Source organism: Salvelinus fontinalis, unplaced genomic scaffold, assembly GCF_029448725.1.
Source record: "Salvelinus fontinalis isolate EN_2023a unplaced genomic scaffold, ASM2944872v1 scaffold_0132, whole genome shotgun sequence".
Taxonomy (NCBI): domain Eukaryota; kingdom Metazoa; phylum Chordata; class Actinopteri; order Salmoniformes; family Salmonidae; genus Salvelinus; species Salvelinus fontinalis.
In genome coordinates this window covers 40735-101682 of record NW_026600341.1, presented here as the reverse complement: position 1 = coordinate 101682, position 60948 = coordinate 40735, and the positions used below count along the sequence as shown (strand labels likewise).

Here is a 60948-nt window from a genome sequence, read left to right as displayed (position 1 = left end):
GAGGGGGAGATGGATGAATTGAGGGGGAGATGGAAGGATGGAGGGAGAGATGGAAGGATTGAGGGGGAGATGGAGGGGGAGATGGAAGGATGGAGGGGGAGATGGATGAATTGAGGGGGAGATGGAAGGATGGAGGGAGAGATGGAAGGATGGAGGGGGAGATGGATGAATTGAGGGGGAGATGGAAGGATGGAGGGAGAGATGGAAGGCTTGAGGGGGAGATGGAAGGATGGAGGGGGAGATGGAAGGATAGAGGGAGAGATGGAAGGATTGAGGGGGAGATGGAGGGGAAGATGGAAGGATGGATGGGGAGATGGAAGGATGGAGGGAGAGATGGAAGGATGGAGGGAGAGATGGAAGGATGGAGGGGAGAGATGGATGGATGGATGGAGGGGGAGATGGAAGGAGGGAGGGGGAGATGGAAGGATGGAGGGGGAGATGGAAGGAGGGAGGGGGAGAGATGGATGGAGGGGGAGATGGAAGGATGGAGGGGGAGATGGAAGGATGGAGGGGGAGATGGAAGGATGGAGGGGAGATGGAAGGATGAAGGGAGAGATGGAAGGATGGAGGGGGAGATGGAAGGAGGGAGGGGGAGATGGAAGGATGGAGGGGGAGATGGAAGGATGGAGGGGGAGATGGAAGGATGAAGGGGGAGATGGAAGGGTGGAGGGATAGATGGAAGGATGGAGGGGGAGATGGAAGGATGGAGGGGGAGATGGAAGGATGGAGGGGAGATGGAAGGATGAAGGGAGAGATGGAAGGGTGGAGGGGGAGATGGATGGATGGAGGGGGAGATGGAAGGATGGAGGGAGAGATGGAAGGATGGAGGGAGAGATGGAAGGATGGAGGGGGAGATGGAAGGATGGAGGGGGAGATGGAAGGATGGAGGGAGAGATGGAAGGATGGAGTGGGAGATGGAAGGATGGAGGGAGAGATGGAAGGATGGAGGGGAGATGGAAGGATGGAGGGATAGATGGAAGGATGGAGGGGGAGATGGAAGAATGGAGGGAGAGATGGAAGGATGGAGGGAGAGATGGAAGGATGGAGGGGAGATGGAGGGGGAGACGGGAAGATGGAAGGATGAAAGAGGGAGATGGAGGGATGGAGGGGGAGATGGAGAGATGAAGGGGGAGATGGAGAGATGAAGGGGGAGATGGAGGGATATAAAGAGAGGGGGGATTACAGGTTTTGAAGGAAGAAAGATGGAGAGAGTTGAGGAAGCATGTTGAGAGATGAAGATACATATGTCCCCTGAGGAGTGAGGGGGAGAGGGATGGAAGGAGACAGAAGGATGGAGGGGGAGAGGGATGGAAGGAGACAGAAGGATGGAGGGGGAGAGGGATGGAAGGAGACAGAAGGATGGAGGAGGAGAGGGATGGAAGGAGACAGAAGGATGGAGGGGAGAGGGATGGAAGGAGACAGAAGGATGGAGGGGGAGAGGGATGGAAGGAGACAGAAGGATGGAGGGGGAGAGGGATGGAAGGAGACAGAAGGATGGAGGGGGAGAGGGATGGAAGGAGACAGAAGGATGGAGGGGGAGAGGGATGGAAGGAGACAGAAGGATGGAGGGGGAGAGGGATGGAAGGAGACAGAAGGATGGAGGGGGAGAGGGATGGAAGGAGACAGAAGGATGGAGGGGGAGAGGGATGGAAGGAGACAGAAGGATGGAGGGGGAGAGGGATGGAAGGAGACAGAAGGATGGAGGGGGAGAGGGATGGAAGGAGACAGAAGGATGGAGGGGGAGAGGGATGGAAGGAGACAGAAGGATGGAGGGGGAGAGGGATGGAAGGAGACAGAAGGATGGAGGGGGAGAGGGATGGAAGGAGACAGAAGGATGGAGGAGGAGAGGGATGGAAGGAGACAGAAGGATGGAGGGGAGAGGGATGGAAGGAGACAGAAGGATGGAGGGGGAGAGGGATGGAAGGAGACAGAAGGATGGAGGGGGAGAGGGATGGAAGGAGACAGAAGGATGGAGGGGGAGAGGGATGGAAGGAGACAGAAGGATGGAGGGGGAGAGGGATGGAAGGAGACAGAAGGATGGAGGGGGAGAGGGATGGAAGGAGACAGAAGGATGGAGGGGGAGAGGGATGGAAGGAGACAGAAGGATGGAGGGGGAGAGGGATGGAAGGAGACAGAAGGATGGAGGGGGAGAGGGATGGAAGGAGACAGAAGGATGGAGAGACAGATGACGAGGGAAAGAGAGAGATAGAGGGAAAGATGGTAAGATGTTGCTGGAGGTTTGAATGGGACTGAGAGAGAAGATGGAGGGAGGAAGAGGAAGATGGAGAGAGATGACAGAGGGAGGACGATGGAGGGATGAAAGGAGATGACAGAGGGAGGAAGATGGAGGGATGAAGGGAGATGACAGAGAGAGGAAGATGGAGGGATGAAGGGAGATGACAGAGAGAGGAAGATGGAGGGATGAAGGGAGATGACAGAGGGATGAAGGGAGATGACAGAGAGAGGAAGATACAGGGATGAAGGGAGATGACAGAGGGAGTAAGAGAGATGACAGAGAGGAAGATACAGGGATGAAGGTAGATGACAGAGGGAGTAAGAGAGATGACAGAGAGGAAGATACAGGGATGAAGGGAGATGACAGAGGGAGTAAGAGAGATGACAGAGAGAGGAAGATACAGGGATGAAGGGATGAAGGGAGAGACGTTAGGCTTTGTGGGGGCGCTAGAGCGTAGTTCCTGTCAACAAAGTTTAGTCTGAAGACCTTTCTTCGTGTGTGTGTGTGTGTGTCAGTGCCTAGCTTAGAACAGACCACGATGATAATGTTGTTTGACGTTAATTAAATGTTTTTGTATTTTTTTATTTAATTTAACGAATCCATGGCCAAAGGACAGGCTTGGAGTACAAACACACACGTACGCACGCACGCACACACATCTTCCAGATTGCCTGTTCCACCTGGTTCACCACTGATTGAAGGAGGAGGAGTTTCACCACTGAGGAGCTCCCAGGCAGTTTGTCAGCACAGAAGGGTTTCCGCAACAATCACGTCTGTGGTCACGTCGATGGCTTTGCGTTTGAGATTGGAGAGCTTAACCACACGTGCCTGAACCTTGGTATCACTGTCGTCCTGGTAGTAGTGGTAATAACCACCACCTCTGTTTAGGTTGCTCAGGGTTGTTAGCCTGTCTCAGCCTGTTGCTACACAGACAACATAAGGCTCTGAACAGCATCCAGACCATGCTGGAGGCTCGGCTCATAAGCTGCGCACTTTGTAAGTATAAAGCACGTTGGTATCGTGAACCAGACATGAAACGCTTGATAGTACAGACACCTTGGGCTATCCGATAGGACCGAGAAGGGAGATGACGAGAGCCACCGCGAGCGTGTCCAGGGAACGTATGTTCCGTTGCGAGAAGGAGCTTGCGGAAGCTGCTTTGAAAGACAGAGGGAGCTCCTACGGATTAGACATCTTCCGAAAACGTGAGTCATCGTGAAAGGGTTCAGTGTGACAATGTCGACTACGAGCGTTACGGGTTGATCCCTATCCATCGGGACGTCAACTCCTAGGCTTACGTAAGTAAGGGTTTGTAAGTAAGCATTTCAAGGTAATGCCTACACCTGTTGTGTTTGATGCAGTTGACAAATAAAATTTGATTTCATTTCATTTTAACTATGCGTTTAATACACTTTATGTTGGTGTTTCTTTTATTTTGGCAGATACAGTACATGTACTGTATGTCTTTTTGATAGTTATTTTTGTAGAAACTATTGATCCTCTTTGGCTAAATTATGATCTGTTGTATTTTAAACATTGAGAGCGGGCTCCTGTGGTTGGATTAAAAAAATAATAATAATTGTAAAAAGTATTTATTTTGTATTTGTTTTGCCCCTTGGGTCCCCTACGGGCTTGGTCCCAGCTCCTGAATCACACATTTTACTAGTCACATTTATTTATTATGCAGTTTATATATTTTTATTAATCAATTAATTAAACAAGTGTCCCCCCTACCTCCTCTCCTCCCCATCTGACAAATAACAAAGTGTCCGCAGCAGCAGGCCTCTACACTCATTGAGAGTGGGCTCCTGAATCCCCCTGTGGTTGGCGGTTGCAGTAAAACATAAATATATACTACATACTGTATATTTTTTTATTTCTCCGGGGCCCAGGGGCAATAGCCCAGGTAAGCCAGCCCTTCCTATGTCAGAAAATAGCCAAGGCCTATTCACCTTATTCCTATGCGTTTCTGGATCAATCAATACAATTTCTGAATCCTTAAAATGTACATTTTGGTGTCATGAAGTTTCCTATGACCTATAGGCCGAGGGAAATGCATTCATTTTGCAATGTATTAGCCTATTTCTTAGGTCTATAGAATACTTACTACACAAGTGAAATATCAACATCAGTCATGTCGATTGTATAGGATTCCAGCGCCTTGACAGATGCACACACACCACTGTGGTGACACGTCCCCTATATGACTATCTCTGTCCCCACGTTGTGATTCCCCTCCCCCACTCCACTTTACCGCGCAGAGCCAGAGAGGGAAAATCACTGTCATCTGGAGAAGCTCGTCCGGTAACACGGGGCGGCCCATCTGCAGGTCCCCGCTGTTCCTAAAAGAAAGGTGAGCAATATCATATTTTCAAGAATTGAAATGATATGGAAAGTTATTTTCATGCCGTAGTACAATTCCACCACCATAAATCGTTGTATTGGTTTATGAACTATGTTAGCCTAGTTAGCTTGTTTGTTGCTAGTGCTAATGTTCGCTCACTATCTAGCTAATGCACTAGTGAGACAATGTTGTTGACATTTGGGCGGGTAGCTTGATTAGTTAACATAACTGTTGATAAAGAGACTGATATTTTATGGCTATTTCAGTCAATTCTATCAGTGTGGTTATAAGTAACATGCATAGACAGCTAAATGGGACACGTGATCCCCATAGATGAACTTGAGTAGGTAGCAGTTTGATAACATTAGATGGTGTTAGTTTAGCGAGCTAAAGTTGGCTGGCTGGAAACCAGGTGTTGTGCACCCCACCTTGCATCTCATAGCAGAGTGGAAGAGGGAAAGTCACAGATGGAATTTTTTACTGCTTCTAACGTGCTTGTTTTGTAGTCATCTAACAAACATACATTATGTCTCTTATAAATTGTAGGTTAAGCCATGAATGTTGATTGTCTGACAGCCTTGGTATAGTTAAGCAGTAAAGCACAAAGGTTGAGGACTGTTCTTACGTAAGAGGCAACGCGGAGTGCCTGCCTGGTTACAGCCCTTAACCTTGGTATATTGGCCATATACCACAAACCCCCGAGGTGCCTTATTTCTTAAATATACCACAGTTTCAGCCAATCAACATCCAGGACCCAAACTACCCAGTTTATAATGTCTGCTTTATTCCACAGATTAAGGATTTGAGTTGGCCTGACGGAGAGATCTTCCAGGCGGCTCCGGCCCATGGAGGATGCAGAGCATCACATCAGATCAAACATTGATAAACCAGTACTTTACCAGCGTTTTATCAATATCTTTAAAGGTAAGGTGAAGATTGAATATATTTCTGACAGTCCTAAATATGACAGCTATGAATTAGATGAATCAGATGTACATTTTAGAGGTTAGTGGGAAACAGTGAATTGGGATATATGGGCACAGTCACCCAGGAAAAAAGGTTTAAAGGAATAGCCATGTCTTTGTATTATGGTCATAGGATTCTTAAAGGTCCACTACAGTCACACGATGCTCCATCTGAAATCTCCTTCCACCTGAAAAGGCCCACCTTGAAAACCAATCATTGGTTTAGAAGACAAAGTAAGAGTGACAACTGAATCTAGCCTCTTGAAAGACAGAGCAGCGCATCCCCCTCCCTAAACCCCCTGCTGCACACCTGAACCTCATTTTGATTGGCAGTGATATGTGTGAGATCACTTTTAGACAGTGTGAGGTCATTTTATGAGAACAGTTGTTTTTGGAGAAGCTTGGCAAGTTGAATGGGGTGATCATGTGACCGGAGTGGACCTCCAGACAGTGATTATTCTCTGTAATAATTGACAAGCACAATGCAATATCTCCCAATGTTTGTATTTTGTGTCTGCTAAGGACGGGGAGTTTTTGCCACTGAATTCATATCCAAAGGAGACTTTGTTGTGGAGTACCGAGGTGAACTGCTTACACAACAGGAGGGCGAGGTCCGAGCTGATCAGTACAATGATTCTGCAAAGGTGTTTCTTTTCGATTTCCAATGGAAAGGAAGAACATGGTGGTAAGTAGGATTGATGAGAACAAAATAAACATATTAATGCCTTTTGAGATCTAAAAAAAGCAACAACATTAAAATGAAGACAGACATTTAAATGGTTGGTGGCACAATATGCACTGTAGGCCTATCTCAGGCCCAGATCCTAATTTGACCGTGTCCCTGACCTAAACAGTAAGGAACAATATTAGTCTTCAAACCAACTGGTTCGCTATCAGAGCATCTGCACTCCTTTTTTAAACAACAGTTAGGGACTTTTCTGCCCCTTTTCTGAAATAGAAACCCTGTGCTGCAATATCTTCATTAAACTGTGACATGTTATGTTTCTATGCAGCATTGATGCATCTGAAGAAGACTCCTCCCTTGGGAGACTCGTTAATGATGATCACTAAAGACTCAATCTCAAAATGAAGGCCATACAAGCAAACGATGAGCCACACTTGTGCCTCTTCGCGACTCGAGATATTGCAGCTGGCGAAGAGTTGACTTATAGTTACGGTGATTCAGACTGGCCATGGAGAACACAGGTGAGGAACTTTTTTTTTTAAAGATGCTAAATGAAATTACCACCCATCTTGGAAGAGCCGGGATGATGAGCAATTCACTACCCTGTCATGCAATATGTTGTGATGCAGACAGTGTCTCTTTACTACTAAGATGTAATTGATGTCTAATTGTTGTCTTGGTTCACTTGATTCAGGTCATCAAAACTGAATTGTCGTCCAGCCCAAAACCTATGGTAAGAACTTTACTAAAGTCATAGATCAATATGAGTTTATTTTTTTCTATTATCACATTTACTATTTCACTTTCACAAATACACATTTATAGTCTAACATCAATTGCACTGGAATGCAGTGCACTTGTTACATACATCAAGAGTTAACTAAATATACAATACATTGAAATATATGAAATAAAAACCTTATCAATAAGAACTCAGTAGTTAGGCTCTTGTGGGCTCATTTAGTAGCCCAACTCATGAGGGATTTGCTCTTCTCCTGAAAAGTTCAGTCCTGCATCTGACCAGAATAGGATGTTCAAAACTAAACGCTACACCAGGCATTTCCTGTGTGCTTTCTTATACAGTAGGTCCCCAGATGTATACAATGCATTAGATCACATTTTCGGCCAAAACCTGAGTTGATTTGAGGGGATTTTTCCGTGTTTTAAAAATGTTGATTATGTGTCAGCATCCAGGGGTGTGTCAGTTTCTACAAACACAGTCTCTTACTGCAGAGATGTCTGACTGTTCTGCCTGTTGGTCACAGGCTGGGAGCAGAACAGGGGCTGTGGCAGAGCAGAGCACTTAGGGGTGAAGTCCCTTGCTCAAAGGCAAAACAGCAGTAGGTAGTACACAGGGATACACCGGTAACCCACCGGGCTTCAATATCCCCGTATACTACCTATTACCGTTGTGCCCATCAGCAAGGCACTTTACAACACACACATCACAGGCTGATAGCAGGACAGGGGCTGTGGCAGAGCATCAGAGCCCATCAGAAAGGCACTTTACAACACACACATCACAGGCTGATAGCAGGACAGGGGCTGTGGCAGAGCATCAGAGCCCGTCAGAAAGGCACTTTACAACACACACATCACAGGCTGATAGCAGGACAGGGGCTCCATACAGTGATTGTTCTCTGTAATAATTAACTAGCACAATGCAATAACTCCTAATGTTTGTATTTTTGTGTCTGCTAAGGACGACACGTTTTTGCCAATGAATTCCTGTATACAGTCGGCCCCCAGATGTAAACAATGCATTAGATCAGGGGTCGGCGACTAGGTTTGGCCGTCGGGCCAATTTCTTTCTGAGCTAATAGTCGGCAGACCAGAACATAATTAGTATAATAACAGCACAATTCATAGACCTATACAACGCTACAAATTATACACAGTTTAACACCTGCTGGTTAGTATATTAATTCGATGTCAATAACATCACAATTTCCATCTGATTGCACTGATAAAATCACCAGTCTATTAAATTTGTATTTTTTAATTCTCTGTGCATTCTTATCATATTTCCTGTTTCAACAAAACTGTTGCTGTTAGCAAATGATTCGATCTTAGACGTGCTTATGAATCAAAGCATGGTACTTTCAAAAGTGACCTTTCCACTCAGAGGCCTGACTGACACAGAGAAATGTATGTGTCAACTGCTGGCTACTTGTCCGTTGTTTAACCCAACAACAGAAGGTCACAACTGCTGGCTACTTGTCCGTTGTTTAACCCAACAACAGAAGGACACAACTGCTGGCTACTCGTCCGTTGTTTAACCCAACAACAGAAGGTCACAACTGCTGGCTACTCGTCCGTTGTTTAACCCAACAACAGAAGATCACAACTGCTGGCTACTCGTCCGTTGCTTAACCCGACAACAGAAGGTCACAACTGCTGGCTACTCGTCCGTTGTTTAACCCAACAACAGAAGGTCACAACTGCTGGCTACTCGTCCGTTGCTTAACCCAACAACAGAAGGTCACAACTGCTGGCTACTCGTCCGTTGTTTAACCCAACAACAGAAGGTCACAACTGCTGGCTACTCGTCCGTTGTTTAACCCAACAACAGAAGGTCACAACTGCTGGCTACTCGTCCGTTGTTTAACCCAACAACAGAAGGTCACAACTGCTGGCTACTCGTCCGTTGTTTAACCCAACAACAGAAGGTCACAACTGCTGGCTACTCGTCCGTTGTTTAACCCAACAACAGAAGGTCACAACTGCTGGCTACTCGTCCGTTGTTTAACCCAACAACAGAAAATCACAACTGCTGGCTCCTCGTCCGTTGTTTAACCCAACAACAGAAGGTCACAACTGCTGGCTACTCGTCCGTTGTTTAACCCAACAACAGAAGGTCACAACTGCTGGCTACTCGTCCGTTGTTTAACCCAACAACAGAAGGTCACAACTGCTGGCTACTCGTCCGTTGTTTAACCCAACAACAGAAGGTCACAACTGCTGGCTACTCGTCCGTTGTTTAACCCAACAACAGAAGGTCACAACTGCTGGCTACTCGTCCGTTGTTTAACCCAACAACAGAAGGTCACAACTGCTGGCTACTCGTCCGTTGTTTAACCCAACAACAGAAGGTCACAACTGCTGGCTACTCGTCCGTTGTTTAACCCAACAACAGAAGGTCACAACTGCTGGCTACTCGTCCGTTGTTTAACCCAACAACAGAAAATCACAACTGCTGGCTCCTCGTCCGTTGTTTAACCCAACAACAGAAGGTCACAACTGCTGGCTACTCGTCCGTTGTTTAACCCAACAACAGAAGGTCACAACTGCTGGCTACTCGTCCGTTGTTTAACCCAACAACAGAAGGTCACAACTGCTGGCTACTCGTCCGTTGTTTAACCCAACAACAGAAGGTCACAACTGCTGGCTACTCGTCCGTTGTTTAACCCAACAACAGAAGGTCACAACTGCTGGCTACTCGTCCGTTGTTTAACCCAACAACAGAAAATCACAACTGCTGGCTCCTCGTCCGTTGTTTAACCCAACAACAGAAGGTCACAACTGCTGGCTACTTGTCCGTTGCTTAACCCAACAACAGAAGGTCACAACTGCTGGCTACTCGTCCGTTGTTTAACCCAACAACAGAAGGTCACAACTGCTGGCTACTCGTCCGTTGTTTAACCCAACAACAGAAGATCACAACTGCTGGCTACTCGTCTGTTGCTTAACCCAACAACAGAAGGTCACAACTGCTGGCTACTCGTCCGTTGCTTAACCCAACAACAGAAGGTCACAACTGCTTCCCTAAAAGCTGTCAGGGTTTAAACATCTTATCTTTTCAGAAAGTGAATAGCAAATTCCATTTTATGTCTCCTCGAATATAGAAGGCTGCAGCTCAGCCTCACAGTCATAGAGACGATCCTTATGGAGGCAGAACGGCAACGACCGGCCTTGGCTGTAGGTCAGCCTCACAGTCATAGAGACGATCCTTATGGAGGCAGAACGGCAACGACCGGCCTTGGCTGTAGGTCAGCCTCACAGTCAGAGACGATCCTTATGGAGGCAGAACGGCAACGACCGGCCTTGGCTGTAGGTCAGGCCGTATTATACACTATTCGGATGAGATTCGATTTACTGGGGGAGGTCGGGTAATGTAATTATGTGCACGAGCACGAAACACCATATATGTAATTTTTGTCCTGTCTAAATCTGCCATGTCAGTCATCTTTAATTCCAACCAGAATAACCTCATGTTTTTTGGTCTCCTGAAAGTACTAGTCCCGTGTGAATCAACATCAAGTTTTATTTGTCACATGCGCCGAATACAACAGGTGCTTACTTACAAGCCCCTAACCAACAATGCAGTTCAAGAAATAGAGTTAAGAAAATATTTACTAAATAAAATAAGTCAGATTTCACAGAAACATCTCCCCCCACATCAGTATAGAAAAGGGCCCTAACAAACTGCGTCAAACTGCAGTGGGGTGGCAGGTAGCCTAGTGGTTAGAGGCAGGTAGCCTAGTGGTTAGAGGCAGGTAGCCTAGTGGTTAGAGGCAGGTAGCCTAGTGGTTAGAACGTTGAACTAGTAACTGAAAGGTTGCAAAATCGAATCCCCGAGCTGACTAGGTAACAATCTGTTGTTCTGCCCCTGAACAAGGCAGTTAACCCACTGTTCAGGGGCTGTCATTTAAAATAAGAATTTGTTCCTAACTGACTTGCCTAGTGAAATAAAGGTAAAACAAATTTAAAAAATCACCTTTGTGGGGAGACTAAACTCATCAAGTCATGTTGAAAAGTTCACTTTCAGTTTAACTGAAAACTGACAGCTTAGCCAACTTTCTTTTGCCATTTTTCTGCCTTGACCTTTTCTATTGTCCAGCCAGCCTTCTATAGTTACCCACTGTATTGTCCAGCCAGCCTTCTATAGTTACCCACTGTATTGTCCAGCCAGCCTTCTATAGTTACCCACTGTATTGTCCAGCCAGCCTTCTATAGTTACCCACTGTATTGTCCAGCCCAGCCTTCTATAGTTACCCACTGTATTGTCCAGCCAGCCTTCTATAGTTACCTACTGTATTGTCCAGCCCAGCCTTCTATAGTTACCCACTGTATTGTCCAGCCAGCCTTCTATAGTTACCCACTGTATTGTCCAGCCAGCCTTCTATAGTTACCCACTGTATTGTCCAGCCAGCCTTCTATAGTTACCCACTGTATTGTCCAGCCAGCCTTCTATAGTTACCCACTGTATTGTCCAGCCAGCCTTCTATAGTTACCCACTGTATTGTCCAGCCAGCCTTCTATAGTTACCCACTGTATTGTCCAGCCATCCTTCTATAGTTACCCACTGTATTGTCCAGCCAGCCTTCTATAGTTACCCACTGTATTGTCCAGTCAGCCTTCTATAGTTACCCACTGTATTGTCCAGCCAGCCTTCTATAGTTACCCACTGTATTGTCCAGCCCAGCCTTCTATAGTTACCCACTGTATTGTCCAGCCAGCCTTCTATAGTTACCCACTGTATTGTCCAGCCAGCCTTCTATAGTTACCCACTGTATTGTCCAGCCCAGCCTTCTATAGTTACCCACTGTATTGTCCAGCCAGCCTTCTATAGTTACCCACTGTATTGTCCAGCCCAGCCTTCTATAGTTACCCACTGTATTGTCCAGCCAGCCTTCTATAGTTACCCACTGTATTGTCCAGCCCAGCCTTCTATAGTTACCCACTGTATTGTCCAGCTAGCCTTCTATAGTTACCCACTGTATTGTCCAGCCCAGCCTTCTATAGTTACCCACTGTATTGTCCAGCCAGCCTTCTATAGTTACCCACTGTATTGTCCAGCCCAGCCTTCTATAGTTACCCACTGTATTGTCCAGCCCAGCCTTCTATAGTTACCCACTGTATTGTCCAGCCCAGCCTTCTATAGTTACCCACTGTATTGTCCAGCCAGCCTTCTATAGTTACCCACTGTATTGTCCAGCCAGCCTTCTATAGTTACCCACTGTATTGTCCAGCCAGCCTTCTATAGTTACCCACTGTATTGTCCAGCCAGCCTTCTATAGTTACCCACTGTATTGTCCAGCCAGCCTTCTATAGTTACCCACTGTATTGTCCAGCCAGCCTTCTATAGTTACCCACTGTATTGTCCAGCCAGCCTTCTATAGTTACCCACTGTATTGTCCAGCCCAGCCTTCTATAGTTACCCACTGTATTGTCCAGCCAGCCTTCTATAGTTACCCACTGTATTGTCCAGCCCAGCCTTCTATAGTTACCCACTGTATTGTCCAGCCATCCTTCTATAGTTACCCACTGTATTGTCCAGCCAGCCTTCTATAGTTAGCCACTGTATTGTCCAGCCAGCCTTCTATAGTTACCCACTGTATTGTCCAGCCAGCCTTCTATAGTTACCCACTGTATTGTCCAGCCAGCCTTCTATAGTTACCCACTGTATTGTCCAGCCAGCCTTCTATAGTTACCCACTGTATTGTCCAGCCAGCCTTCTATAGTTACCCACTGTATTGTCCAGCCAGCCTTCTATAGTTACCCACTGTATTGTCCAGTCAGCCTTCTATAGTTACCCACTGTATTGTCCAGCCATTCTTCTATAGTTACCCACTGTATTGTCCAGCCCATCCTTCTATAGTTACCCACTGTATTGTCCAGCCAGCCTTCTATAGTTACCCACTGTATTGTCCAGTCAGCCTTCTATAGTTACCCACTGTATTGTCCAGCCAGCCTTCTATAGTTACCCACTGTATTGTCCAGCCCAGCCTTCTATAGTTACCCACTGTATTGTCCAGCCAGCCTTCTATAGTTACCTACTGTATTGTCCAGCCCAGCCTTCTATAGTTACCCACTGTATTGTCCAGCCAGCCTTCTATAGTTACCCACTGTATTGTCCAGCCAGCCTTCTATAGTTACCCACTGTATTGTCCAGCCAGCCTTCTATAGTTACCCACTGTATTGTCCAGCCAGCCTTCTATAGTTACCCACTGTATTGTCCAGCCCAGCCTTCTATAGTTACCCACTGTATTGTCCAGCCAGCCTTCTATAGTTACCCACTGTATTGTCCAGCCAGCCTTCTATAGTTACCCACTGTATTGTCCGGCCCAGCCTTCTATAGTTACCCACTGTATTGTCCAGCCAGCCTTCTATAGTTACCCACTGTATTGTCCAGCCCAGCCGTCTATAGTTACCCACTGTATTGTCCAGCCAGCCTTCTATAGTTACCCACTGTATTGTCCAGCCAGCCTTCTATAGTTACCCACTGTATTGTCCAGCCAGCCTTCTATAGTTACCCACTGTATTGTCCAGCCCAGCCTTCTATAGTTACCCACTGTATTGTCCAGCCAGCCTTCTATAGTTACCCACTGTATTGTCCAGCCCAGCCTTCTATAGTTACCCACTGTATTGTCCAGCCAGCCTTCTATAGTTACCCACTGTATTGTCCAGCCCAGCCTTCTATAGTTACCCACTGTATTGTCCAGCCAGCCTTCTATAGTTACCCACTGTATTGTCCAGCCAGCCTTCTATAGTTACCCACTGTATTGTCCAGCCAGCCTTCTATAGTTACCCACTGTATTGTCCAGCCAGCCTTCTATAGTTACCCACTGTATTGTCCAGCCAGCCTTCTATAGTTACCCACTGTATTGTCCAGCCAAGCCTTCTATAGTTACCCACTGTATTGTCCAGCCAGCCTTCTATAGTTACCCACTGTATTGTCCAGCCAGCTTTCTATAGTTACCCACTGTATTGTCCAGCCAGCCTTCTATAGTTACCCACTCTATTGTCCAGCCAGCCTTCTATAGTTAACCACTGTATTGTCCAGCCCAGCCTTCTATAGTTACCCACTGTATTGTCCAGCTAGCCTTCTATAGTTACCCACTGTATTGTCCAGCCCAGCCTTCTATAGTTACCCACTGTATTGTCCAGCCCAGCCTTCTATAGTTACCCACTGTATTGTCCAGCTAGCCTTCTATAGTTACCCACTGTATTGTCCAGCCCAGCCTTCTATAGTTACCCACTGTATTGTCCAGCCCAGCCTTCATAGTTACCCACTGTATTGTCCAGCCAGCCTTCTATAGTTACCCACTGTATTGTCCAGCCAGCCTTCTATAGTTACCCACTGTATTGTCCAGCCAGCCTTCTATAGTTACCCACTGTATTGTCCAGACAGCCTTCTATAGTTACCCACTGTATTGTCCAGCCAGCCTTCTATAGTTACCCACTGTATTGTCCAGCCCAGCCTTCTATAGTTACCCACTGTATTGTCCAGCCAGCCTTCTATAGTTATCCACTGTATTGTCCAGCCCAGCCTTCTATAGTTACCCACTGTATTGTCCAGCCAACCTTCTATAGTTACCCACTGTATTGTCCAGCCAGCCTTCTATAGTTACCCACTGTATTGTCCAGCCCAGCCTTCTATAGTTACCCACTGTATTGTCCAGCCAGCCTTCTATAGTTACCCACTGTATTGTCCAGCCAGCCTTCTATAGTTACCCACTGTATTGTCCAGCCCAGCCTTCTATAGTTACCCACTGTATTGTCCAGCCAGCCTTCTATAGTTACCCACTGTATTGTCCAGCCAGCCTTCTATAGTTACCCACTGTATTGTCCAGCCCAGCCTTCTATAGTTACCCACTGTATTGTCCAGCCAGCCTTCTATAGTTACCCACTGTATTGTCCAGCCAGCCTTCTATAGTTACCCACTGTATTGTCCAGACAGCCTTCTATAGTTACCCACTGTATTGTCCAGACAGCCTTCTATAGTTACCCACTGTATTGTCCAGCCCAGCCTTCTATAGTTACCCACTGTATTGTCCAGCCAGCCTTCTATAGTTATCCACTGTATTGTCCAGCCCAGCCTTCTATAGTTACCCACTGTATTGTCCAGCCAACCTTCTATAGTTACCCACTGTATTGTCCAGCCAGCCTTCTATAGTTACCCACTGTATTGTCCAGCCCAGCCTTCTATAGTTACCCACTGTATTGTCCAGCCAGCCTTCTATAGTTACCCACTGTATTGTCCAGCCAGCCTTCTATAGTTACCCACTGTATTGTCCAGCCCAGCCTTCTATAGTTACCCACTGTATTGTCCAGCCAGCCTTCTATAGTTACCCACTGTATTGTCCAGCCAGCCTTCTATAGTTACCCACTGTATTGTCCAGCCCAGCCTTCTATAGTTACCCACTGTATTGTCCAGCCAGCCTTCTATAGTTACCCACTGTATTGTCCAGCCCAGCCTTCTATAGTTACCCACTGTATTGTCCAGCCAGCCTTCTATAGTTACCCACTGTATTGTCCAGCCAGCCTTCTATAGTTACCCACTGTATTGTCCAGCCAGCCTTCTATAGTTACCCACTGTATTGTCCAGCCCAGCCTTCTATAGTTACCCACTGTATTGTCCAGCCCAGCCTTCTATAGTTACCCACTGTATTGTCCAGCCAACCTTCTATAGTTACCCACTGTATTGTCCAGCCAGCCTTCTATAGTTACCCACTGTATTGTCCAGCCAGCCTTCTATAGTTACCCACTGTATTGTCCAGCCAGCCTTCTATAGTTACCCACTGTATTGTCCAGCCAGCCTTCTATAGTTACCCACTGTATTGTCCAGCCAGCCTTCTATAGTTACCCACTGTATTGTCCAGCCCAGCCTTCTATAGTTACCCACTGTATTGTCCAGCCAGCCTTCTATAGTTACCCACTGTATATTGTCCAGTCAGCCTTCTATAGTTACCCACTCTATTGTCCAGCCAGCCTTCTATAGTTACCCACTGTATTGTCCAGCCAGCCTTCTATAGTTACCCACTCTATTGTCCAGCCAGCCTTCTATAGTTACCCACTCTATTGTCCAGCCAGCCTTCTATAGTTACCCACTGTATTGTCCAGCCAGCCTTCTATAGTTACCCACTGTATTGTCCAGCCAGCCTTCTATAGTTACCCACTGTATTGTCCAGCCAGCCTTCTATAGTTACCCACTGTATTGTCCGGCCCAGCCTTCTATAGTTACCCACTGTATTGTCCAGCCAGCCTTCTATAGTTACCCACTGTATTGTCCAGCCCAGCCGTCTATAGTTACCCACTGTATTGTCCAGCCAGCCTTCTATAGTTACCCACTGTATTGTCCAGCCAGCCTTCTATAGTTACCCACTGTATTGTCCAGCCAGCCTTCTATAGTTACCCACTGTATTGTCCAGCCCAGCCTTCTATAGTTACCCACTGTATTGTCCAGCCAGCCTTCTATAGTTACCCACTGTATTGTCCAGCCCAGCCTTCTATAGTTACCCACTGTATTGTCCAGCCAGCCTTCTATAGTTACCCACTGTATTGTCCAGCCCAGCCTTCTATAGTTACCCACTGTATTGTCCAGCCAGCCTTCTATAGTTACCCACTGTATTGTCCAGCCAGCCTTCTATAGTTACCCACTGTATTGTCCAGCCAGCCTTCTATAGTTACCCACTGTATTGTCCAGCCAGCCTTCTATAGTTACCCACTGTATTGTCCAGCCAGCCTTCTATAGTTACCCACTGTATTGTCCAGCCAAGCCTTCTATAGTTACCCACTGTATTGTCCAGCCAGCCTTCTATAGTTACCCACTGTATTGTCCAGCCAGCTTTCTATAGTTACCCACTGTATTGTCCAGCCAGCCTTCTATAGTTACCCACTCTATTGTCCAGCCAGCCTTCTATAGTTAACCACTGTATTGTCCAGCCCAGCCTTCTATAGTTACCCACTGTATTGTCCAGCTAGCCTTCTATAGTTACCCACTGTATTGTCCAGCCCAGCCTTCTATAGTTACCCACTGTATTGTCCAGCCCAGCCTTCTATAGTTACCCACTGTATTGTCCAGCTAGCCTTCTATAGTTACCCACTGTATTGTCCAGCCCAGCCTTCTATAGTTACCCACTGTATTGTCCAGCCCAGCCTTCATAGTTACCCACTGTATTGTCCAGCCAGCCTTCTATAGTTACCCACTGTATTGTCCAGCCAGCCTTCTATAGTTACCCACTGTATTGTCCAGCCAGCCTTCTATAGTTACCCACTGTATTGTCCAGACAGCCTTCTATAGTTACCCACTGTATTGTCCAGCCAGCCTTCTATAGTTACCCACTGTATTGTCCAGCCCAGCCTTCTATAGTTACCCACTGTATTGTCCAGCCAGCCTTCTATAGTTATCCACTGTATTGTCCAGCCCAGCCTTCTATAGTTACCCACTGTATTGTCCAGCCAACCTTCTATAGTTACCCACTGTATTGTCCAGCCAGCCTTCTATAGTTACCCACTGTATTGTCCAGCCCAGCCTTCTATAGTTACCCACTGTATTGTCCAGCCAGCCTTCTATAGTTACCCACTGTATTGTCCAGCCAGCCTTCTATAGTTACCCACTGTATTGTCCAGCCCAGCCTTCTATAGTTACCCACTGTATTGTCCAGCCAGCCTTCTATAGTTACCCACTGTATTGTCCAGCCAGCCTTCTATAGTTACCCACTGTATTGTCCAGCCCAGCCTTCTATAGTTACCCACTGTATTGTCCAGCCAGCCTTCTATAGTTACCCACTGTATTGTCCAGCCAGCCTTCTATAGTTACCCACTGTATTGTCCAGACAGCCTTCTATAGTTACCCACTGTATTGTCCAGACAGCCTTCTATAGTTACCCACTGTATTGTCCAGCCCAGCCTTCTATAGTTACCCACTGTATTGTCCAGCCAGCCTTCTATAGTTATCCACTGTATTGTCCAGCCCAGCCTTCTATAGTTACCCACTGTATTGTCCAGCCAACCTTCTATAGTTACCCACTGTATTGTCCAGCCAGCCTTCTATAGTTACCCACTGTATTGTCCAGCCCAGCCTTCTATAGTTACCCACTGTATTGTCCAGCCAGCCTTCTATAGTTACCCACTGTATTGTCCAGCCAGCCTTCTATAGTTACCCACTGTATTGTCCAGCCCAGCCTTCTATAGTTACCCACTGTATTGTCCAGCCAGCCTTCTATAGTTACCCACTGTATTGTCCAGCCAGCCTTCTATAGTTACCCACTGTATTGTCCAGCCCAGCCTTCTATAGTTACCCACTGTATTGTCCAGCCAGCCTTCTATAGTTACCCACTGTATTGTCCAGCCCAGCCTTCTATAGTTACCCACTGTATTGTCCAGCCAGCCTTCTATAGTTACCCACTGTATTGTCCAGCCAGCCTTCTATAGTTACCCACTGTATTGTCCAGCCAGCCTTCTATAGTTACCCACTGTATTGTCCAGCCCAGCCTTCTATAGTTACCCACTGTATTGTCCAGCCCAGCCTTCTATAGTTACCCACTGTATTGTCCAGCCAACCTTCTATAGTTACCCACTGTATTGTCCAGCCAGCCTTCTATAGTTACCCACTGTATTGTCCAGCCAGCCTTCTATAGTTACCCACTGTATTGTCCAGCCAGCCTTCTATAGTTACCCACTGTATTGTCCAGCCAGCCTTCTATAGTTACCCACTGTATTGTCCAGCCAGCCTTCTATAGTTACCCACTGTATTGTCCAGCCCAGCCTTCTATAGTTACCCACTGTATTGTCCAGCCAGCCTTCTATAGTTACCCACTGTATATTGTCCAGTCAGCCTTCTATAGTTACCCACTCTATTGTCCAGCCAGCCTTCTATAGTTACCCACTGTATTGTCCAGCCAGCCTTCTATAGTTACCCACTCTATTGTCCAGCCAGCCTTCTATAGTTACCCACTCTATTGTCCAGCCAGCCTTCTATAGTTACCCACTGTATTGTCCAGCCAGCCTTCTATAGTTACCCACTGTATTGTCCAGCCAGCCTTCTATAATTACCCACTGTATTGTCCAGCCCAGCCTTCTATAGTTACCCACTGTATTGTCCAGCCAGCCTTCTATAGTTACCCACTGTATTGTCCAGCCAGCCTTCTATAGTTACCCATTGTATTGTCCAGCCAGCCTTCTATAGTTACCCACTGTATTGTCCAGCCAGCCTTCTATAGTTACCCACTGTATTGTCCAGCCAGCCTTCTATAGTTACCCACTGTATTGTCCAGCCAGCCTTCTATAGTTACCCACTGTATTGTCCAGCCAGCCTTCTATAGTTACCCACTGTATTGTCCAGCCAGCCTTCTATAGTTACCCACTGTATTGTCCAGCCAGCCTTCTATAGTTACCCACTGTATTGTCCAGCCAGCCTTCTATAGTTACCCACTGTATTGTCCAGCCAGCCTTCTATAATTACCCACTGTATTGTCCAGCCAGCCTTCTATAGTTACCCACTGTATTGTCCAGCCAGCCTTCTATAATTACCCACTGTATTGTCCAGCCCAGCCTTCTATAGTTACCCACTGTATTGTCCAGCCAGCCTTCTATAGTTACCCACTGTATTGTCCAGCCAGCCTTCTATAGTTACCCACTGTATTGTCCAGCCAGCCTTCTATAATTACCCACTGTATTGTCCAGCCAGCCTTCTATAGTTACCCACTGTATTGTCCAGCCAGCCTTCTATAGTTACCCACTGTATTGTCCAGCCAGCCTTCTATAGTTACCCACTGTATTGTCCAGCCAGCCTTCTATAGTTACCCACTGTATTGTCCAGCCAGCCTTCTATAATTACCCACTGTATTGTCCAGCCAGCCTTCTATAGTTACCCACTGTATTGTCCAGCCAGCCTTCTATAGTTACCCACTGTATTGTCCAGCCAGCCTTCTATAATTACCCACTGTATTGTCCAGCCCAGCCTTCTATAGTTACCCACTGTATTGTCCAGCCAGCCTTCTATAGTTACCCACTGTATTGTCCAGCCAGCCTTCTATAGTTACCCACTGTATTGTCCAGCCAGCCTTCTATAGTTACCCACTGTATTGTCCAGCCAGCCTTCTATAGTTACCCACTGTATTGTCCAGCCAAGCCTTCTATAGTTACCCACTGTATTGTCCAGCCAGCCTTCTATAGTTACCCACTGTATTGTCCAGCCAGCCTTCTATAGTTACCCACTCTATTGTCCAGCCAGCCTTCTATAGTTACCCACTCTATTGTCCAGCCAGCCTTCTATAGTTAACCACTGTATTGTCCAGCCCAGCCTTCTATAGTTACCCACTGTATTGTCCAGCTAGCCTTCTATAGTTACCCACTGTATTGTCCAGCCCAGCCTTCTATAGTTACCCACTGTATTGTCCAGCCCAGCCTTCTATAGTTACCCACTGTATTGTCCAGCTAGCCTTCTATAGTTACCCACTGTATTGTCCAGCCCAGCCTTCTATAGTTACCCACTGTATTGTCCAGCCCAGCCTTCATAGTTACCCACTGTATTGTCCAGCCAGCCTTCTATAGTTACCCACTGTATTGTCCAGACAGCCTTCTATAGTTACCCACTGTATTGTCCAGCCAGCCTTCTATAGTTACCCACTGTATTGTCCAGACAGCCTTCTATAGTTACCCACTGTATTGTCCAGCCAGCCTTCTATAGTTACCCACTGTATTGTCCAGCCCAGCCTTCTATAGTTACCCACTGTATTGTCCAGCCAGCCTTCTATAGTTATCCACTGTATTGTCCAGCCCAGCCTTCTATAGTTACCCACTGTATTGTCCAGCCAACCTTCTATAGTTACCCACTGTATTGTCCAGCCAGCCTTCTATAGTTACCCACTGTATTGTCCAGCCCAGCCTTCTATAGTTACCCACTGTATTGTCCAGCCCAGCCTTCTATAGTTACCCACTGTATTGTCCAGCCAGCCTTCTATAGTTACCCACTGTATTGTCCAGCCCAGCCTTCTATAGTTACCCACTGTATTGTCCAGCCAGCCTTCTATAGTTACCCACTGTATTGTCCAGTCAGCCTTCTATAGTTACCCACTGTATTGTCCAGCCAGCCTTCTATAGTTACCCACTGTATTGTCCAGCCAGCCTTCTATAGTTACCCACTGTATTGTCCAGCCAGCCTTCTATAATTACCCACTGTATTGTCCAGCCAGCCTTCTATAGTTACCCACTGTATTGTCCAGCCAGCCTTCTATAGTTACCCACTGTATTGTCCAGCCAGCCTTCTATAATTACCCACTGTATTGTCCAGCCAGCCTTCTATAGTTACCCACTGTATTGTCCAGCCAGCCTTCTATAATTACCCACTGTATTGTCCAGCCCAGCCTTCTATAGTTACCCACTGTATTGTCCAGCCAGCCTTCTATAATTACCCACTGTATTGTCCAGCCAGCCTTCTATAGTTACCCACTGTATTGTCCAGCCAGCCTTCTATAATTACCCACTGTATTGTCCAGCCAGCCTTCTATAGTTACCTGTGTGTAGGGAAAAGGTTTTGGGGGGCTCAAATCAGAGGATAAAAGTAAAGCAGTCCATTTTTGAATCATGTCAATAACTGTTTTATCCCTCCCCTGTAGTCCCACGTTAAGTCCAAGTGATTGATGATGTCAATAACTGTTTTATCCTCCTCTGTAGTCCCACGTTAAAGTGATTGATACAGCTACAAACTCCTCATCAAGCATTTACACCAGTATTGACAGGACCCGGTAATCATTTACACCAGTATTGACAGGACCCGGTAATCATTTACACCAGTATGTGTTGGGTTTGTTGTGGCGGCAATTGCAGAGAAATGCAATGATCTCCTTCCTAAACTCTCATACTCTCTTGAGAGGATTAGGCCTACCCTTACTTAGTATGTATCCTTTATTACAATCAATGGCTACATCAAGCTTGTGACTCTACAAACTTGTTGGATACATTTGTAGTTTGTTTTGGTTGTTTCTGATTTATTTTATGCCCAATTGAAATGAATTCTAAATAATATATTGTGTAATTTTGGAGTCCTCTTTATTGTAAATAAGACTCATGTTTTGTAAACACTTTTGCCTGCCCCCACCCCATTGGATATGTTTCATGCTGAATGTCCATCAGTCAGCTACCCTCCCCTTAGTCAGCTCCTGAACAGTGGGTTAACTGCTCAGGACAACATCTGTGGATTCCTTTTTATACACCGCTATCTAGAACCTAAAAGGGTTCTTTGGCTCTTTCTGCCCCATGGGATTGTGGGTGTGTACTGAGCATTAGCCTACAAAATAGGTAATGGAATGATTACAAATCATCAGGACATGATTGTACAGCTATTGGTTTAGTATGTAAGAGTTGATATGTTGGAGTAAAACAGGTCAGGTTTTCAGTGATCAGACAATCTATTCAGTAAAACATGTGTCAATTCTGATTTGATTTTATGATTTCAGCTCAAACAAATGCTTGGATATGATTCTGAAGACTCAATCAGCAGCATCGAAATAACAGAAGATGAGTATGTGTCAGGAACAGAAAGTGAAAGTGAGAGCAGCATAGATAACTCTGAATGTACATTTGATATTTTTGTACCCCAGGGAACTATACTGTACCCGTATTTCTACGTGTCTGAATGCCTGTCCGCCCGTCTGTCCCTCTTCCTGCCTGTCCGCCCGTCTGTCCCTCTTTCTGCCTGTCCGCCCGTCTGTCCCTCTTCCTGCCTGTCCGCCCGTCTGTCCCTCTTCCTGCCTGTCCGCCCGTCTGTCCCTCTTCCTGCCTGTCCGCCCGTCTGTCCCTCTTCCTGCCTGTCCGCCCGTCTGTCCCTCTTTCTGCCTGTCTGCCCGTCTGTCCCTCTTCCTGCCTGTCCGCCTCCCTGTTTGTTTGATTTTGTAAATTAAAAAATCTGACCATCAAAAATCTGTCCTCCTCCTTCCCTGACTTTTCCGGAATGTTTGTATTTTACACTGTTCATTTGTCAGAATTTTGAAATCTCAAACAAAAGTATTTAGAGCCTTTTTCCTTTTTAAAACTGAATCCGCCGAGACAATGTGCTGTAGGAAGTTGGTACCCAGCCAGGTGCTGATGCAACTCTCCTGACTGAGTGACAAACTGAATCCGCCAAGACAATGTGCTGTAGGAAGTTGGTACCCAGCCAGGTGCTGATGCAACTCTCCTGACTGAGTGACAAACTGAATCCGCCGAGACAATGTGCTGTAGGAAGTTGGTACCCAGCCAGGTGCTGATGCAACTCTCCTGACTGAGTGACAAACTGAATCCGCCGAGACAATGTGCTGTAGGAAGTTGGTACCCAGCCAGGTGCTGATGCAACTCTCCTGACTGAGTGACAAACTGAATCCACCGAGACAATGTGCTGTAGGAAGTTGGTACCCAGCCAGGTGCTGATGCAACTCTCCTGACTGAGTGACAAACTGAATCCACCGAGACAATGTGCTGTAGGAAGTTGGTACCCAGCCAGGTGCTGATGCAACTCTCCTGACTGAGTGACAAACTGAATCCACCGAGACAATGTGCTGTAGGAAGTTGGTACCCAGCCAGGTGCTGATGCAACTCTCCTGACTGAGTGATGAATGGGAGATAATTGTGCACCTTCATAATTACATTTAAATGAGGCCTGAGTGATTAGGAGGGTCAAGAGGTTGAATTAATTTGAACAATAGTGTATTGATGAGTTTGTTTGCATATTTATCAGCAGCAAATCATTTGACCGCATGACTTGTGGGTTGATTCCATAACTTTTACATTTTACTTTGTAAAAAACAGTTATGGGACTGTTTTATTTACTACAACTCTCTTTAATATTTATCACATTTATTGTAAATAAGAACATTTTAAATGTTGCACTAGGCCTTCTAAATAATTCATATTGGGCGGGAAACAATCGATGCCAGACAACCTGATCAGCTGATTGAAACGACACCTGAAACGATACCACATGTTCACACATAAGAGTTAGCCTGTAGACACGTTTACACTGGCAGTCGGATGAGTGACAATATATTAGGCCTATTATTTGTCAAATTGTACATGAAGAGATGGGCGCATCGCTTTATCAAATCCGCCACATGCAGGTAAAACATTGTGATTTCTATATAGTATCTGAAAAAGCATATTCTGCACTTTTTATGACACGTACCTTTTATGACACGTACCTTTTATGACACGTACCTTTTATGACACGTACCTTTTATGACACGTACCTTTTATGACACGTACCTTTTATGACACGTACCTTTTATGACACGTACCTTTTATGACACGTACCTTTTATGACACGTACCTTTTTATGACACGTACCTTTGATAAATAACTGAGTTCAAGAGGGGCAGCTCTTTTTTTCAAATGTAACTTTTTCCAAGATTATTCATGCTGTCCCTGCATTCAGCTCATGACCACTCGGCAGCATAGCTCTGGCTACTAAGCAGAAACTAGTAACATAATAAACGTAACATTAAAATATGCTATTCTGTTGTTAATTGATGTATGGGCGCCAGCAACCAGAAATAAACGAATAATGGTGCATGTGATTTCAGTTAAGTTTTTGTTTGCGCCGAGGTGAAAACCAAGTACTTGCTCAATGTCTTTCCGTATCTGGTGAAAGATGAAACCAGGCCAGCGGGTGAGATACTAGTGTTGAAACTCGTGGACAAAGACAGGAATATGACCATGGTCAACTTCTTCACATTAATTACCCCTGGCAGACTTGTTGACTGCAGAGAAGACGAGCCTTCTCGGAATAGTGAACAAATAAAGGCGGGAGCCTTTATTTTAAACCATAAAAATAAGACATCATGTCAAGTTGGCAGGTGCATTCTGATATGCTGAAAGGCCATTCAAACTGATCTAGATTAGAATCCATTCTCTAGTGGGTTCTGATATGCTGAAAGGCCATTCAAACTGATCTAGATTAGAATCCATTCTCTAGTGGTTCTGATATGCTGAAAGGCCATTCAAACTGATCTAGATTAGAATCCATTCTCTAGTGGTTCTGATATGCTGAAAGGCCATTCAAACTGATCTAGATTAGAATCCATTCTCTAGTGGTTCTGATATGCTGAAAGACAATTCAAACTGATCTAGATTAGAATCCATTCTCTAGTGGTTCTAATATGCTGAAAGGCCATTCAAACTGATCTAGATTAGAATCCATTCTCTAGTGGTTCTGATATGCTGAAAGGCCATTCAAACTGATCTAGATTAGAATCCATCTTCCCCTTGTGTCCTAAACAACAGCCGACACTATTGTCCCCAGATGGTACTAGTTGGTCGGAACTTGGTCCCCAGATGGGACTTCCTGTTGATGCCAAATAAGGAGTTTCCTCTTGTGTCCCCACATTGATCACCTTCCCAGTCCCCACAATGTCATCTACCCTGAATTCAATGAATCAGTTACATTTGAAGGGGTGTATTTATTATAGATGTTGTTTAAGATTTGTTGATATTTTCGTCTTGTCTCCAGGTTGTCAGGAAAGTGGTGTCCCCAGAATGTGGTGTGAGAACAGGTGTCCCCAGAATGTGGTGTGAGAACAGGTGTCCCCAGAATGTGGTGTGAGAACAGGTGTCCCCAGAATGTGGTGTGAGAACAGGTGTCCCCAGTAGGTGGTGTGAGAACAGGTGACCCCAGAATGTGGTGTAGAGTCTGTTCTGACTCTCTCCCTCCCTCTCTCTCTTTCCCTCTGTTCTGACTCTCTACCCTCCCTGTCTCTCTCTTTCCCTCTGTTCTGACTCTCTACCCTCCCTCTCTCTCTCTTTCTCTCTGTCCTGACTCTCTACCCTCCCTCTCTCTCTTTCCCTCTGTTCTCTCTACCCTCCCTCTCTCTTTCCCTCTGTTCTGACTCTAACCTCCCTCTCTCTCTTTCCCTCTGTTCTGACTCTCTCCTCTCTCTCTCTTTCCCTCTGTTCTGACTCTACCCTCCCTCTCTCTCTTTCCCTCTGTTCTGACTCTCTACCCTCCCTCTCTCTTTCCCTCTGTTCTGACTCTCTAACCTCCCTCTCTCTCTTTTTCTCTCTGTCCTGACTCTCTACCCTCCCTCTCTCTCTCTTTCCCTCTGTTCTGACTCTCTACCCTCCCTCTCTCTCTCTTTCCCGCTGTTCTGACTCTCTACCCTCCCTCTCTCTCTCTTTCTCTCTGTTCTGTCTCTCTACCCTCCCTCTCTCTCTCTCCCTCTGTTCTGACTCTCTACCCTCCCTCTCTCTCTTTCCCTCTGTTCTGACTCTCTACCCTCCCTCTCTCTTTCCCTCTGTTCTGACTCTCTACCCTCCCTCTCTCTCTTTCCCTCTGTTCTGTCTCTACCATCCCTCTCTCTCTCTCTCTCTCTCTCCCTCTGTTCTGACTCTACCCTCCCTCTCTCTCTTTCCCTCTGTTCTGACTCTCTCCCCTCCCTCTCTCTTTCCCTCTGTTCTGACTCTCTACCCTCCCTCTCTCTCTTTCCCTCTGTTCTGACTCTCTACCCTCCCTCTCTCTCTCTTTCCCTCTGTTCTGACTCTACCCTCCCTCTCTCTCTCTTTCCCTCTGTTCTGACTCTATCCTCTCTCTCTCTCTCTTTCCCTCTGTTCTGACTCTCTGCCCTCCCTCTCTCTCTCTCTTTCCCTCTGTTCTGACTCTCTGCCCTCCCTCTCTCTCTCTCTCTTTCCCTCTGTTCTGACTCTCTACCCTCCCTCTCTCTCTCCCCCTCAGGGCTCCATATCCTCTATCAGTTCTGACTCTCTACCCTCCCTCTCTCTCTCTTTCCCTCTGGTCTGACTCTCTCCCCTATCTCTCTTTCCCTCTGTTCTGACTCTCTACCCTCCCTCTCTCTCTTTCCCTCAGGGCTCCAGATCCTCTTTCTGTTCTGACTCTCTACCCTTCCAGTATAGTCTACACAGACTGGACAACAGGACAATGATCCTAAGCCCGGACTTGAACCCGATCGAACATCTCTGGGGACCTGAAAATAGCTGTGCAGCAAAGCTCCCCATCCAACCTGACAGAGCTTGAGAGGATCTGCAGAGAAGAATGGGAGAAACTCCCCAAATACAGGTGTGCCAAGCTTGTAGCGTCATACCCAAGAAGACTCAAGGTTGTAATCACTGCCAAAGGTGCTTCAACAAAGTACTGAGTAAATGGTCTGAATACTTATGTAAATGTGATATCTAAGTTTTTTTTTAATAAAAATGTGCACACATAAAATAAACAGTTTTTGCTTTGTAATTCTGGGTTATTGTGTGTAGATTGATGAGGGAAAAAACAATGTAATCCATTTTAGAATAAGGCTGTAACGTGACAAAATGTGTAAAAAGTCAAGGGGTCTGAATACTTTCTGAATGCACTGTATATCAGTATATTAGACTCTCTCTCTCTCTGCAGTGATGTTGTTTTCATCACTTCTGGTTTAACACTGACATCAAGTGGCGATTGTCCAAACTGCACCCCTGTTAAGATAAGAAGCGAGAGATGCAGAGAGAGAGAGAGAGAAGACCACAGAGAGAGAGAGCAGAGAGCAGGCTGAGAGAGCAGAGAGCAGGGAAAAGAGAAAGCAGAGAAGAGAGAAAGCAGTGAGAGCAGAGAGCATTAGAGGGAGAGACCGGAGAGCAGGCTGAGAGAGCAGAGAGACAACAGAAAGAGAGAGATCAGAGAGAGCAGAGAAAAGAGAGCAGAGAGCAGAGGGAGTGAGAGAGCAGAGAGAGAGCAGCAGAGCAGAGAGAGAGAGAGCTGAGAGGGAGAGAGCAGAGAGGAGATGGAGCAGGGAGAGAGAGGAGAGAAGAGAGAGCAGATAGAGCAGAGGGAGAGATAGATCAGAGAACAGAGAGAGAAGAGAGAGAGCAGAGAACATATAGAGAGAGCAGAGTGAGAGAGAAGAGAGGGAGAGAGAGCAGGGTGAGAGAGAGGCAGAGAGAGCAGAGGGAGAGAGCTGAGAGCAGAGCACAGAGAGAGCATAGAGAGAGACAGAGCAGAGAGTAGGCTGAGAGAGCAAAGAGAGAGAGCAGAGAGGAGAGGGCAGAGAGAGAGAGCAGAGACCAGAGAGAGAGAGGAGAGAGAGAAGAGGGCAGAGAGAGCAGAGGGAGAGAGAGAGAGCAGAGGGAGAGAGAGCAGGCTGAGAGAGCAGAGAGCAGGCTGAGAAAGCAAAGAGAGAGCAGAGAGAAGAGGGCAGAGAGAACAGAGCAGAAAGAGAGAGAGCAGAGAACAGAGAGAGAAAAGAGAGAGAAGGCAGAGAGAAGAGAGAGAACAGAGAGTGCTGAGAGAGCAGAGAGAGCGAGAGCAGAGAGAGAAAGCAGAGCATAGAGAAAAGAGATAGCAGAGAACAGAGACAGAGAGCAGAGAGAGAGCAGAAGGCAGAGAGAGCTGAGAACAGAGAGAACAGAGAGAGAGGGGTGAGGGCAGAGTGAGAGAGAGAGAGCAGAGAGCAGAGAGAGCAGGCTGAGAGAGAGAGAGCAGAGAACAGAGAGAGAGCAGGCTGAGAAAGCAAAGAGAGAGAGCAGAGAGCAGAGCGAGCAGAGGACAGAGAGAGCAGAGATAGACAGCAGAGAGTGCAGAGAGCAACAGCAGAGAGTGAGAGAGAGCAGAGAGAGAGCAGAGAGAGAACAGAGAATGCTGAGAGAGAAGAGAGAGCAGAGAGCAAGCAGAGAGAGCAGAGCATAGAGAAAAGTGAGAGCAGAGAGGGAGAGCAGAGCAGAGAGAGAGAGAGAGCAGAGGGAGAGACAGAGAGCAGATAGAAAAAGCAGAGAGAGAGCAGAGGGCAGAGTAGAGAGAGAGAACAGAGAGTGCTGAGAGAGCAATAGAGAGCATAGAAAAGAGAGAACAGCAGAGCAGAGAGAGCGGACAGCAGAGAGCAGAGAGCAGGCTGAAAAATAAAAGAGAGAGTGAGAGAGCAGAGAAAAGAGAGAACTCTGTTGCTATAGTGACCCTGCATCACGACACTCTGTTGTACAATTTGTTTAATTCAATTCCACATATTTAATTGTTTTGTATTTCATTTCATATTAGTTTCATGTTTCAACCAGTCGCAGGTTAACGTCAACCTGACAGAGGAAACGTAACATCAATAACCAAACTGTTTTCACAATTAACATGCTTTTCTTGTTTCAACTATGTTTTATTATGAAAAGTACAATATATCCTTGTATACTTGTACAACTATGGAGCGTATGTCCATATATAATTATACAATTTGTTATTCAACATAAAAGACAACAAATGATCACATTGGTATTTTAACAGTGTCACAATTATAGGAACCTGTGTGTGTGTGTGTGTGTGTGTGTGTGTGTGTGTGTGTGTGTGTGTGTGTGTGTGTTTCTACAGTGTGTGTGTGTGTATGTGTGTTTCTACAGTGTGTGTGTGTGTGTGTGTGTGTGTGTGTGTGTGTGTGTGTGTGTGTGTGTGTGTGTGTGTGTGTTTCTACAGTGTGTGTGTGTGTGTGTGTGTGTCCAGTGTGTCTGTGTGTGTGTCCAGTGTGAGTGTGTGTGTGTGTGTCCAGTGTGTGTGTGTGTATCTGTCCAGTGTGTGTCCAGTGTGTCTGTCCAGTGAGTGTGTGTGTGTCCAGTGTGAGTGTGTGTGTGTCCAGTGTGAGTGTGTGTATGTGTCCAGTGTGTGTCCAGTGTGAGTGTGTGTTTCCAGTGTGTGTGTGTGTGTCCAGTGTGTGTGTGTGTCCAGTGTGTGTATGTGTGTGTTTCCAGTGTGTGTGTGTCCAGTGTGTGTATGTGTGTGTTTCCAGTGTGTGTGTGTGTGTGTGTCCAGTGTGTGTGTCCTGTGTGTCTGTGTCCAGTGAGTGTGTGTGTGTGTGTGTGTCCAGTGTGTGTCCAGTGTGAGTGTGTGTTTCCAGTGTGTGTGTCCAGTGTGTGTGTGTGTGTCCAGTGTGTGTGTGTGTATGTGTGTGTTTCCAGTGTGTGTGTGTGTCCAGTGTGAGTGTGTGTGTGTGTCCAGTGTGCTTGTGTGTGTGTGTCCAGTGTGATTGTGTGTGTGTGTCCAGTGTGATTGTGTGTGTGTGTGTGTGTGTGTGGGTGTCCAGTGTGAGTGTGTGTGTGTGTGTGTTCAGTGTGTGTGTGTCTGTCCAGTGTGAGTGTGTGTGTGTGTGTGTCCAGTGTGAGTGTGTCCAGTGTGTGTGTGTGTGTGGGTGTCCAGTGTGAGTGTGTGTGTCCAGTGTGTGTGTGTCTGTCCAGTGAGTGTGTGTGTGTGTGTTTCCAGTGTGTGTGTGTCCAGTGTGTGTATGTGTGTGTTTCCAGTGTGTGTGTGTGTGTGTCCAGTGTGTGTGTCCTGTGTGTCTGTGTCCAGTGAGTGTGTGTGTGTGTGTGTCCAGTGTGTGTCCAGTGTGAGTGTGTGTGTCCAGTGTGAGTGTGTGTGTGTGTGTCCAGTGTGTGTGTGTGTGTGTCCAGTGTGTGTGTGTGTGTGTGTGTGTCCAGTGTGTGTGTGTGTGTGTCCAGTGTGTGTGTGTGTGTCCAGTGTGTGTGTGTGTATGTGTGTGTTTCCAGTGTGTGTGTGTGTGTGTCCAGTGTGCGTGTCCTGTGTGTCTGTGTCCAGTGAGTGTGTGTGTGTGTGTCCAGTGTAAGTGTGTGTCCAGTGTGTGTGTGATTGTGTGTGTGTGTTTCCAGTGTGTGTGTGTGTCCAGTGTGTGTGTATCTGTCCAGTGTGTGTGTGTGTCCAGTGTGTCTGTGTGTGTGTTCAGTGTGAGTGTGTGTGTGTGTCCAGTGTGTGTGTGTGTGTGTGTGTGTGTGTCCAGTGTGTGTGTGTGCCCAATGTGTGTGTGTGTGTCCAGTGTGTGTGTGTGTGTCCAGTGTGAGTGTGTGTCCAGTGTGTGTACATGTGTGTGTGTGTGTCCAGTGTGTGTGTATCTGCCCAGTGAGTGTGTGTGTGTGTGTGTATCTGTCCAGTGTGAGTGTGTGTGTGTCCAGTGTGTGTGTGTGTGTGTCCAGCGTGAGTGTGTGTGTGTGTGTGTCCAGTGTGAGTGTGTGTGTGTCCAGTGTGAGTGTGTGTATGTGTCCAGTGTGTGTCCAGTGTGAGTGTGTGTGTCCAGTGTGAGTGTGTGTTTCCAGTGTGTGTGTGTGTGTGTCCAGTGTGTGTGTGTGTGTCCAGTGTGTGTATGTGTGTGTTTCCAGTGTGTGTGTGTGTGTCCAGTGTGTGTATGTGTGTGTTTCCAGTGTGTGTGTCCTGTGTGTCTGTGTCCAGTGAGTGTGTGTGTGTGTGTGTCCAGTGTGTGTCCAGTGTGAGTGTGTGTGTCCAGTGTGAGTGTGTGTTTCCAGTGTGTGTGTGTGTGTCCAGTGTGTGTGTGTGTGTGTGTGTCCAGTGTGTGTGTGTGTGTGTCCAGTGTGTGTGTGTGTGTCCAGTGTGTGTGTGTGTATGTTTCCAGTGTGTGTGTGTGAGTGTCCAGTGTGCGTGTCCTGTGTGTCTGTGTCCAGTGAGTGTGTGTGTGTGTGTCCAGTGTAAGTGTGTGTCCAGTGTGTGTGTGTGTGTGTGTGTGTTTCCAGTGTGTGTGTGTGTCCAGTGTGTGTGTATCTGTCCAGTGTGTGTGTGTGTGTGTGTCTGTGTGTGTGTTCAGTGTGAGTGTGTGTGTGTGTCCAGTGTGTGTGTCCAGTGTGTGTGTGTGTGTGTGTGTGTCCAGTGTGTGTGTGTGCCCAGTGTGTGTGTGTGTGTCCAGTGTGTGTGTGTGTGTCCAGTGTGAGTGTGTGTCCAGTGTGTGTACATGTGTGTGTGTGTGTCCAGTGTGTGTGTATCTGTCCAGTGAGTGTGTGTGTGTGTGTGTATCTGTCCAGTGTGAGTGTGTGTGTGTCCAGTGTGAGTGTGTGTGTGTGTGTCCAGCGTGAGTGTGTGTGTGTGTGTCCAGTGTGAGTGTGTGTGTGTCCAGTGTGAGTGTTTGTGTGTGAGTCCAGTGTGAGTGTGTGTGTGTGTGTCCAGTGTGAGTGTGTGTGTGTCCAGTGTGATTGTGTGTGTGTGTCCAGTGTGATTGTGTGTGTGTGTGTGTGTGTGTGTCTGTCCAGTGTGAGTGTGTGTGTGTGTGTGTCCAGTGTGAGTGTGTGTGTGTGTGTCCAGTGTGTGTGTGTCTGTCCAGTGAGTGTGTGTGTGTGTGTTCAGTGTGTGTGTGTCTGTCCAGTGTGAGTGTGTGTGTGTGTCCAGTGTGAGTGTGTCCAGTGTGAGTGTGTGAGTGTGTCCAGTGTGTGTGTGTCCAGTGTGTGTGTGTGTGTGTGTGTGTGTGTGTATGTGTCAAGTGTGTGTGTGTGTCTGTCCAGTGTGTCCAGTGTGTGTGTCAGGTTATTATTTCAGGGACACTGAGTCAACAAACCAAACCCCAAACCCTGGATAGAGGGGCTCAGTGAATGTGGAGGTGAATGTGATCAGGTGGGTCAGTGTGTCAGAGGAGGCTCTATAGAAGGACAGAGTGCCGGCTGGCCAGTCCAGATACACTCCTACTCTGTGGGAGCTGGAGGAGGGGACGTCTATGGTAGTGAGATTATTATTGTGCCAGGCAGAGTAACTGTTGTCAGAGCAGTCCAGACTCCAGGACTTGTCATTGTATCCAAGACAACAGTCATTAAACTCTCCTCTCCTGCTGATTCCTTTATATGTCACTCCTATATCAGCCCCTCTCCCACTCCACTCTGCCTCCCAGTAACAGCGCCCAGTCAGACCCTCTCTACACAGCACCTGTTCACAGTCCTCAAATCTCTCTGGGTGATCAGGATACGGCTGCTTCTCTCTCCTACATGTCACCTTTCTGTTCTCCTCAGACAGAGAGAGGAGTCTGTTTACTGTGTTTGGGTCCAGTGTGAGATCACAGACATCTGATGGATGAAACCAGACACAATATTAGAAATCATCATCATTCACATTACAATGTTAACTCACTTTTCACTAATTCATTTAATGTAGATGTTTCTAGGTATCAAAAGGAGAAGTTAAGGTAACTTGAGACTTGTTGAATGATCATATGTTATACTGTATGGTAATATAAAACACACTTATTCCCATTAATTACACACACACACACACACACACACACACACACACACACACACACACACACACACACACACACACAGAGACACACACACAGAGACACACACACACACACACACACACACACACACACATTGTCAAAGCAACTCTTTGTAAACTTTGGTGTCCCTGATTTCTGCTTCTGTAGAACTACAGCTGATATTTAATATGAACAAGTAAGTAATGATGGTGGTCTTTGACTTTGACTTAACTTGAATTAAGACTTATTCTTAGTCATATTCTTCACAGCAGTCAACACTCACATTTTCTAAGCCCAGGTTTCATTCTGTTCTCTCCACCATGTTCCACACTGTAGCGGTAAGCAGAAGAACAGACAGTCATTGAGTGATACACCTGAACTCACGCACACACGTGCAAACACACACACACACACACACACACACAATGGACACACACACACACACACACACACACACACAGTCAGCATATAACTTTGTCCAAGTGGTGGTAAGAATGTTTGTCTTAACTAGCCTGATAAGTCAAACATGTCTGATATGAACATGGACATAAACCCTCTACATACTTGAGTTTACATACTCTACATACTTGAGTTTCTCCAGTCTGCAGTGTGGATCCTCCAGTCCAGCAGAGAGCAGTCTGACTCCTGAGTCTCCTGGGTGATTGTAGCTCAGGTCCAGCTCTCTCAGGTGTGAGGGGTTTGACCTCAGAGCTGAGACCAGAGAAGCACAGCCTTCCTCTGTGACTTGACAGCCTGACAGCCTGCAAAGAGTCAAATCATATTCAAATCACACTGCTATTCTTTGGTGGTGAAAATAGTGGCAGTATATTTTTTCTAAATTTTCAGATACATCAGTGTCCTGAAACCTGCCATATCTATTCATGAAATAATGTATCATTTTTAGAAATGACAAATTATCAAAGTGTTGCTTGTAGAGAGAAACATGTAAAAAATGTATAGTAAAATGAAAGCACTTTATGTATCTAGTCCCCCTATTTGAAGAAGTCATAAGTATTCTGACCAATTAACTTATAGTGTATTAAAGTAGTCAAAAGTATAGTATTTGGTACCATATTCTTTGAACGCAGTGACTACATCAAGCTTGTGACTCAAACTTGTTTTGGTTGTGTTTTGGGTTATGTTTTGACCAATATTTGACCAAGTTTACATCAAGCCTGATGATGCCATGATTGAGAAAGATCATGAATGAATCATGAATAATAATGAGGGAGAGAATGACAGAGGCTACAACAAAACATGCTAACCTCTCACCATTACCAATAACAGAGACTACAACAAAACATGCTAACCTCTCACCATTACCAATAACAGAGGATACAACAAAACATATTAACCTCTCACCATTACCAATAACAGAGGCTACAACAAAACATGCTAACCTCTCACCATTACCAATAACAGAGGCTACAACAAAACATGCTAACCTCTCACCATTACCAATAACAGAGGCTACAACAAAACATGCTAACCTCTCACCATTACCAATAACAGAGGATACAACAAAACATATTAACCTCTCACCATTACCAATAACAGAGGCTACAACAAAACATGCTAACCTCTCACCATTACCAATAACAGAGACTACAACAAAACATGCTAACCTCTCACCATTACCAATAACAGAGTCTACAACAAAACATGCTAACCTCTCACCATTACCAATAACAGAGGCTACAACAAAACATGCTAACCTCTCACCATTAACAGAGACTACAACAAAACATGCTAACCTCTCACCATTACCAACAACAGAGGATACAACAAAACATGCTAACCTCTCACCATTACCAATAACAGAGGCTACAACAAAACATGCTAACCTCTCACCATTACCAATAACAGAGGATACAACAAAACATGCTAACCTCTCACCATTACCAATAACAGAGGATACAACAAAACATGCTAACCTCTCACCATTACCAATAACAGAGGCTACAACAAAACATGCTAACCTCTCACCATTACCAATAACAGAGGCTACAACAAAACATGCTAACCTCTCACTATTACTAATAACAGAGGCTACAACAAAACATGCTAACCTCTCACCATTACCAATAACAGAGTCTACAATAAAACATGCTAACCTCTCACCATTACCAATAACAGAGACTACAACTAAACACGCTAACCTCTCACCATTAACCTCAAATAAAAGGTGTACTGTCACTTAATATGAAACATTCTATCTCAAATCCAAAATGCTGGAGCATAGCACCAAATGTAAAACTGTAAGTTTCACTGTCCAAACACATACGGTGTGGACTATGTGTGCCTGGTAAACACATGTGGATCTGGTGAACAGTTATCACTTGTTGACCAACTACAGGAATACTGACCTCAGAGTCTCCAGTTTACAGTGGGGATTCCCCAGTCCAGCAGAGAGCAGCTTCACTCCTGAATCCTTCAGGTCATTGTTACTCAGATCCAGCTCTCTCAGGTGTGAGGGGTTTGACTCCAGAGCTGAGACCAGAAAAGCACAGCCTTCCTCTGTGACTCCACAGCCTGACAGCCTGACAAAGAGATCATCATGACTTCAAACACACTGTTAATTTAACGATTAGTGTAGAAGGACAATGGCAGATACATTTGGTTTATTCTCCCAAACAACATATAGATTCATCTTCCATCTTCCGTCTCCTAGAATTGTATGGTCATAATGTTATACTAATGTAAAAATAAATACATTTATTCAATATAATATTATATACATATTATAACACATTTTCTAGAAACTGAATATTTTCTCCTGATGATTAGTTCTTAAATGTAATTTTATTTACTCACAGAGCAGCTCTGGAGGCTTTGACCACTGGCAGCAGCCTCAGAAGACTTTCCTCTGATCTGGAGTATTTCTTCAGGTCAAACACATCCAGCTCCTTTTCTGAAGTCAGCAACACAAAGACCAGAGCTGACCACTGTGCAGGTGACAGGTTGGGTTTTGAGAGACTTCCTGAGCTCAGGTAGCTTTGGATCTCCTCCACTAGAGAATGGTCATTCAGTTCATTCAGACAGTGGAACAGATTGATGCTCCTCTCTGGAGAGGGATTCTCCCTGATCTTCTCCTTGATGTACTTGACTGTTTCTTCATGGCTCTGTGAGCTGCTTCTTGTCTTTGTCAGTAGACCTCGTAAGTGCTTCTGATTGGACTCCAGTGAGAGGCCCAGAAGGAAGCGGAGGAAAAGGTCCAGGTGTCCCGTCTCACTTTGTAAGGCTTTATCCACAGCACTCTTGTAGAACGTAACTTCAGGCTCGTCTTTTGTTTGCAGTTTGTCCATTAGATTCTCATTGTTGTTGATGAAGGAGAGGAACACATATACAGCAGCCAGAAACTCCTGAATGCTCAGATAAACAAAGCAGTACACCTTGTCCTGGTACAGCCCACATTCCTCTTTAAAGATCTGTGTGCACAATCCTGAGTACACTGAGGCTTCATTGACATCAATGCCAGCCTCTTTCAGGTCTTCTTCATAGAAAATCAGATTGCCCTTCACAAGCTGTTGAAAAGCCAGTTTTCCCAGTGACAGAATGCTCTCTTTATTCCAGTGTGGACCTGTCTCTTCTTTCCCAAGATACTTTTCATTCTTCTGTTTGGTATGAAACACCACAAGGTGTGTGTACATCTCAGTCAGAGTCTTGGGCATCTCTTCTCTCTTATGTTTCAGCATGTGTTCAAGGACTGTTGCAGAAATCCAACAGAAGACTGGAATGTGGCACATGATGTGGAGGCTCCTTGATGTCTTTATGTGTGAGATGATTCTGCTGGCCAGGTCCTCATCACTGAATCTCTTCCTGAAGTACTCCTTCTTCTGTGGGTCATTGAACCCTCGTACCTCTGTCACCTGGTCAACACACCCTGAAGGGATCTTATTGGCTGCTGCAGGTCGGGTAGTTATCCAGAGGAGAGCAGAGGGAAGCAGATTTCCCTTGATGAGATTTGTCAGCAGAACATCCACGGAGGTTGACTCTGTGACGTCACAACAGATCTTGTTCTTCTGGAAGTCTAGGGGCAGTCGGCACTCATCCAGACCATCAAAGATGAACAGAACTTTGTACTTGTTGTAGATGGAGAATCCTGATTGTTTGGTTTCCATTGAGAAGTGATTGAGAAGTTTAATGAAAGTGTGTTTGTCCTCTTTCATCAAATTCAGCTCCCGGAAAGGGAATGAAAATACAAATTGGACATCCTGATTTGTTTTTCCTTCAGCCCAGTCCAGAATGAACTTCTGCACAGAGACTGTTTTTCCAATGCCAGCGACTCCCTTTGTCAGCACAGTTCTGATAAGTTTGTCTTGTCTAGTTAAGGGTTTGAAGATGTCGTTACATTTGATTGCAGTCTCTGGTCTTGCTTGTTTCCTGGTTGTTGTCTCAATCTGTCTCAGCTCATGTTCATTATTGACCTCTCCTGTTCCACCCTCTGTGATGTAGAGCTCTGTGTAGATCTTATTGAGAAGTGTTGGGTTTCCTTGTTTAGCGATCCCCTCAAATACACATTGAAACTTCTTCTTTAGATTAGATTTGAGTTCACGTTGGCAAATCACAGCAGGATCATCTGAATGAAGAAATAACACAGAGGATATTAATATTACGTCTGTTTTAATGACTACAGTATTGTAGGACTGTTATAAAGTTTTACATTATAATAATTTATTCTCTTAACTGACTGTATAAATGTGTAAATGTTTTCATAATGCATTACAGACTGGTGTGACTGATTATATTATTATTGGTATTATTGATGGTATTATTAATGTTGTCTCTCTAATCTTCTCTCTCTAAATTAATCACCACAACACATCCCTGCTGCTACTTGATGAGGTCACTAGGTGTTGTGTTAAGGCTAGAGGTCGACCGATTAATCGGAATGGCAGATTAATTAGGGCCGATTTCAAGTTTTCATAACAATCGGAAATCGTTATTTTTGGACGCCGATTTTTTCTTTTTTTCTTCTTTATTTAAGTCAGTTAAGAACACATTCTTATTTTCAATGACGGCCTAGAAACGGTGGGTTAACTGCCTCGTTCAGGGGCAGAATGACAGATTTTCACCTTGTCAGCTCGGGGGATCCAATCTTGCAACCTTCAGGTTAACTAGTCCAACGCAATAACGACCTGCCTGCCTCTCGTTGCACTCCACAAGGAATGCAGTAAGCCAAGGTAAGTAGCTAGCTAGCATTAAACTTATCTTATAAAAAACAATCAATCAATCAGAACCACTAGTTAACTACACATGGTTGATGATATTACTAGATATTATCTAGCGTGTCCTGCGTTGCATATAATCTGACTGAGCATACAAGTATCTATGTATCTGACTTAGCGGTGGTAGGCAGAAGCAGGCACGTAAACATTCATTCAAACAGCACTTTCATGCGTTTTGCCAGCAGCTATTCGTTGTGCGTCAAGCATTGCGCTGTTTATGACTTCAAGCCTATCAACTCCCGAGATGAGGCTGGTGTAACCGAAGTGAAATGGCTAGCTAGTTAGCGCGCGCTAATAGCGTTTCAAACGTCACTCGCTCTGAGCCTTGGAGTGGTTGTTCCCCTTGCTCTGCATGGGTAACGCTGCTTCGAGGGTGGCTGTTGTCGTTGTGTTCCTGGTTCAAGCCCAGGTAGGAGCGAGGAGAGGGACGGAAGCTATACTGTTACACTGGCAATACTAAAGTGCCTATAAGAACATCCAATAGTCAAAGGTTAATGAAATACAAATGGTATAGAGGGAAATAGTCCTATAATTCCTATAATAACTACAACCTAAAACTTCTATTGAAGACTCATGTTAAAAGGAACCACCAGCTTTCATATGTTCTCATGTTCTGAGCAAGGAACTTAAACGTTAGCTTTCTTACATGGCACATATTGCACTTCTACTTTCTTCTCCAACACTTTGTTTTTGCATTATTTAATTATATATGAAGTTAAAATAAGTGTTCATTCAGTATTGTTGTAATTGTCATTATTACAAGTAAATGTAAAAAAAATTGTATCGGCTTTTTTGGTCGTCCAATAATCGGTATCGGTATCTGCGTTGAAAAATCCTAATCGGTCGACCTCTAGTTAAGGCTGCTACAATATCATTGAGTTACACAGCTACTTTAGATGTACTTTAGCTACAGCTTTTAAATGTTATAAAACACCATTAAACATGAGGCAGACAGATCTTACATTTCTCCAGTGTGTCAGCAAGCTCCTTCTGGTTCATTTTCCTCAGGACGTGCAGTGTGATCTTCAGAGCCCCCTCTCTGGCACTGCTCTCCTGCTTCTCATCTTCAGCATCCACCACTTCCTGGTTCTGACTCTCAAAGCCTTCTGGGAGTTCTGGACTAAGAATCCTCTTGAACATCTTCAGCTCGTTCTTCACAAATGTCACAATATTCTTTTCAAGCATCTGAAATAAATAAAGTAAATAAGTTAAGCCAGAGAATAAATGCTTTCTCATTAACACATTAATTAATGATTGACAGATCAACTTTACTTGAGGTAAACAAAAACAAATGTACATAACAGGACCACATACACTGAATATGGAGGCCAGGTCTGTTTGATGACTCTGGGAAGACTGACCACTGAGAATCTCTGACTCTGATCTCTCCTGTTGGTTTCTGTGAACAAAACATGAGATTACATCTCCTCATCCAGGGAGCACACACACACACACACACACACACACACACACACACACACACACACACACACACACACACACACACACACACACGGAGGGAATGTTGTGTTTGTTTAATATTGTTTTAGGACTATGAAAATGGACAAAAGGATTAGCCTATGGATTATGAAAACAACAAATAGAAATGGGAGAGGAGAAATGACTGGAGACAGTGTTGTTTAACTCACTGACCATGACCCATGAGTTCTTCTTACCTTTGTTCAGTAGAAAAGTCTCCCTCTCTAAACTGTATAGGTTGAACCATAGACTTGTCACTCTTCATGGACACACAGCTGGGTACAGGGGAGGCTGGTCTCTCCTGCTTGATTGGGCTTCAACACAACAGAGACAAACATTACATCTCTCATCTACTCTGAGCTCAGATGGGGAAACATAAGAAGAGTTTCATTCCAAAAAGCTATATATCCATTTTCAGAAATGTTAGTAAATGAGCTTTTATTGTTTAAAGAAGTTATGTTTATGTTTTTTGCTAAATGAGGCGATGGCACGTGGGTACCTGCTTCTATAAACCAATGAGGAGATGGCACGTGGGTACCTGCTTCTATAAACCAATGAGGAGATGGCACGTGGGTACCTGCTTCTATAAACCAATGAGGAGATGCAGCGCGATCTGTGTCACAAATAGAACTGACTTCTAGACGCTCGTTGGCGTGCGCGTGCAGTGTGTCATTTTTAATAACGAAATTAATTTAGCGACGCGAGCGTTGTAGTCAGCCCCGCTAAAAGGCTGGTGTCGTTACTCTGCCTTCTCCGGGGGCATGTTGAGGTAAATTTACTAACCGGGAGGGTTGAATTATGTAATTTATTGGAGGGCTGGAAGACGCACTCTTGTCTTTTATATTCCGAGGTTGTTAACGCGCAATATCAGATATTAAGATGTTTTGTATAAAGAATGTATCCTGAGGTTGAGGCTCTGACTAGTGATTATTTACCCGGTGTTCAATACCTGCTATTGAGGCGCCCTGAAAATAATATTCAAAAGATTGGTCCTTGGACACAGAGGGGTTAAACACTAAAGTTACCGTTCATCTAGTGGAGAGAGGAGAACCGGACAGAGGTAGTCAGCATCCGTCAACGAGAGAATGATGTATTGTTAGCTAAGTTAACTAGGATGCTGCTGGTATAGTAGCTAGCTAGCTTACCTAACTGTACCGACTAGCTTGGCTAGCTAGCTGGTCGTTCTGTACCTCGTCTCGATGAAAATGATGAATCCGGTGAACCACAAAATGAACCAAGGATAGAGAGTGAAAAGGATCTGGCTACACTCATACTGTCCCTGACCGTAAAGAAAAAAGCAAATTGAACACTAAACTTCGGTGTCTCAACACTGTAGTGAACTCCGTCGTTTTTCTCCAAGATCACCTCAGCCAACTCTGCGCGTAACCGGACAATATGCTTGGCGCCACACCGAACGTGGACGCGGACAGTTCTGTACGGGAACGCGGACATGTCTGTACGGGAACGCGGACATGTCTGTACGGGAACGCGGACAGTTCTGTACGGGAACGCGGACAGTTCTGTACGGGAACGCGGACAGTTCCAGGAAGCGGACATGAGCAGTGCGACACAATCAACTAAACCCAGTCTTTACAGTGGGTTACATTAGTAATATTCATGTTTTATTATTATGTAAAACAAACATTCTAAGTTTTTTATAACAATGTTTTGAGATCTGGGTCCATATCGCCAAAGTGTCTCTTAGTAGAAAATTGGTCGTATAAGTGCTGAGAATAAAGACATTTTACACTTCTGGTATAAATTAAAGCTTTGCATGAAGTCTCTAGTCCCACCTAGTCGGCAGATATTCAGGACACCTCGTGAGCTGTCCTAAGTAGTTAAGAGTTAACAGCAGGTGTCTTGATAATACTATAGAGTAATGCAGTGAGTCAGTGGTTCCTGCGCCACATGTAATTGCTTTGGAGTAGTTAAAAATAATGTTTTTACATTTCTATATGATCAATCTATAAATAATATAGACCTACATGCAACAGTATGTCTTGTGCTTTTGGCAATGATTTATGTATAATAATTATGTATCACAAGCAATACCATGTATGTCTCAAGCATTTTGTCTTAATTTTGGCAGATTAAATCATGCTTATTTCTGAAGATTAACTCAGGTTTTCATCCAGCGGCTAAGGAGTTGGAGCTGTGGCAGGAGTTGGAGCTGTGGCTGAAAGGTGGCTGGTTCGAATCCCTGGCCGGGCGATGGAAAAAAACGGAAGGAATTGATCTGACCACTGGAGGGGTGCTGGGTTCATATACTCAAAACATCCACCTTTTGTTGATCAGAACTAAAGAGGTTCTTCTTCACTGAACCCAAAAATATATATCACTTTTAGTGGTTCCATATATTAAGGAAGTGGTTCTATAAGGAACCTTCTTTTCTAAGAGTGTATAATAAACACGTTTTTCTTTTGATTATTTATTTATCTATATCATGTTATTTCAAGTTATCCCTTTGGAGCGCAACATCAAATTGTTAAATAATAATCTTAAATTGGGCGTGGCTATAAATTGGGTAATTAAAGGCATCTGGGGCGTAATATGTGTTTGATGAAAATTAACATTGTTGCAACGTTGTAGGCAACATTATTGGCAAGGGACTTGATGCTACTATGTCAAAGATATTTAGAGTTGTTAAAGGGTGTGAAGAGTGTGTTGATGTAACGGTAATATTGTCAAAATTCTGCTTGTAACAACGATCAGAATCGGTTAATAAAATATGCATTCCATTATATTAGGCAATAATTAAGAGCAGGCAAAGTGGTCGTGTCGTGTGAAAATTCTATCAAATGTCTTACATTGCAACGAGTACAGTCAGGGTGCCGTGGAACCCCTGCAGTACCTCCACAGACCCCGGATTGAGAACCCCTGCAGTACCTCCACAGACCCCGGATTGAGAACCCCTGCAGTACCTCCAGACCCCGGATTGAGAACCCCTGCAGTACCTCCACAGACCCCGGATTGAGAACCCCTGCAGTACCTCCACAGACCCCGGATTGAGAACCCCTGCAGTACCTCCACAGACCCCGGATTGAGAACCCCTGCAGTACCTCCACAGACCCCGGATTGAGAACCCCTGCAGTACCTCCACAGACCCCGGATTGAGAACCCCTGCAGTACCTCCACAGACCCCGGATTGAGAACCCCTGATTTAGCAGATGCTCTTATCCAGAGTGATTTACAGTAAGTGCATTCATCTTAAAATAGCTATTTATTTAGGAAATTAACTTAATAAATTGTTCATAAAATTGTCATCTTACCTCTTAGCTTTGGTGTCATGTCCCCCAGAGAGATGCATTTTAGAGGCAGGGCCCCCCTCCTCTCTCTCCCCAGAGAGACTCATTTTAGAGCACTGACCCCTAAACAGAGATCCAGCATGTTGGTTGTGGTTAACACAGTGACAACTAAACAGAGATCCAACATGTTGGTTGTGGTTAACACAGTGACAAGTCATTATTGAATGTCAATTGTTCTCATGAATTCATTATCTCTGAGAAATAAAACATTTACTAACAGACATAGAAACAGCCAGGTGATTTAATGCATCACATCAACATGTAGTTGTGACATTTCATCTCCATGGTAACTGTCAATAATAATAATAAGTCACTGTTTGTTAAGGTAGTTCTAGACAGTACAGCAACAATAATAATAATAATAATAATAACAATAAGTCACTGTTTGTTAAGGTAGTTATAGACAGTACAGCAACAATAATAATAATAATACTAAAAAGTCACTGTTTGTTAAGGTAGTTATAGACAGTACAGCAACAATAATAATAATAATAAGTCACTGTTTGTTAATAAGGTAGTTCTAGACAGTACAGCAACAATAATAATAATAACAATAATAATAAGTCACTGTTTGTTAAGGTAGTTATAGACAGTACAGCAACAATAATAATAATAATAAGTCACTGTTTGTTAAGGTAGTTCTAGACAGTACAGCAATAATAATAATAATAATAAGTCACTGTTTGTTAAGGTAGTTCTAGACAGTACAGCAACAATAATAATAATAATAATAAGTCACTGTTTGTTAAGGTAGTTATAGACAGTACAGCAACAACAATAATAATAATAATAAGTCACTGTTTGTTAAGGTAGTTCTAGACAGTACAGCAACAATAATAATAATAATAATAAGTCACTGTTTGTTAAGGTAGTTCTAGACAGTACAGCAACAATAATAATAATAATAATAAGTCACTGTTTGTTAAGGTAGTTATAGACAGTACAGCAACAACAATAATAATAATAATAAGTCACTGTTTGTTAATAAGGTAGTTCTAGACAGTACAGCAACAATAATAATAATAACAATAATAATAAGTCACTGTTTGTTAAGGTAGTTATAGACAGTACAGCAACAATAATAATAATAATAATAATAAGTCACTGTTTGTTAAGGTAGTTATAGACAGTACAGCAACAACAATAATAATAATAATAAGTCACTGTTTGTTAATAAGGTAGTTCTAGACAGTACAGCAACAATAATAATAATAACAATAATAATAAGTCACTGTTTGTTAAGGTAGTTATAGACAGTACAGCAACAATAATAATAATAATAATAATAATAATAATAATAATAAGTCACTGTTTGTTAAGATAGTTATAGACAGTACAGCAACAATAATAATAATAATAATAATAAGTCACTGTTTGTTAAGGTAGTTATAGACAGTACAGCAACAATAATAATAATAATAATAATAAGTCACTGTTTGTTAAGGAAGTTATAGACAGTACAGCAACAATAATAATAATAATAATAATAATAATAATAATAAGTCACTGTTTGTTAAGGTAGTTATAGACAGTACAGCAACAATAATAATAATAATAAGTCACTGTTTGTTAAGGTAGTTATAGACAGTACAGCAACAACAATAATAATAATAATAATAATAAGTCACTGTTTGTTAAGGTAGTTATAGACAGTACAACAACAATAATAATAATAATAATAATAAGTCACTGTTTGTTAAGGTAGTTATAGACAGTACAGCAACAACAACAATAACAATAATAATAAGTCACTGTTTGTTAAGGTAGTTATAGACAGTACAGCAACAACAATAATAATAATAATAAGTCACTGTTTGTTAATTAAGGTAGTTCTAGACAGTACAGCAACAATAATAATAATAACAATAATAATAATAATAAGTCACTGTTTGTTAAGGTAGTTATAGACAGTACAGCAACAACAATAATAATAATAATAAGTCACTGTTTGTTAAGGTAGTTCTAGACAGTACAGCAACACAAGGCCATGTCTCACAATTATTTGTATTCACTAACAGTAGGCTATTTATTGTTCATTGTCTTTCAATCTGTTATTTTCTAAACGTATCTGAGAATATAGACAGAAGGGCTGAAATGGACATCATTGATCCATTCAGAAAGTTTTTTTGCATCAAGTAAGAGATTTTATATTATGTAAAGTAGACTAGGTTATAATGTATAATAGCAGTTTGTTAGTGATATGCAGATCAAGGTCTATACCTCAGCTATAGCCTACATATCATAGATGACCAGCCTAAACCTGTTCAGGTCAGTTCACATAATGTTATAGTCCTACCAGTAGCAGGACAGAGCATGTACACTATATATACAAAAGTATGTGGACACCCCTTCAAATTAGAAAATTCAGCTATTTCAGCCACACCCGCTGCTGACAGATGTATAGAATCGAGCAGACCGCCATGCAATCTCCATAGACAAATGTCATAGGATGCCACCTTACCAACAAGTCAGTTCGTCAAATTCCTGCCCTGCTAGAGCTGCCCCGGTCAACTGTAAGTGCTGTTATTGTGAAGTGGAAACGTCTAGGAGCAACAACGGCTCAACTGTGAAGTGGTAGGCCACACAAGCTCACAGAACGGGCCAACCGAGTGCAGAAGAGCATAAAAATGGTCTGTCCTCGGTTGCAACACGCACTACCAAGTTCCAATCTGCAACGTCAGCAAAATAACTGTTCGTCGGGAGCTTCATTAGTTAGAAATTAGTTTCCATGGTCGAGCAGCCGTACACAAGATCATCATGCGCAATGCCAAGCATCTGCTTGAGTGGTGTAAAGCTCGCCGCCATTGGACTCTGGAACAGTGGAAACGTGTTCGTTGGAATTATGAATCACGCTTCACCATCTGGCAGTCCGACAGACGAATCTGGGTTTGGCGGATGCCAGGAAAACGCTACCTGCCCGAATGCATTGTGCCAACTGTAAAGTTTGGTGGAGGAGGAATAATGGTCTGGGCTGTTTTTCATGGTTCGGGCCCCCTAGTTCTAGTGAAGAGAAATCTTAACGCTACAGTATAAAATTACATTCTAGACGATTCTGTGCTTCCAACTTTGTGGAAACAGTTTGGTGAAAGGCCATTTCCTGTTTCAGCATGACAATGCCCCCGTGCACAAAGCGAGGTCCATACAGAAATGGCTTGCCGAGATCGGTGTGGATGAACTTGACTGGCCTGCACAGAGCCCTGACCTCAACCAATCTAACACCTTTGGGATGAATTGGAACGCCGACTGCGAGCCAGGCCTAATCACCCAACATCAGTGCCCGACCTCCCTAATGCTCTTGTGGCTGAATGGAAGCAAGTCCCCGCAGCAATGTTCCAACATCTAGTGCAAAGCCTTCCCAGAAGAGTGGAGGCTGTTATAGCAGCAAAGGGGGAACAACTCCATATTAATGCCTATGATTTTGGAATGAGATGTTCGACTAGCAGGTGTCCACATATTTTTGGTCATGTAGTGTATAAAGCCTAATCTAAATCAAATCAAATCAAATGTTATTGGTCACAATGTCAGAGCGGCATAGACTAAGATAGAATAGTATAGAATACAGTATATACATATGAGATGAGTAATGCATAGACTAAGATACAGTAGAATAGTATAGAATACAGTATATACATATGAGATGAGTAATACATAGACTAAGATACAGTATAATAGTATAGAATACAGTATATACATATGAGATGAGTAATGCATAGACTAAGATACAGTAGAATAGTATAGAATGCAGTATATACATATGAGATGAGTAATGCATAGACTAAGATACAGTAGAATAGTATAGAATACAGTATATACATATGAGATGAGTAATGCATAGACTAAGATACAGTAGAATAGTATAGAATGCAGTATATACATATGAGATGAGTAATACAGACTAAGATACAGTAGAATAGTATAGAATACAGTATATACATATGAGATGAGTAATGAATAGACTAAGATACAGTAGAATAGTATAGAATGCAGTATATACATATGAGATGAGTAATACATAGACTAAGATACAGTAAAATAGTATAGAATGCAGTATATACATATGAGATGAGTAATACATAGACTAAGATACAGTAGAATAGTATAGAATACAGTATATACATATGAGATGAGTAATACATAGACTAAGATACAGTAGAATAGTATAGAATACAGTATATACATATGAGATGAGTAATACATAGACTAAGATACAGTAGAATAGTATAGAATACAGTATATACATATGAGATGAGTAATACATAGACTAAGATACAGTAGAATAGTATAGAATACAGTATATACATATGAGATGAGTAATACATAGACTAAGATACAGTAGAATAGTATAGAATACAGTATATACATATGAGATGAGTAATGCATAGACTAAGATACAGTAGAATAGTATAGAATACAGTATATACATATGAGATGAGTAATGCCAGATATTTATAGCCGAGGCCAGATTCTTTTCACAACATTTCCAACAGAGACCATCAGGTTCCTACAAATCAACACATTTATCTGTCTTCTAACACTTTTATCTGTCTTCTAAATACTTTAAAGTACTACTTACTATTTATATATTACTATTTATGTTTTTAACAACTTTTACTTTTACTTCACTACATTCATGAAGAAAATGATTTTTTTACTCCATACATTTTCCCTGACTCCCAAAATTACTCGTTACATTTTGAATGCTTAGCAGGACAGAAAATGGTCTAATTCACACACTTATCAAGAGAACATCCCTGGTCATCCCTCCTGCCTCTGATCTGGAGGACTCACTAAACACAAATACTTTGTTTTTAAATGATGTCTGAGTGTTGGAGTGTGACCCTGGCTATCCGGAAATTAAAATAACAAGAAAGTTGTGCCGTCTGGTTTGATTAATAAAAGGAATTGAAATTATTACTACTTTACTTTTACTTTGATAATTAAGTATATTTGAGCAATTAAATGTACTTTTGATACTTAATAATATTTAAAACCAAATACTTTTAGACTTTTACTGAAGTAGAATTTTACTGGGTGACTTTCATTTTTAATTTAATAATTTCTATTAAGGAATCTTTACTTTTAGTCAAGTATGACAATTGAGTTGAGAACTGAGTTCTGTTTCCACCACTGTTCTAACGTTCCATATGAGACACAGTTTCAACAGACATTCTGGAACTGCGTCGGCTACAAAGTTACTTTACATTTCATATAAGGAAATAAAGTAACGGTCACTGGGGGAATTTGTTTTGCATTGCCCGGCTCCCCGGGTGAGCAGAGTTTGCGCATTTTATACCAATCCATTGGTCCTTAAAGTAAATGTCCACCCACCTGTAGCACCGGGCCATGCAAAACGAACTTCCCACAGTCGCAGCGCACTGAGGCACAGAGTTCTAAACCCAGACGCGTTTCTTCAAGACATCTCTCTTACATTATTTTTGATAAACATTTAATTTACTCGAAACCAAGTTTAGTTGTGTTTTTTTTCCTGCAAAATGTGAGTTAGTGTAGGCCTTTAATAATTGTAAGTGGGCCTACAAACCCAAAAGGTTTTAATTTGAGAATGTTCATTTGTATGCCTCAAATATTAAACTGTCTTAAAATATTTGATGATTAGTTGAATCAGGTGTGTAAGTGCTGGTAAGAACAAAAGGATTGAGAAACCCTGAGATAACATAAAACCATATAGTTGAAAAGCTCCTCCACCATCTTTACCAGACGTTTTACTGATAACATGTCGGCCTACTGATTAGTTTACACTTTGAAAACTGCTGTCTGTCAGCAACTCAAGTGGCAGTTCTACTAACTAGTAATATCTCATTACAGATATTCATTCTCTTACTCTGTCCTTTAGAATAAATTATTTTTCAGAAATACTTACTTTATTTTTCAATAATCTCCATATAGTGTTTTCTGCTCTGTCGTCTCAAAATGGATCCTGAACAAAAGAACAACTTTACTTTCTGTTTCAGCTCAGCCGTCTCCCCACCCTGATAATAAAGTGTTTTATTGGTATCTTCCACTAGATGGCAGTAAACACCTGCTGTAACTAGACTTTACAACTATGTGTTCTGTTTCATACAAGCAGTATCCCAGAGGAGGGTACTGACCTAGGATCAGCCCCCCCCTCTCCATGTAATCTGATTCAATATGATCTAGGATCAGGTCCTCCTCTCCATGTAATCTGATTCAATATGATCTAGGATCAGGTCCCTCCTCTCCATGTAATCTGATTCATTATGATCTAGGATCAGGTCCCCCCTCTCCATGTAATCTGATTCATTATGATCTAGGATCAGGTCCCCCTCTCCATGTAATCTGATTCATTATGATCTAGGATCAGGTCCCCCCTCTCCATGTAATCTGATTCATTATGATCTAGGATCAGGTCCCCCCTCTCCATGTAATCTGATTCATTATGATCTAGGATCAGGTCCCCCCTCTCCATGTAATCTGATTCATTATGATCTAGGATCAGGTCCCTCCTCTCCATGTAATCTGATTCATTATGATCTAGGATCAGGTCCTCCTCTCCATGTAATCTGATTCATTATGATCTAGGATCAGGTCCCCCCTCTCCATGTAATCTGATTCATTATGATCTAGGATCAGGTCCCCCTCTCCATGTAATCTGATTCATTATGATTGTTTTGTCTCATGTCTCTTTATATTCATATAGCCTGGGGGCCATGTAATCTGATTCATTATGATTGTTTTGTCTCATTTCTCTTTATATTCATGTAGCCTGGGGGCCATGTAATCTGATTCATTATGATTGTTTTGTCTCATGTCTCTTTATATTCGTGTAGCCTGGGGGAAATGTAGCTGTATTGAAATGACCTTGTTTTATAACCTTCTTTGTTGCTCAGTGGTACTTCAATTGTCCTGACCACGTCCAGTTCTTTCACACAGTAATGCTCCAGCATCCACTCAGAGATTATGCATCTAATGCATTCCTCAAATACTGCAGAGTTGTTCAGCAAGTCCCTGAGATGGTCCTGTTCAACCACATGTATTAGTTTATTTGTCAGATGAAACCTGAGGGGATCACTGTAGTGTCATAATGCATCAACAATGGTTCTGAGGTCCTCAACAATGTTATTCTGTACCGTAGCTGGGATGCAGTGTTCTTTCCTGATTTACTAAATAAAAAGACAGATATTGTTTTAGAGACGTTCAATCAGCTGCTCAGTGTTGATCTCTGTGGCTTGAACATATTCAGCCTCTGGCAGACTCTCTACATCGCTCATGTCATCTTCAATGGGATCAGTCCCAGTCTCAAATTCATCATGAGGGCAATTCTCATCTAAGTTGTCTCTGAAAAGCTCTCTGTGGTTTTGGTAGATGTGTGGCCGATAGACGCTGAAACATCTATTTGTTTTCCCCCATTAACTCCACAGGTAATTAGAACATGTGGTTCATGCTGGTGATAGAGGACAATATGTGTGAGTCGTCTGGACACAGAGAAAGTTTGCTCGTTGCAAAGTGGACTATTGAATAGAGTTGGCATTCTTCAGAAAGATTGTGAACGTTGGAATGATGGGATGGAATCATGGAGATCATTGGTACTCAGCCACTTGCAGACATCATCAAGGGACCAGTCTTCCACAGCCACACTCAAATTCAAGTTGACACATAAAGCAAACATTAAATGTATTAGTGTGGAGGCTAAAACTAAACCTATCCCACTCTTTCCAGACAACCACCTTTCCTCCTATTTTGTATTTATGGTTGTTCCATAACGAAGCAGAGCTTGTCAGGAAAGGTGAAGATATCTGTCTCTTATTTATCTGACTCCATATTTCTTAGTTTGGGACATTATGGGATTCTGCAGTCCCACATTTAAGTGTTGACTCAGATAATATGATGCTCCAAATGGGGCATTAAGTTCTTCTTCCATGTCGACCCAAATTGTCCTATTAGAGTTGTCAATAAAGAGCCTATCAGGGCAGTTATAAAGTCTTCTTGATATAATTGTCCTATTAGAGTTGTCAATAAAGAGCCTATCAGGGCATACCTAGTTATCTACCTCTGATGTGAGCAGATCTCACTCCCAGACTGTAACTGATAGTCAACATACCTAGTTATCTACCTCTGATGTGAGCAGATCTCACTCCCAGACTGTAACTGATAGTCAACATACCTAGTTATCTACCTCTGATGTGAGCAGATCTCACTCCCAGCTCTGAGGTGATTTAACTTTTGTTCTGCACAGGACTACTGGAGTAATGGATTTTTATTATTTTATTTTTTATTTTCTATTTTTTATTTTATTTTGCTGTTTTTACCTGCAGTAAAGGCAGTGAGCTCTTTGTTGTTTCTTGGTCTGACAGTTCTCTTTGTTATGCTCCACTATTCTCACTCAGTCATTTAAATCTATATGGAGGTCTGACAGTTATCTTTGTTATGCTCCACTATTCTCACTCAATCATTTAAATCTATATGGAGGTCTGACAGGTATCTTTGTTATGCTCCACTATTCTCACTCAGTCATTTAAATCTATATGGAGGTCTGACAGTTATCTTTGTTATGCTCCACTATTCTCACTCAATCATTTAAATCTATATGGAGGTCTGACAGTTATCTTTGTTATGCTTCACTATTCTCACTCAGTCATTTAAATCTATATGGAGGTCTGACAGTTATCTTTGTTATGCTCCACTATTCTCACTCAATCATTTATATCTATATGGAGGTCTGACAGTTATCTTTGTTATGCTCCACTATTCTCACTCAATCATTTATATCTATATGGAGGTCTGACAGTTATCTTTGTTATGCTTCACTATTCTCACTCAATCATTTAAATCTATATGGAGGTCTGACAGGTATCTTTGTTATGCTCCACTATTCTCACTCAGTCATTTAATATGTTGTGCAGCTCTGGTTTCTTCTCAGTTTTACTAGACTTAGTAATTGTTGTTTATCTCGTAGTACTTCCTGTTCCTCCATATTCCACCTTGTCGTTGTCTATAGTTTCACTCAATGCCGGGGGGTTAAGAAATCATGTAAAGCACAAAGCCTTATTTTTATATTGCCAAACAGCTTAAAACAGATTGAGGTCAACTTCTACAGATGTCAGTGGGGAAATGATTTGTGTCTCTCTCATGGTTCTGAACTCTCTGCTGGAGTCACCACTCTAATGAATCATTTCAATGGAAGTATTTTACACTCAGACTGGGACCCTATTGGTCACTTGCTTTGTCTTGTCATCAACTGTAACATCATCATCATCATTATTACCAACATTTATTGGTTCAATTCCAAACTTGAAAATGATCAGTGACTTGAATCTTTGGAAAAGCGTATTCTCCATTGGCTAACCAAGTTCCCTGATGCTTTACTTATAGTAGGTGGGGATTATAATATTTCTCAGAATAATTTAATTGAAAGATGAGAGTCCATTTCTGTGAATATTAGTTTGAGGCAGTTTATGGAAAGGTTTGATATTCTAGATATTTGGAGAGTAAAGTTTCCTAATGACTAGTCTTCCACTTGGAGTAATAACACCCGCTCCAGACAATCACCACAGATCTTTGGTTGGTGTCTCAATGTTTTGATAAACAGGCTATTTCTGTTAACATCCTGGACACTCCCCTTACTGACCATAGAGCTGTTTATATTGACATTACACTGTTTATCTCTGATAATGGCCCTTACTGACCATAGAGCTGTTTATATTGACATTACACTGTTTATCTCTGATAATGGCCCTTACTGACCATAGAGCTGTTTATCTCTGATAATGGCCCTTACTGACCATAGAGCTGTTTATATTGACATTACACTGTTTATCTCTGATAATGGCCCTTACTGATCATAGAGCTGTTTATCTCTGATAATGGCCCTTACTGATCATAGAGCTGTTTATCTCTGATAATGGTCCTTACTGACCATAGAGCTGTTTATATTGACATTACACTGTTTATCTCTGATAATGGCCCTTACTGACCATAGAGCTGTTTATATTGACATTACACTGTTTATCTCTGATAATGGCCCTTACTGACCATAGAGCTGTTTATATTGACATTACACTGTTTATCTCTGATAATGGCCCTTACTGACCATAGAGCTGTTTATATTGACATTACACTGTTTATCTCTGATAATGGCCCTTACTGATCATAGAGCTGTTTATCTCTGATAATGGCCCTTTCTGACCATAGAGCTGTTTATATTGACATTACACTGTTTATCTCTGATAATGGCCCTTACTGACCATAGAGCTGTTTATATTGACATTACACTGTTTATCTCTGATAATGGCCCTTACTGACCATAGAGCTGTTTATATTGACATTACACTGTTTATCTCTGATAATGGCCCTTACTGATCATAGAGCTGTTTATATTGACATTACACTGTTTATCTCTGATAATGGCCCTTACTGACCATAGAGCTGTTTATCTCTGATAATGGCCCTTTCTGACCATAGAGCTGTTTATATTGACATTACACTGTTTATCTCTGATAATGGCCCTTACTGACCATAGAGCTGTTTATATTGACATTACACTGTTTATCTCTGATAATGGCCCTTACTGATCATAGAGCTGTTTATATTGACATTACACTGTTTATCTCTGATAATGGCCCTTACTGACCATAGAGCTGTTTATCTCTGATAATGGCCCTTACTGACCATAGAGCTGTTTATCTCTGATAATGGCCCTTACTGACCATAGAGCTGTTTATCTCTGATAATGGCCCTTACTGACCATAGAGCTGTTTATATTGACATTACACTGTTTATCTCTGATAATGGCCCTTACTGACCATAGAGCTGTTTATATTGACATTACACTGTTTATCTCTGATAATGGCCCTTACTGACCATAGAGCTGTTTATATTGACATTACACTGTTTATCTCTGATAATGGCCCTTACTGACCATAGAGCTGTTTATATTGACATTACACTGTGTATCTCTGATAATGGCCCTTACTGATCATAGAGCTGTTTATCTCTGATAATGGCCCTTACTGACCATAGAGCTGTTAATATTGACATTACACTGTTTATCTCTGATAATGGCCCTGGCAGAGCATCCTATTGGAAGCTTAATAGCTCTATATTAAAACATTAGTTGGTCCAGATGGAGATAAACAATGTAATTACAGACTTCTGGAACAACGCTATAAATAACAATTCATACAGTAATAACTGGGAGCTTTTTAAGGTTGGAAAATATGCCAGAAAACATGGAGTTTTGTTGCCAAGACCAGGAGAGCTGAAGAAGAAAGTGTAATTACAAAGATCACCTGTCTTGTTCAAAAGCCTGTTGAAAGTCTTTCAGAGGCGGATAAATCTGTTCTGTTTGATCTACAACACCAGTTGGATGATATGTATAGACTGAAAGCATTCTGTTTGATCTACAACACCAGTTGGATGATATGTATAGACTGAAAGCATTCTGTTTGATCTACAACACCAGGTGGATGATATGTATAGACTGAAAGCATTCTGTTTGATCTACAACACCAGTTGGATGATATGTATAGACTGAAAGCATTCTGTTTGATCTACAACACCAGTTGGATGATATGTATAGACTGAAAGCATTCTGTTTGATCTACAACACCAGTTGGATGATATGTATAGACTGAAAGCATTCTGTTTGATCTACAACACCAGGTGGATGATATGTATAGACTGAAAGCATTCTGTTTGATCTACAACACCAGTTGGATGATATGTATAGACTGAAAGCATTCTGTTTGATCTACAACACCAGGTGGATGATATGTATAGACTGAAAGCAGACGGAACCTTTGTCAGATGTAGAAATGGAGGAGGGTGGACTAAATTAATCTTGTTTTTTTTTCAGGTTAGAAAAATACCACTCTAAAAATAATACAATTCAGCAAATAAATATGACTGGTCTCATCACTGATGACCCCACATTAATCTCCATCTTTAGTTGAAACTTCAACAGTATTGTGAGGTGTCCTCATCTTCTACAGTATTGTGAGGTGTCCTCATCTTCTACAGTATTGTGAGGTGTCCTCATCTTCTACAGTATTGTGAGGTGTCCTCATCTTCTACAGTATTGTGAGGTGTCCTCATCTTCTACAGTATTGTGAGGTGTCCTCATCTTCTACAGTATTGTGAGGTGTCCTCATCTTCTACAGTATCGTGAGGTGTCCTCATCTTCCACAGTATCGTGAGGTGTCCTCAACTCTTTGTTTTGATTGTCTGGGGGATGTGAAATCAGTTGGTGAGGCTGACAGGGAACAGTGTGATGACCCCATTATAGTTGAACACATCATTTATTCTATTGAACACCTTAAAAATAATAAGTCTCCTGGGACTGATGGTATATCTGCTGAGTTTTACACAACTGATTACAGAACAGTTAGTCCCTTTTCTGTTGGAGGTCTCCTGGGACTGATGGTATATCTGCTGAGTTTTACACAACTGATTACAGAACAGTTAGTCCCTTTTCTGTTGGAGGTCTCCTGGGACTGATGGTATATCTGCTGAGTTTTACACAACTGATTACAGAACAGTTAGTCCCTTTTCTGTTGGAGGTCTCCTGGGACTGATGGTATATCTGCTGAGTTTTACACAACTGATTACAGAACAGTTAGTCCCTTTTCTGTTGGAGGTCTCCTGGGACTGATGGTATATCTGCTGAGTTTTACACAACTGTTTACAGAACAGTTAGTCCGTTTTCTGTTGTTTTTTTCTGAAAGCATTGTAAATAATGATCTCCCTCCCAGTTTGAATGAAATGATTACATTCATCCATAAGCCCAAGAAATACCTGTAAATGTATTAAACTGTGATAGAGGATCACTATGTAAATGTATTAAACTGTGATAGAGGATCACTTTGTAAATGTCTTAGACTGTGATAGAGGATCACTATGTAAATGTATTAAACTGTGATAGAGAATCACTTTGTAAACGTATTAAACTGTGATAGAGAATCACTATGTAAATGTATTAAACTGGGATAGAGGATCACTATGTAAATGTATTAAACTGTGATAGAGAATCACTTTGTAAATGTATTAAACTGTGATAGTGTAACAGTCCTGACCTGTTTTATGTTGTTTTTATGTGTTTATGGTCAGGGCATGTGTTTTGGGTGGGCAGTCTATGTTATTCGTTTCTATGTTGGTTTTGGTTTGCCTGGTATGGCTCTTGATTAGAGGCAGGTGGTTTGCGTTTTCCTCTAATCAAGAGTCATATTTAGGTAGGGCATTCTCACTGTTTGTTTGTGGGTGATTGTCTCCTGTGATGTCTTCGTTGTGTTCGATGTTATTCACTATCGGGGCTGTTTGGCTGTTCGTACGTTTCGATGTAACGTTCCTGTTCGTGAGTTTACGTTTGTCGATGTAAGTTTATGTTCAGGTTCCGTTCGTTACGTTTTGTTATTTTGTGTAAGTTTTGAAAGTGTTTTGTTTTGTTTAGTGGCCGTCGTATTTGTAATAAAGATGGCTTATTTCCCTGACTCCGCATTTTGGTCTGAAGATCCTTCTCTCCTCACCTCATCCGAGGATGAGGAAAGCGACAGCCCTTACAGATAGAGGATCACTCTGTAAACGTATTAAACTGTGATAGAGGATCACTCTGTAAATGTATTAAACTGTGATAGAGGATCAATTTGTAAATATATTAAACTGTGATAGAGGATCACTCTGTAAACGTATTAAACTGTGATAGAGGATCACTTTGTAAATGTATTAAACTGTGATAGAGGATCACTTTGTAAATATATTAAACTGTGATAGAGGATCACTCTGTAAATGTATTAAACTGTGATAGAGGATCACTATGTAAATTTATTAAACTGTGATAGAGGATCACTATGTAAATGTATTAAACTGTGATAGAGGATCACTATGTAAATGTATTAAACTGTGATAGAGGATCACTATGTAAATTTATTAAACTGTGATAGAGGATCACTATGTAAATGTATTAAACTGTGATAGAGGATCACTCTGTAAATGTATTAAACTGTGATAGAGGATCACTCTGTAAATGTATTAAACTGTGATAGAGGATCACTATGTAAATGTATTAAACTGTGATAGAGGAACACTTTGTAAATGTATTCAACTGTGATAGAGGATCACTATGTAAATGTATTAAACTGGGCATTTGACCAATTCCAGTCCTCTTCCTCCTGGGGATAGTTTTTGAGAAGCTCAGTTCTGAGATACTCAGTTCTGGTGACCAAATAAAAGTACATTCTACTCCAAAATGTATCAAAATAAAATGATGCTGACACCATCTAAAATATAATTTCCACTTCCAGAAATGAGCCCAATAAGATATTGTTAAAATGTTTAAATGATTTTAACATGTTGGACCAAAAAACCTGTATGGATTGTATATTATCAGCTATTAGCAATAAGCATTATCACCTGTATCAACTGATGCAGCATAGTGTCTATAAATACATAGGCTGAAGCATGGGGTTTGTCTGTCTACATTATCACCTGTATCAACTGATGCAGCATAGTGACTATAAATACATAGGCTGAAGCATGATGGGGTTTATCTACATTATCACCTGTATCAACTGATGCAACATAGTGTCTATAAATACATAGGCTGAAGCATAGGGTTTGTCTATCTACATTATCACCTGTATCAACTGATGCAGCATAGTGTCTATAAATACATAGGCTGAAGCATGGGGTTTGTCCTCTACATTATCACCTGTATCAACAGATGCAGCATAGTGACTATAAATACATAGGCTGAAGCATGATGGGGTTTATCTATCCAGGCTATACACACTGGTCTGATAAACACTCCTAACAACCCCACCACTAGGAGGTGTCCACATGGTCTGATAAACACTCCTAACAACCCCACCACTAGGAGGTGTCCACATGGTCTGATAAACACTCCTAACAACCCCCTAACAACCCACCACTAGGAGGTGTCCACATGGTCTGATAAACACTCCTAACAACCCCACCACTAGTAGGTGTCCACATGGTCTGATTAACACTCCTAACAACCTCACCACTAGGAGGTGTCCACATGGTCTGATAAACACTCCTAACAACCCCACCACTAGGAGGTATCCACATGGTCTGATAAACACTCCTAACAACCAGACCACTAGGAGGTGTCCACATGGTCTGATAAACACTCCTAACAACCAGACCACTAGGAGGTGTCCACATGGTCTGATAAACACTCCTAACAACCCCACCACTAGGAGGTGTCCACATGGTCTGATAAACACTCCTAACAACCCCACCATTAGGAGGTGTCCACATGGTCTGATAAACACTCCTAACAACCCCACCACTAGGAGGTGTCCACATGGTCTGATAAACACTCCTAACAACCCCACCACTAGGAGGTGTCCACATGGTCTGATTAACACTCCTAACCACCCCACCACTAGGAGGTGTCCACATGGTCTGATAAACACTCCTAACTACCCCACCACTAGGAGGTGTCCACATGGTCTGATTAACACTCCTAACAACCCCACCACTAGGAGGTGTCCACATGGTCTGATAAACACTCCTAACAACCCCACCACTAGGAGGTGTCCACATGGTCTGATAAACACTCCTAACAACCCCACCACTAGGAGGTGTCCACATGGTCTGATAAACACTCCTAACAACCCCACCACTAGGAGGTGTCCACATGGTCTGATAAACACTCCTAACAACCTGACCACTAGGAGGTGTCCACATGGTCTGATAAACACTCCTAACAACCCCACCACTAGGAGGTGTCCACATGGTCTGATAAACACTCCTAACAACCCCACCACTAGTAGGTGTCCACATGGTCTGACAAACACTCCTAACAACCCCACCACTAGGAGGTGTCCACATGGTCTGATAAACACTCCTAACCACCCCACCACTAGGAGGTGTCCACATGGTCTGATAAACACTCCTAACAACCCCACCACTAGGAGGTGTCCACATGGTCTGATTAACACTCCTAACAACCCCACCACTAGGAGGTGTCCACATGGTCTGATTAACACTCCTAACAACCCCACCACTAGGAGGTGTCCACATGGTCTGATAAACACTCCTAACAACCCGACCACTAGGAGGTGTCCACATGGTCTGATAAACACTCCTAACAACCCCACCACTAGGAGGTGTCCACATGGTCTGATAAACACTCCTAACAACCCCACCACTAGGAGGTGTCCACATGGTCTGATAAACACTCCTAACAACCCCACCTCTAGGAGGTGTCCACATGGTCTGATAAACACTCCTAACAACCCCACCGCTAGGAGGTGTCCACATGGTCTGATTAACACTCCTAACAACCCCACCGCTAGGAGGTGTCCACATGGTCTGATTAACACTCCTAACAACCCCACCACTAGGAGGTGTCCACATGGTCTGATAAACACTCCTAACAACCCGACCACTAGGAGGTGTCCACATGGTCTGATAAACACTCCTAACATCCCCACCACTAGGAGGTGTCCACATGGTCTGATAAACACTCCTAACAACCCCACCACTAGGAGGTGTCCACATGGTCTGATTAACACTCCTAACAACCCCACCACTAGGAGGTGTCCACATGGTCTGATAAACACTCCTAACAACCCCACCACTAGGAGGTGTCCACATGGTCTGATAAACACTCCTAACAACCCCACCACTAGGAGGTGTCCACATGGTCTGATAAACACTCCTAACAACCCCACCACTAGGAGGTGTCCACATGGTCTGATTAACACTCCTAACAACCCCACCACTAGGAGGTGTCCACATGGTCTGATTAACACTCCTAACAACCCCACCACTAGGAGGTGTCCACATGGTCTGATAAACACTCCTAACAACCCTACCACTAGGAGGTGTCCACATGGTCTGATAAACACTCCTAACAACCAGACAACTAGGAGGTGTCCACATGGTCTGATAAAAACTACTAACAACCAGACAACTAGGAGGTGTCCACATGGTCTGATAAACACTCCTAACAAGCCCACCACTAGGAGGTGTCCACATGGTCTGATAAACACTCCTAACAACCCCACCACTAGGAGGTGTCCACATGGTCTGATAAACACTCCTAACAACCCCACCACTAGGAGGTGTCCACATAGTCTGATAAACACTCCTAACAACCCCACCACTAGGAGGTGTCCACATGGTCTGATAAACACTCCTAACAACCCCACCACTAGGAGGTGTCCACATGGTCTGATAAACACTCCTAACAACCCCACCACTAGGAGGTGTCCACATGGTCTGATAAAAACTCCTAACAACCAGACCACTAGGAGGTGTCCACATGGTCTGATTAACACTCCTAACATCCCCACCACTAGGAGGTGTCCACATGGTCTGATAAACACTCCTAACAACCCCACCACTAGGAGGTGTCCACATGGTCTGATAAACACTCCTAACAACCCCACCACTAGGAGGTGTCCGCATGGTCTGATAAACACTCCTAACAACCCCACCACTAGGAGGTGTCCACATGGTCTGATAAACACTCCTAACAACCCCACCACTAGGAGGTGTCCACATGGTCTGATAAAAACTCCTAACAACCAGACCACAAGGAGGTGTCCACATGGTCTGATAAACACTCCTAACAACCCCACAACTAGGAGGTGTCCACATGGTCTGATAAACACTCCTAACAACCCCACAACTAGGAGGTGTCCACATGGTCTGATAAACACTCCTAACAACCCAACCACTAGGAGGTGTCCACATGGTCTGATAAACACTCCTAACAACCCACCACTAGGAGGTGTCCACATGGTCTGATAAACACTCCTAACAACCCCACCACTAGGAGGTGTCCACATGGTCTGATAAACACTCCTAACAACCCCACCACTAGGAGGTGTCCACATGGTCTGATAAACACTCCTAACAACCCCACCACTAGGAGGTGTCCACATGGTCTGATAAACACTCCTAACAACCCCACCACTAGGAGGTGTCCATATGGTCTGATAAACACTCCTAACAACCAGATCACTAGGAGGTTTCCACATGGTATGATAAACACTCCTAACAACCCCAC

At 43.3% G+C, this 60948-nt stretch overlaps 1 protein-coding gene and 1 long non-coding RNA gene across 2 annotated transcripts; one reads left to right on the top strand and one right to left on the bottom strand.

Annotated features, from left to right (window-relative positions):
- Window positions 1-3446: 3446 nt before the first annotated feature.
- Window positions 3447-22522, top strand: LOC129843413 (uncharacterized). Its single transcript, XR_008757832.1, has 7 exons — window positions 3447-3534; window positions 4498-4589; window positions 5374-5504; window positions 6068-6230; window positions 6559-6751; window positions 6925-6963; window positions 22415-22522. It is a non-coding gene; the product is annotated as an uncharacterized LOC129843413 (long non-coding RNA).
- Window positions 22523-32187: 9665 nt separating this feature from the next.
- On the bottom strand, window positions 32188-48970 carry LOC129843411 (NLR family CARD domain-containing protein 3-like). The gene is made up of 10 exons (XM_055912121.1): window positions 48814-48970; window positions 42900-42998; window positions 39828-39944; window positions 39466-39550; window positions 39114-39336; window positions 35738-37502; window positions 35290-35463; window positions 33511-33684; window positions 33207-33253; window positions 32188-32729 (listed from the first exon to the last, which is right to left on the bottom strand). The coding sequence occupies exons 2-10, from the start codon at window positions 42980-42982 to the stop codon at window positions 32203-32205; spliced, it is 3195 nt and encodes a 1064-aa protein (XP_055768096.1). The 5' UTR covers window positions 42983-42998; window positions 48814-48970; the 3' UTR covers window positions 32188-32202.
- Window positions 48971-60948: the final 11978 nt, after the last annotated feature.

Coding starts and splice junctions, on each gene's coding strand:
- LOC129843411 (XM_055912121.1), bottom strand. CDS start 42,982: ATGAGTCTCTCTGGGGAGAGAGAGGAGGGGGGCCCTGCCTCTAAAATG. Junction 39,945..42,899: donor CATGACACCAAAGCTAAGAG/GTAAGATGACAA, acceptor GTTGTGTTGAAG/CCCAATCAAGCAGGAGAGAC. Junction 33,685..35,289: donor TGTAAACTGGAGACTCTGAG/GTCAGTATTCCT, acceptor GACTCTTTGCAG/GCTGTCAGGCTGTCAAGTCA.